The sequence below is a fragment of the Chroicocephalus ridibundus genome, chromosome 2 (assembly GCF_963924245.1).
Source record: "Chroicocephalus ridibundus chromosome 2, bChrRid1.1, whole genome shotgun sequence".
Classification (NCBI taxonomy): Eukaryota; Metazoa; Chordata; class Aves; order Charadriiformes; family Laridae; genus Chroicocephalus; species Chroicocephalus ridibundus.
In genome coordinates this window covers 120,852,182-120,924,270 of record NC_086285.1, presented here as the reverse complement: position 1 = coordinate 120,924,270, position 72,089 = coordinate 120,852,182, and the positions used below count along the sequence as shown (strand labels likewise).

Below are 72,089 nucleotides of genomic sequence, written 5' to 3'. Positions count from 1 at the left end.
TTTCTCTCAACAAATATGTGATAAAAATGAGATGTTATCTCTGGTTTTTACCCTCTCTGCAGTATAATAAGACATTATCCAATACATATATTTTAGTACCATATAAAAGTCTGTAATGATATCATTTTTTAATACCTCTAATTCTTCAATACTATCTTTTACATTGTGAATATAGATAGGTAGTCTATTTTCTCTACCTGACCACCTGGGATAAAACTTGCTTTTCAACAGGAGTGCAGTGAACGTCCGGTGTTTCAAACTCACGTACATGCCTGTACTTATCAGTTCCCTTGTTTACTGCAAAGGGTAAAGTAATGAGATACAAAGATCTTACATGCATCTAGTTTTCTTTCTACAGGAAAAAAACATTCTGTGACAGTACACAAAAATGTGCCTTTCTTATTTGTAGCCCTAAAAATCTGATTACTTTAAGTATCGTAGGTTTTTCATAATCCCCCCCCCCCAAAGGCATAAAACAAGGAAAAAAAAACCTGTCAGATACAGTATCTGTATCAATAAACAGTGTACCCTTCTTAGGTGACAAACTAGCTTAATATAAAAATGAAGATATTCTGACAAAAATTTCAGAAAGGAAAAAAAAAAAAAAACAAGGCCAGTTGCACAATCACCCATTTCTGCCATATTAGACCTGTACCTTTCCCTGGCTGGCTTGGTTTCGTACAGTAAGGTTTCTGTATGTTCACATATAACCAAAATGCCCTAGCTGAATCTGATTTTCACATTGTTCCACCCAAATTAAGACAGCAGAATTCATTACAGACTGGAGCCAGCTCAGTCTCTGTGTATACCTTTTCACCTTTGTGATGTATTGTTCATCTCTAATATTAAACTATTGATTATCTGTGCTGCTACAACTGACCAATGTATCACTGAATTTTCATTTCTATGTTTTAATAAAGGATTTCACAATAATAAGCTGGAATAGAATGGCCTAGAATTAAAGCTTTTTTTTTTTTTTTTTTGCCTGGCTATGGGTCTGTGAATATGTTTTAGTGCTTTAACATATATGAATAGGAAAGATATATTTCTACAACAGTTGCTTACATTAAAGCCATGACACCTGCCTTTGGTATATAAGATGACAGCCTCCAAACGGTAACTGGTAGTTGTAACTCGCTTTCCTCACCTTTAATAGGTTCTAATCTTTGCAAAGTCTGTTCCTCACAATAACTTTATTTTGGTCAGGATTTCAGCATATTGACACTGCCTCCAAAAACATTTATTGTTTGTTAATACTCTAATTCACACGCTGTGCATTCAGAGTGCAGGTCGATGATCTTGGTCTGTTCTTAGTGCTCTTGTCAAGACATAAACTTTTCTTGATTCACACCCTTACCTGGCTCAAGTAATTATTTAAATTTGTAGGTATTTTCCTGTCTAGTATATATCAGTTTCATGCTGCAACTGCAAATTAAAATATTATCTAGAAACCTCCTTTCTGCCTTTTCCCCCTAAGCACTGAAAGATGCTTGAGGCTTACTTTACTTAGTTACTGACTTGTTTATTTCTGATATCATGCACTGGTAATTGTTGTTAAAAAATACTTTTAATTTCTGGACCTGGAGACATGCTGCCTCTGGTGGAATGATGTTATACCTTTGTCTCATCATGTAAATCAGTATTCACTGGTTTCACAAGATACATTTGCCATTTGACAGATGGGTCACATATCCCAACCACTTAGACATGTATACAGCTAGCCAGCGTGTGTGTTTTTTTCATAATAAAGATAAAAACCTTGCTGCAGTTCAGCTAGCCCGTCTCCTCTGTGCCATCAGTATGGTTTAGTAACACTCACATGATTAACTCTGCTTCACAGGCTAGATTATTTTCTTTCTCTTGGCTCTCATTAGTAAGGGCAAGTTTCCAGCCTATGTGGTAGATCTACAATTTGCAAAGTAATGAAAACAGCATTGTTTCCAAACTATATTCCTACAGTCACACCACCTACTTCTATGGAAATACAATGCACTTAGTTTATGTCTGGGCTTGCTTCCTTCCTTCCTTCCTTCCTTCCTTCCTTCCTTCCTTCCTTCCTTCCTTCCTTCCTTCCTTCCTTCCTTCCTTCCTTCCTTCCTTCCTTCCTTCCTTCCTTCCCCCCCCTTCCCTTCCCCCCCCTTCCCTTCCCTTCCCTTCCCTTCCCTTCCCTTCCCTTCCCTTCCCTTCCCTTCCCTTCCCTTCCCTTCCCTTCCCTTCCCTTCCCTTCCCTTCCCTTCCCTTCCCTTCCCTTCCCTTCCCTTCCCTTCCCTTCCCTTCCCTTCCCTTCCCTTCCCTTCCCTTCCCTTCCCTTCCCTTCCCTTCCCTTCCCTTCCCTTCCCTTCCCAGCAATAGAAATCATGAATTCAAGGGAGCTGCAATGCAGTTGTGGCAATAATATTCCTATGACTATTATTCAAAACAATAAAGTTATTTTTCTTTTTAGGATGTATTCAAAAGTGATTGAAATAGAGAAACCTTTCTTTGCCATTGCTCCCGCTGCTATTCTGACATTCCTTTTTTGTTGTAGACAGTGTATGTGGGATCAGCATATTTTTTAAGGATTTGATCTGGAGCATATCTACTGAGCATATTTGAGCTGCTCAGTCCAGCATTCATATGAAGTCCCATGTGTATATGAGCATATGTAGAGCAATGTCAAACCTGTTGCAAACAGAAGATGTTGTGGGTGGAAGAGCAACGCAGGAGAGCAGCAAGCAATAGAAAGAACAGTAAGAGCCCTGAGGGAAAAAGATACAGGCATCACGGGAGAGGTTACAGGGAGAAACTGGACTATCAGCTACATGGCTGGATAACAGCAACATAAAAAGAGGGAAAGAGCAATTCATAACTGAAAGGACCACTGGGAGAATAAAAGGCATTGATAAACCTCTTTTTTAAATCATTTTCCCTGCAAAATAGTCCAGAGTACAGAGAAGAGTACTTCTGAGATACATGGGCTCAAGAGATAAGAATTAAATGGAGACTTGGGATTCATGAATGGGAGCAATATATGGGACTCCCTGACATATGATAGGCTGACTGGGAATAAATTTTTTTGAGCATAGTTTTAAACTATTCTCTAGGTTTGCCAGGCTCATAAACGGACTTGTTTACTGAAATTCAATGGAGCATGTTGAAGTCAGACTGAAAAACAGAGTCTGTTTCAGCACAGGGGAGGCCAGAGTGGGCTGGAGTCACTCATCACTGCCTCTCAAGGTGATCAGGGAAGCTGTAAGGGAAGTGTATAGGCAGCCTCGAGACCACTCAGCACCATCTAAGGGAGGCTGCATCTCTCTAACTCCTCATAGCAAGGCTGTTATAGCTCCATGGTTTTCTGTGCCCTGTGGCTTAGGTCTGTTGATGAAAAGTTGTCAAAAAAGTATGCCTGAGTATTACTTAAAAGTATAATCTATTAAGATTTTTATGGAACTTGACCCATTCAGTTACTAAAGGGATGTCAGAAAAATAAAAATTTTACTGCAGGCATGCCCAAATAAAAGTACTGCTAAGTTTTAAACTAACAAAGAATGCCAAATTCTGACAGCTTTACTTTTTTTAAATTTCAAAATTTATGCATTACATGTACGGCTCTCAAATTACATGAGTGTTTCTGTTCTATACAGGGTGCTCACTTTTTGTAGGTATTCGCTCCATGCCACGTTTACGTATACACATACAGGCACTCATGCAGATTCACTGTCTGCCGCCAAATAAAATTCTTACTTACACTTCAATACCTTTCCCTTCAGCAATCTGTAAAAAAACTGGCCCTGTCTCTGACCAAATTAAACTTAGTGCCAAAATTCTCACCCCAATTTCCAGTGCCTACATAGCTCTACAAAGCCTTGGTAAGAAATCCCACCTATGCCTTTGCATGGTGTGCCAACAAGGGTTTCTTTCAGTCCCAGTGCCAGCTTCAAAGGCACAGACATTTTGCTTGCAATGGTATGTTTTTCCTTCCGTAACATTTCTGAGTCTGCCCTCAGGCTTGAGATCTTGCTTTGGACTTATTTCTCTTGTCCCCAGCTTCACAGGTCCAATGAACATAATACTCTCTTCAGATGGACAGAATACTCAAAAAGAGAAAAAGAAATGCAAAATGGAAAGGGAGAAAAGATGGATGGGTATTTTTTGTAGCTTTTTTAATTGCTCCCTATTTCTCACTCCCTTGAGAACCACACAACCATACCAAGCTGCTGTGTTGAAAATTACCTTATTCTGAGAGGATTATTGATTCAGTCTATTTGCATTAAAATCTTCTTTGCATTTCCATATCTTCTGTTCTTAATTCCAACTAGATTTTAGAGGCATAATGTGTCATAATTAATCACTAAAAGATTTTGTGTGTGGAGGCAGATTTTGCCTTTTGAAAGCCGTTTCTGAACGCATGAAGGAAAAAATAGTGTTTGGGAATAGCAATCGTAGGCTGACCAAGGGTGAATCTCACCAGACGAACCTGGTCACCTTTTATGATGAAATGACTGTGGATGAGAGAAAAGCAGTGGATGTTGTTTATCTCAGCTATAGCAGTCTTCCACAGCATCCCTGTATCCAAGTAAGAATGTTAAGATCTCAGATAAAGGGACTACTAGATGGGTGAAAATCTGCCTGGTTTGTCAGAATCAGTGTGGTGCTTAATGGTTTGCATTTTGCCAGTTAGCAGAGTTCCTCACGGGTCAATTCTGGGACCGTTCAAAATCTTGTATTTTGTTCAATATCTTAAACTTAGAAGAGGAGATGGGGTGCAACCTCATCAAGTCTGGGGACAACCCCAGACTGAGGGGTACCAAAGAGCCATTTGGAAGGACTTAAACAGGCTGGAATGAATGTCATGAAATTCAGCAAGGACAAATGCAAAGTCCTGTACCTGGGATGAAATAATCCTCTTCAGAAAACTGCAGCCAGTATATTGAGGGACATGATTATTCCCCTCTGAGAAACACTGACTAGGTCACATGAGAAATATCACATTCACTTCTGGGAGCTTGAGGGCAATAAGAGTTTTGATAAATGGAAGCAAGTTCATCTGGTCAGGGGCTATAAGGAGAGGAGAGATTGAGAAACTGACACTTATTGAGCCTGGAGAAGAGACGGCTAACAGGAGACCTAACAGGATTCCTCCCAGACTTACAGGAAGGTCATCAAAAAGATGGGACGAGGCTCTTTACTGAAATGCAAATTAGGTTGGGGACAGAATGAGAGATAGTGATTATAAATTACAATGGGGAACATTCCAACTGGATATGAGGAAAATTTGCCACCCTGAAGGTAATAAAGCATTCAAGCAGGTTGTCCAGAGAGTTTATGTAATGGAGGTCCTCAGAGGTTTCCAAGACCTGTGTGGTCAAATCCTTGAGCGGCTTAGTCATTGAGTGTTGACCCTGCTTGGAGTAGAAGGTTGCACTAGGGACCCCCTGAGGCCCTTTGTGACCAGAATTATATTATTCTAAGGTCCACAGATCATTCCTGAGACCTCAGCACTGTTGTAAAGAAGTAGGAAGTCTGTTATTCTCATTTTGTGCCTATTAAGGGGTTGATGTGTGTCAAATGATGAAGTTGTTCCCTGAGAATTCCTACCTGACTTTCTCTCAAATTTAGTATTTGGGGAAGGGCAGTCTATACTCCCATAAGTTGTACTTAAATGGTGAAATTCTTCTTTGACTGCAGGACTATTCTGTGCGATTTTTCTTCTGTTTGTAACCATAATGGCATTATTTTCACGAACTGATGGTAGATCCTTCAATCCCAGATTAGATTAATGTTTTGTTTTACCTTATGTTTCTATCTACAAGTCCCCAGTGATTATAACATCAGATTTCTAACATTGAGACCACTCTTATTTTTAGCTCTGTTGAACAGTATGTTGACAACTAACGGTTCTTAATTTAGTAATTCTGTTTCTTAGTGTCAGTGTTAAAAACTAATCAGAGCTTTAGCCATCAGACTTGTTATCTGACTGAGATTTCTAATTACCTGCCATACCAGGCGTTATGTATGTTATCAGTGATGTGCTTAAACTCTTACTTCTCTGAAAATTACATGAATTGATGTTTTATGAAGTATGATTTGTGTTTAAAAGTTTGGTATGTTGGCATGATGCCTTTTCACAAGATTTTGGAATGTTAGGTTTGGTATGTGTTAACTTCTCTTTCACTGAAGCATTTTCAAATGAGACTACCTCAAGAAAGTGAGAATAATAGTGTAGAAAAAGTAGAAAGCTTTTTTTACCACCACCCCCCCGCCCCAACCTCATATAATCTGTAACATGTTTGTTTCAAGGAGACAAAATTTTCTGTGCCATCAGTATCGCTTCTTTTATTTGACCTACTCTCTAGTTTCAACAAGCTTTAAGAAGCTCTTTGATGTATGTAGGCATTTCAGACCAGCATAAGAAACCTTTAGCCCTTCTCTTTTATATTTTTCATTCCGTAAGTGACCTACTTGTGTTGCCTTTTTAGTTATTATTTTTATTTCCCCTAACTTCTTAAGAATCACATTCTCATGTGCTTAGAAATGAACTTCTATTTAAACTAAGAACTAGTTACATTGTTTGGAACATTTTAACACTGCTGAGGTACAACACCCACTGGAAAGACTTTCACAGTATTAAGAGGAGGGCAGGGTACAGAGCAAAATAAAGGGCATTTTTGTAGCTCGGTTCTATTTAAGGGAAACATAACAAGAAATCAATCCTAATCTACCATTTATGAGATTTTTTAGAAGTTGTTCCTTTAACTCCAGTTCACTGCTTGGTTTCTTGCCTTTCTTCCTTTTTTTCTCCCCTTAATTTCTCCCCTTTTTGATTGAAAATGCTCTGAAAGTGTGTGTTTATTGATGGGGCAACTCTTGACTCATGATGTCAGAGGGACAGGCTGGCTCCAAGCACATTTGAAGAGCCATCTAATGGCAGCCCTAATGGTCCTAGCCCTTGACCATAACCTCATCTGAAGCTTCACTTAGCCATTCTTGTCCCATAAAAAGCATTATACTACTTCCTTCACATTGCTCTTGTCCAGGTTTTGACTTATTATTTTTCTTATCATTATACAGATGATTCAGAGAGACAAAAATGAAATCTAAAAAGGCAAGGTCCTGATACTGACAAATTGTTTTACATAGGTTTCAGTACAGTCTGTGGGTGTTTTTTCATTGGTGACACTGGGAGAAGAATTGGGCTCTACACGCTCATTGTAATTCAGTGGCTCAGTTGAAGAGTGCACGGTGTCACTAATAAGCTCCCATCAGAGAACAGTAACGGGAAACTGGTTTCCTGCCACCAGCTGTGTACCTTACTGTGCCCTGCTACTGTTGAAAATGAAAATGACATATGAATTCTACTGATCAAAACATATTATGGCAGCATGCAGAAAGGAGCAAGTTTCATTTTCCACAACAGAAAGGAAGATACACTGTAAAGGCTAAATGTTCCAAAGGACAGGTATCCTGGGTATACTCTGGGTAAAGGATAGGTGTCCTGGGGACAATTTGTATTAAAGAGAGCTGAGTGTCTGACAGCAAAGCAGGAACAGTCAGACAAATGAAGCTGCATGAAACATTAGAGAAAAAAGCTAATTATTTGTTTAACTGAATCGATGATAAACATGGGATTGTTAAGATATTTTTATTGTTGTTTTGGTTTTGTTTTGCTCTTTTCTTGTTGTTGTTTTAGTTTTGGTTTTATTTTTCTAACTGATTGATAGGCAGAGTCTTGGTCCTGAAAGGACAATCTTATTATTCATCTCAATCTACACCTTTCACACAAGATGAAATCTCAGAGGCGGGTATAGCTGTAAGCACTTTTTTCAGTGCCTCTGTAGGCTGCCTTTTGAAGGTTAGGTGAGCACCAAAATGTTACCTTTTGTTTTCTTTTTTTTATTTTCTCATGTACCACGAGATTCCATGTCTTCCCTTTTGAAGCTTATGCTGTCTTTTGTTTCTGTGTTGCCTGTATCCCCTTCTAGTCCCCCTTGCTTTTTCCATCTCTCTTTTAGCTTTCCTATGCTCTGCGAGCTTTATCTGTGCAATTCCTTGGAGCTTCATGCTGAAGAGACATGACTTGACTGCAAGCTTTCAAGAGTCACAAATGAAATGAGCTTAAGAACTCTGTGTCTCTTGATGCTAAGTGCAAAAAACTTTCCTAAATGCTGTAGTTTTGCCAGTTAGTTACTGAAGCCTGTGAGAAAAGCACAGAGTAATAAAATTATGGGCAATACTGAAAGGAATACCAGAAAGTAGAAACAGTCTTGATTTAATGGAGAGGAGCATTATTGATTCCTGCCTTCCACAACAGAGCTTAAAAGCAAATAAAATGCACTACTTTCAATGGCAGACATTTAAAAAGCCACTGTCTGTGTAATGTTTCGAAACACACTACACTGGAGTTGCATTGTCTCTTTTCTTGTACATATCTGTTGTACCATGAACAAAGTTTTGCCTTAACACCATTACAAGAACTAATTTCCTAATGAAACAATCAGTATTTCCATAGATCCAATCGCACCGGGGTTACCAGCTTGTCAACTCTTCTCAGCCAAACAGGATCCAGCATTTCAAAATAAAATCTCCAAGGAAATACCAGACCTAGCAGGAAATTATTTTGGACACTTGGAAATCCCTGACTTTGATTCAGGGTCACTTTCAATACTCATTGTGCAGCTAGGGAGAACCATGATCTTTGAAGTGTCTTTGTATTAAGTAAAAAAGACAAGATCACATGAGCTCCTTCAAAAGCTATAGTTTATTGGGGTGATGTTGTCATCAGTTCTGGTTTTACTTCTTTCTTCCACTTCTCCATTGCATTTTCAGCAACATTAGAAGTACCTTCTCATGAAAGGTCGTTGCTGAATCAAATCTTGGAAAACTGTTGTACTGCAGCAGCAGCATAATGTCAGCCAGATTTCACCCCATATTCCTCACCTGAAGAGAAAGCACTACCTTGGGCACAATGCTATAGGATTCTCTTGGGTACGCCATAGGGTATTACCTTCAAGTTCTTTTCCTTCACCATCTCTCTTTTCTCTTTGGGTTTTTATTGGGGTTTTGTTTTCGTTTGGTTTGGTTTTTGTTTGGTTTGTTTTGGGTTGGGTTAGGTGGGGGTTATTTGTGTGTCTTTTTTGGTTTGTTTGTTTTTCTCCTCTAGCTCTTGGGACATTATTTATAATGTACCCTATACTTAATAAATTTTTGTGGAAAAAAAAAACAAAACAGAAAACAAGAAAAAAAAGAAATATTTCATTGTTAAAACTGATTTAAAACTGAGTTAAAACTTAATATACTGCAAACCAGACTGCCTTGCCACTTTGGATTATTGAAGCAGAGAACTGCTTGGATTTACCAGGGAACCAAAGCAGCTTTTATGCCTGCATTAGTCAGTCAGCATGGTATGAGTGTTCCCGGTCATTTGTCAGAGAGATGTCTGTGCAGCTGCACATGTGCTATCTGCATTATAACTAGATTTGACTTTGCATATATGCTGGAAATATACTTACCTGAGTACTCCCATACAGGACTATATGTATATCTACTATTTTTCAATTATAGCAGTGGTTTTTTTTGTTTTGGGGATCGGGATTTTTTTTTTTTCGGTATTTTACAAGACTGCATGCAAGGCAGAATGCTATTTAACCTAAAAAAGGTGAAATCAAATGCTTCTCTGCCCTCCCTCTCACTGGAAATTTGATCAGTGAGGGGAGTTTCTCATCCTTCCTGAAGGATCGGTACCAGAATGGGCTGTTCAAGGAGGCAACTAAGTTTATATAGTACTTGCCTGATCTAGCCCTTCCCCAACTTCTTTACTCCTATCCACCTTTGAGGACCAATAAGAGATCTCACAGGCCCCTACCAGAATGAGTGTGTGAATAATTTTGCATAGCATTACCTACTCCTACAAGCTTGCTGCAGGGAATTAAGGGACAGGCACTCTGTTCCATGTAATGAATAAAATGGAATAAGTTGCTCCACATACTCCCTTCTCCATAATATATTACAACTTCATGCAAAAAAACATCTGACATTAGTCTACTTGAAATCCTCTTTACAGACACTTTCTCCATTTTCCTCCACTGGCTTATTCTTATTCTTATTCTTATTCTTATTCTTATTCTTATTCTTATTCTTATTCTTATTCTTATTCTTATTCTTATTCTTATTCAATTTTTTTTCTCTTAACTGAAGAACCTCTAGCTATCAGACATACTGCTCTTGGAACCAGGCATAACGTTTTGTGACATCCACTGTTTTGCTTAGTAGTTAATAGAAATAAGAGTTGATGTTTGTGACTGATAGTTCTTTACAGCAAAACAATTAAGCTATGGAAATGGCTTATAGAATGCTAATATTAACTTCCTCTAAGCACAACCTTTCTTGTTTATCAAAGTCCTAGGGAGTTTCTAGGCTTCACAAGCCTTCTAAAAGTGTCAGTTACCCCTATGGCCACTTATGTAAGGCAGCACAAATTGTCTTCTCACGATGCATCCACTAAGCATCAAGTCTTCTGTTTCAGAGCTTTGTTGGGAGCTTTTGTGTAAGAGCTACTAGTCTTTTTCTAATTCTAATTTACTGATTTTATGATCAGTGCCTTTTCCATGTCTTTAAATGACAAATTTTCAAATACCTGAAGTCTTTCCTTTTGTAACTCTATTTTCTTCTCTAGCTTTTTAAAATTCTATTTCAGATAGAAGCTTAATGATAACAACTTGGGAGTGACATACATGGGTGACCTGCAGAAAAACAATTACTCTCAGTGTGAGATTTATGAGGAATATAATTCAGTGGACCATCAACAGCTGGTCCCTTCCTAGCATCTCAGAACTGGAAAGAGCTGACTCTGAATGTTTTTAACTTCTAACATTAATTAAAAGCTCACAAGAATTTCTAATTAATTATATATATTGGTTTTCAGATTTTTCAGTGACCTTTCAAACATTTTGTTCTACAGAAATTAAGAATGTCTATTCTGTATTTTGTGAAAAATTGAAATCATTTATATAAATGAAGGATAAGAACATTTAACATTATTGTGAACAAGTAAATGTATAAATATAAGTACACACACACACTCCTACATATATACACACATGAGTGTATAATACAAATGTACATTTTTTCTCCTAGTTCTTTTCTTGGCATCATAATTTATAAACCAATAGATCCATTGTAGATAACAAAAATCCGCTCTTTTTGTTAGAGCATCACCCTCCCTACCACTGGTATGCAAATGTTATTTTTTTCTCCTAGCTCTCTGCTTGCATCATAATTTATAAACCAATAAATCCACTCTAGGTAACTAAAATTGACTCTTTTCATTAGAGTATCACCCTCCCTACCACTGGTATGCAAACGTGCATTTATACAACTTACCCTTTTTGTTTTGAATCATGGAATAATAAAATCATTTAGGTTAGAAAAGACCTTTAAGATCATTGAGTCCAGCCATAAACCCAACACTGCCAAGTCCACCACTAAACCATATCCTTAACTGCAATAGTAACATGTCTTTGAAATACCTCCATGGATGGTGACACGAACCTGTTGGAGTAAGTCCAGAGGAAGGCAACAAAAATGATTAGAGGGATGGAACACCTCTGTTGTGAGGACAGGCTGAGAGAGTTGGGGTAGTTCAGCCTGGAGAAGAGAAGGCTCTGGAGAGATCTTATTGTGGCCTTAAAGGGGGCCTACAGGAAAGAGGAGGACAATCTTTTTAGCAGGGACTATTGCAGTAAACCAAGGGGTAATAGTTTTAAACTAAAAGAGAGTAGATTATAAGGAAGAAACTTTACAGTGAGGGCGGTGAAACACTGGCACAGGTTTTCCAGAGAGGTGGTAGCTGCCCCATCCCTGGCAACATTCAAGGTCAGGTTCGACGGGGCGCTGAGCAACCTGATCTAGCTGAAGACATCCCTGCTCATTGCAGGGGGGTTGGACTAGATGACCTTTAAAGGTCCCTTCCAATCCAAACTATTCTATGATTCTATGACTGTTACACTCTACTGTAGCTAGCATAACCTGAAAGTATAAATGATGAGCATTAGCAACAGACTCTAGTCAATCACTTTCAAGATCATTGAGGAAGAAGCTTAACAGCCCTCATTAAAAAATCCATCTACCAAGTATTCTTGACAGCTGAGCGCTTGAAGAATGTGCTATAGAAAAGATAACATTAAGAATGCTTTAAATGGCCCTGCACTTCTAATCAATTTGTCAGTTACAGAACAATATTGAGGCTTAGACTATTTTACTGTTTATATACAACTACCATATTAGAGCCATACTGGATGGATACAACATGGGTGTGAGAGTTTGTGTGATTACATATATGCACTACATCTTTGATGAGCTTTACAAGCATTGTGCTCATAAATAGTCATTACTTCATTCCCTGTGGCAGGAAAGGGTCACGTTTTCTGTCTTTTCACTCTTAAATCTGCTTTCTAGCAGTATTTTTGTCATCTGTGCAGAAGAAGTAAGAAATACTTGTCTGGACCCTTTTAATTGTGGCCAATTAAACAGCAGGCCAAAATAGGAAAATTTAAGCTTCAAAATCCACAAGGGATTTGGAATTGCACTGAATGTTTCTGGCTTTGCTTCATGGGGTATGATGACACAAAAGATTTATATAAAATCTCAGCTTACGCAGCAATTTCAACTCTTTAATTCTAGCAACTGGTTCATTTCTGCAGTTCTCTTAGCGAAATTAATCATTTAGACAAGAGAAGTTCAGGCTGTGACCGAAATATCCAAAAAGCTTTCTACAGTCCACTGTACCCCACAGCATTTACAGTTAATGATGCTAGTACCAATGATACCAACCTTTATCTTATCGGTATTTGTATGTTTTTAATGAAAGATTTTATATGATTTTTCCCTGGGTTTAATGCTCTAATAGTTTTCTATTTTCTTGCTGTTCAAATAAATTTGATTTCTTCTTCTGCCTTAATAATGTATTATCAAAGTTATCATTTTTACTTGCAATTAATTTGTTTTATGCTATTAATTTTACTTGCAGCCAAATTACTCTAACTGTAAAAAAAAATCCTTATATTTATTTTACACATTTAAAAAACAGCATTGATCTTGGAGGGCATGAATTCCTTTTTGCGTGGTTGCTCCTTTTTTCAAAAAACTTGACAATAGGTTCCTCCATCTCCGCTACAATGGATTGTAAAACCCAGTGTGTTTTATTTTGGTTTGGTTTGTTTTTTTGTTGTTTTGTTTTTCAATATGATTTTAGATTCCTTTACAGAAAAGTGTTGTCATCTGAGAAATGATTTCTCACTGCTGCTGATAAATCAAGAGGTGTAACTGACAAAGTAGAAAACGAATCTTCATCGGGTTCAAGAAAGGAATTCTCCTTGATAGTGCTAGTACTAATGAAGGAAAAAATCCAGACTTGCTGAACAATTTATATTCTATAAACTTCTTAGTATACAGCAAATTAGCAGCTTAAAGCTTTTCAGATTCCAAATGTAGGTTTGCTAACATTAACACTGTGTTAGAGATGTGTTCATACCAAAGGGTTCAGTGATAAGTAGTTACATACTTTGTCAGGAACTTCAAATTAGAAGCAAATGTAGTACATTCATGTATTAAGGCCTGTCATTATTACGCTGCCTTAAAATAAAAATTGCTCTAATCAAAACAAAACCCAAGGAAATAGTCACATATTCGCTCTGAGGGCTCCCGTGAGGCAAAATAGTGGAAACATATATGAACAGCTGCACAAAGTTTAACTTGTAACAAATATTGACATTAGCTCTCTACAGCGAAATCTATGAGGCTCTATACCAAAGTTTTCTAGCCAATTTCACTGTCTTGATAGTCCAGAAGGCTGTAGGGAAGTGAGAAAGTAGTTCAGCATTAAACAACACAGGCATTGGCACCTGGAAATTTCCACTACTATACAGCACAAAATTTAGTTTGACTAGGTAAAGAAAAATAAACATTTTTTTGTGTATTTTTAGCTATTTGTAGCTCTAAAAAAGTGACAAAAGATCTGTAGAGTACTTCCCAGTTGAGCCATTAGGGAACAGACCAAAGCACAAGAATAACCGTGATTCATAAGACCCTTCAAGTACCATTCTTGAAAATTACTTCCTCTACTATGCAGGTCAAGTCTGATAAACAAGTTGATGAGAAGAAAAAAGGCCCAAAAAAGCCTAATAAACATTCTTTAGAAATTAAGCAAATGTTGATATATGGTTTTAAGAACATAAATTTAAGCTCCTGTTTTCGAAAATACTGCCTGAGGGAGGAGGGTTGGTAGACAGACTGTCCTTATTAAAATTGCCACTGGTGTCATTTTAAAATGTTCCCTAGTGAACTGCTCCCATACAAGGCAGTCAAAAAGTGAAATTTAGGAAAGACCACAAAGCAAACTGAGTTGAATCTTCATAGATCAAAATCAAAAGTAAGGTCTGCTGAAGGACTAACGAAGAGAAGACACTGTGCCTTGCTCTATTTTTATCACAATAGCTAACCAGAATCACAAACATTAAAGCAAAGTAACTCAACAATACATGTATGTCTATATCCTTCCCTGCCCCACAAAATAATGGATTTACGTATTGAGATGCCTGTTTAGCAATCATAGCAAAAAAGCCACAGACTGTGATAAATTGTGGTGCTTTCTCATGTTTCTATTTTTGCTAGCTTTCTGCTACTTTTTATGAACTGGATGTTTATGTATATGCTTTAAATGTGCACTTTCAAAACCAGATCAGGATAAATAACATCTGTAAAACAAGCAGGCACGAAACATGTAAGTTGTATCAAAGTTAAGGATTGCCAAATTAGTATTTGGAGTTTGAGAGCTTTTTTAAACCAATCCAAGAGCCACAGGTTGTAGAGTACCCACATCAATAGTACAGTCATTTTTTTGACATTGATTTTCAAAATACATGCCAAGCAATTTGCACTGTGTACTGTACAAATGTCAGTCAGAGGTAGAAAGATGTCCACAAGGGATGACAGTGTTAAAATATTGCATAGTATCAAAATCCTCATTTTGGTGGAAAAAAGATCAGCAACAGAAAAGTTAGAATTCTAATAAGGACCAAGGGAATAATAATTAAAAGAGGTAAATTTGACTCTTTCTCCTTACCTCAGCTGTCAGTGCCCCCACAAAGTCTCTGAAATACAGATTTAGTGACAATATTGAGTTAACAACTAGCAGTCTCCTAGATCCCACCTATTCGTCCTTTATCTGTATCTATGTATGGAAAGAAACTGTCATGATGCAAAAACACCAAATGGACCCTCCCACATTGTCAATCAGATGGAAACTGAAGAATATGACCTTATAAAATACCAATGTTTGGTTGCAGTAGGTAAACAAGATCAAAGTCTTTGGAGATCTAGATTCAAATGCACTTCAATCTTAGATACACTAAATTTTCCTCATGATTTGTAGACACATATGAAGGTTCGTTTGGTGAGAATCATGGCTCATGATCAAGAACAAATTAAAACTATCAAATTACAAATTTATATGCAAAGCAAACCAGAAAAAAGATAAGTTGTTTTTAAAAAAATTCCACCCATGCTGTGTTAGCCTCTAGACGGAACTTTCAGTTTCCCAGATCTGCACTTTAATGAATTTCTGTTTCAATGGAAACTAGAAATAACAAAAATTACAGTTCTTTTTTGAATAATGCAGTTAGATATAGCCCTGCAGTGACAAGGTTCAGTAAACAAAGCAGTAGTTTCCAGTCACGTAGTCATTGCAATTCTAAGGTGTACAAAGGAATGATTTCAAACATACACACACACACTATATATAAAAAGAGGTATCATGCACACATCCATAGAAAGAGAATATGCAAATATTTTAAAACATTCTTCAGGTCTTTCCAAGATGCAATGTCAGCTCTATTCATAAATATGCATGTATTTTAGTGTTTACATAAATTTATAGAAATAGAGAAGAGCACACAAATATAAACATGTATATGTGTATACATAAATACAATTTACATGTACTGACAAGGCAATCCTTTATCTGGATTTTTTTTTCATTTTTACAAATATGGAATAATAACCATAAATGGAAAGTTATCTATGGCTGTATAACACCATTTCAGTAGTTAGGCATACTGAAAATTACGTTTTAATGAAGAATACAATATGATTCGTCCTTCTGCATTTCTCTTGATATCATAAGTTTTGGAATATTTTAGTGAAGGAAATAAATACAGTTCTGACAGAACTTACTTACCAAGATCATTGTTTAACTCCACCCTTATTCCTAAAATTTTGTGCCAAACTTATAAGGGAAATGAAAGAATATTCAGTGGATTCCCATTTGAAGTAGCAGTCTAATGCATACTGCATTCATTGAATGGCGTAAAGATTGGATTCGTGTTTAAATGCAATGGCTATCTACACTCTTCAATCCATTCAGGACATTTTGGAGCAGACTGCACAGGAAACTGTTGGAATATATGATACCTGAAGTCTTGGACAGAGCATTTATCAGTACAATCTGACTGTCCAAACTATTTCCATCTGTCCTTAATGTGGCATCGTAATGGGAATACTGGGCAGAAAAGGCAGCCCAGGGTCATTGCTAGAAGAGCTCTGAAGCCGTCTACCCCAAGGGCAGGTGGAAATTGAAGGCAGCTGTAGCTGAGGCTGCACAGAAGAGTAATAAGCAGCCCTGTTGTGGAATCATCTGGAGCTTTTTTATTGTCTGAAATGGGTCATGTAAGCCTCAGTACAGAAGCTGTAACTGCACAGACACCTTGCTGTTTGCAGCAAGACTGTAAGCTGAAGATTTATGAACACCTAAAGGGTTCATAAGAAGAGCTTCCATTGAAGAACAGTAAATCCCATTCTCCTCTCAAAAACTGTATGGAAAGACATTTTCTCTCCTCCTTATAGCCATGTATCATTTACAAATACAGGTATTTATAAAATTTTTGCAATTATTAAATCAATGCATTTTATTGATGCAAATCTCTCATATTAGTTTACAAGGCTAGTGAAAGTGCATATAAAATGTATATACATATATGTACTGTATACATACATATAAAATAAAAAAGTTGCCTTTGTTCTGTATTACATGAATTATGCTCTGGTAATATTTTCCAAAGCCATCCACATTAGAAAAGTCACCCCTTGCATATGTATTAGAGACAGTTCTAAATACTTATCTCAGTCTTATGCTAGTTGCAATCCATTCATTTAAGTTGATTTACATTAGTATAAGACTGGTAGAATATGAGCTAGAAAGAAAGAATCAGGTCAACATTTTTTAATCAGAATTTTAATATTCACACAGTCAGTGTGGTATGTAGGTTAACTTCATAACAGCTCCATAAAGTGAATTGATACACGGTACCGTATCATGCCAACATAGCTTTACAATCTATAATTTAAAACTTTTCCTTTGAAACTAGAAAAATACAGATTAAGAAGATAGATGGAAAGAGCCTTATCATCTATCAAGTAAATAAAACTATACATCAATGAACATGCATAGGCATTCTTCTTTGTCATCTCCTGTGCTCTGTGTGAGTAATACATTCTTGATTAGCTGAGAAACTTCCGTGGACTTTTACATTTTTATATATTTCAAATATTCCATGGAGCAACATAAATTAATGTTTAATTGTACTGACTATATTGAATTGTTGCTATAATTCTTAAATACTTGGTATTCAAATTTCTCCACTTCTCAGCAGAAAAACAAAGTATCATCAGATACACTGGTTTTGGAGATGACATTGTGTAGGTCTTTGTCGTATAATTTCAAAGCAAAGGGCTACTGCCAAAATTGTTTCATGTTTTTTTCTCTTCTGGAAAACAAAAGTTGTTCTAGACATTGGAATATATCTCTAAATCTGATTGATTTTTTTTTTTTTTAAGTCAGAAAGGTTGAACACTTTTGTCTGACTTTGTTCAACGATAGAGTAGTTCCCAGGCAGAATCCATGTGTGTGAGATTAAGTACTGACAGTTTATCTGTTAACTTATGCTGAGGTGATTGGTATGGTCTGGAACTGGAGCAAGAAATAGACCGTTGTGAACATCCTGTTGGAAGATAAAGAAAAATACTTGCAGATGCCTTGTCTTCTTTACACTTTGTTCACTTTTCTTGTTCATGTCCCCTGTTCATGCTTACATGCTCATCTACCTTAAATGAGTCACTCCATATCCAAAATGACCATATTCAAATTCAGTGTCCATATTTACAAGCTACTCCTTGCTTTCTTCTTTCACCATACTTGCCCTCTCATTCTGAAAAAGAGTCTTGGTTTGAGTTCTGCTTCTTTTGTGACTCATCTCATATTTCAACACTACATAACTATTATCTCCATCTCTGCCCCCAGTGGGCTTAGTACAGTATATCTCCCCATTTCATCAGTCAGTAGCAGTGAGCATGTATGTGAGAAATGATATTGATGAGCCAAGAGGGAAAGCAGCCTGCTTATCTGACTACCATTTTCTTTTAAGTGGTGAAATAAAGCATTCCAAATGAAGAAAAATAACTTTCTGTGGTTTACTGAGAAATGCTAGCTCTGTCCTTGTGATACGTATGTGAGGTACAAAGTTTATGAGGCTGCAGCCAACTATTTTATCAACCTTCCTTTTACAACATGCCTTCTAAGCAGAAGACTAGCTGACCTATTTTGACACTTTTTACAGGAACCTGTAAATTTCATATCCTTTTCCTGGACAGTGCTGCAGAGATCCAAAGAAGAACCGCTGTCATTGACATCTGTCTATGTTGTCAATTATAACTATTATGTACTTGTTTATAACAGACAACCTTTCCTTTCAACTTAGAAAAATAATAATGTATTGGGTGTAAATTGTAAGATTTTTGTAGTGTGGGGTGATCTGCAGGGGTGGACTCTCTGGGAGGAAGTCAGAGGCTGTCCTGTGACAGACACAGGTGGTTCCAGCTCTATCTGGAATGGATCTATCACAGGACACAACCAATCCCATCAGCAAAGCTGGTGGCACCTCAGTGACAACATATTTGAGAAAAGAGCAGTGAGGAAGACAAGGAGGGAAAAAAAAAATTGTGAGAAACAACAGAGGGAACAAGGTGTTCAGAGGAGGAGGAGGTGCTCCATGGAAGAGCAAGCACACACCATGGAGGACCCATGCTGGAGCAAAGGAAAAGGTCAGCAGAGAGTAACCACTGTGCACTGAGAGTTGCCTAGCTGAAGGGACCAAGTGTAACCTGCGGCACTAACACTGGTGAAGGAGAGGTGTCTGAAGTGAAGTTGAGCCTGGCAAAGGGGGAGGAAAGATGTTTTTCAAGTGTCTAAAGGTTTGTCTTTTTCTTTCCTAGTACCTGAATCAATAACGTAATGTTTATGTTAACTGGCAGATTAAATTCCCTAAGTGCAGAGTGTTTTGCCCATGACAGAAGCTAGTAAATGATGTCCCTGTCTTTATTTTGACCCAAAAGATTTCTTTCCTGTTCTTCCTGTTTCCCTCTCTGTCCTGCTGCAGGCAGAAGAGTGAGCGAGCAGCTGTGTGGGTGCTTGGCTGCCGACTGGGGCCAACTCGCCACAGTCAGATAGCCAAGTGGTTACCAGGATTCTTCTAAGTGACTATCCTACCAGCCCTATCAAATTAAGGACTTCTGTCCATTATGCACCATGTTTATTTGTTCTAGGATGTTTTAGGTCAAATGTAACACCACACCTTCACTTCCACACTTTTTATTTCAATACATCTTTAACTGTAGAATGGCCATTAAGAGTTCCATTATACTAATTTAATTGGAGAAGAATGGGTTAAAACACAAGCTGAGTTGAAATATTAAACTAAAAAGAAAAAGATTTTGAGTTAGTGAAAGAAATAAAATATAAGCTGCAGTCAATATTGCCATCAAATCATCAAAAGCATCTGAAGAGACAAACAGCATCAGGTGAGAAATAGTTCTCTAATGAAAACCAAATGTCAAAAACATATGACATTTCATCACATTCTTTCAAAAAATCTGCTAGAAAGAGCTAGAGCACAAATCACCATCTGTTGACACTTCCATGACATCAAAATTCCATCTTTTGATAATGATTTTTCAATACCATCTTTTGAAAAGCAACTTGACCATTATTGTACTTTTAATTAAATACTATTCTATTCTTTAATGTCCTTGATAGCTTTACACAGTAAAAGTTGTTCTTCTGTTTTCCCTGTTCTTAAAAACAGGCTTAGCAAAAATAATAACCTGCATGGCTTTGCTAAGCCGAAGACTGTTTTTGTTTTTGTTTTTTTTCATAATGGGGGATATACAATGCCTTTTAAATACGTATTTTAAAAAACACAAACACTGATATAAAGGTAAACAAATTTTCACTAATGCCTACATCCTTGAAATACCTGGTATTTGACCAAAGAAATGGTGTTACAATCCTACCTGCGTTATAAGATTTAACACTAAATAGCAAACATATCATATATAATTTTTCCAGGGAAAGGATTCTTATTCCCAGTACAGATGAGTAGTATCTGTTCCAAAACTGGTTGCTATTTGATGAATAAAGAAGTTCAATAAAATTTCAGTGTTAGTTTCAGTAGAAACTTAATTTCCACCTTTGCCAGACTTTTGATGAATTTTATGTTCTTCAGGTTTTTAGAATCATAGAATCATAGCACAGTTTGTGTCCAACTTGACCTCGAATGTTGCCAGGTATGGGGCACCTACCACCTCTCTGGGCAACCTGTGCCAGTGTTTCACCACCATCACTGTAAAAAACATCTTATTTCTATGTAGTCTAAATCTTCTCTCTCCTGGTTTAAAGCCATTGCCCCTTGGTCTATTGCAACTGGATCTGCTAAAAAAATTGTTCCCATCTTTCCTGTAGGCCCCTTTCAAGTACTGAAAGTCCGCTATAACGTCTCCCCAGAGCCTTCTCTTGTCCAGGATGAGCTACTCCATCTCTCTCAGCCTGTCCTTACAGGAGAGGTGTTCCATCCCTCTGATCATTTTTGTGGCCCACCTCTGGATACAGGTCCATGTCTTTCCTGTGCTTAAGGCTCCAGAGCTGGACAAAGCACTACGGGTCTCACCGGAGCAGGGTAGAGGGGCAGAATCACCTCGCTCAACCAGCTGGCCACACATTTCACTCACTGTTTCTTCCATAGGCCACTTTCTTTTCCAAAAAAAAGAGTATATGCCCTGATCTGCCCTTGTTGCTCTCCCTAGAAAATGAAGACCACCTAGGCTTTCCTCCTTCCAGGACCATTGCACACCATACTCCTGTGTGGCCACCTTCCATGACCCTCACTAGGCCTGCCAGCTTCACCTCCAGCCCTGGGGAGGTGATGGAGCATGATATGTCCGACATGACATGTTTTCTTTTGTTTTCAGTTGTGCAGAGCTGCAATAAGACTCTTTTCTACAAAATTTTTAGAAAAAAGACTCAGAAAGTATTATTGCATGCCCCTTATGACTTTTGAGCACCAGGAGGGAGTTGCAATAGTCTCAAACTCTTTCCTTTGATTCTGTTTTTTAAGGGTCCCCTTTTCTGTACAAAAAAGCAATTGTCTTAATCAATGCCACATTTACCTCTTAGATATTTTCCTTTTCTCCTACTGTCATTTGAAGAGGATCAATTGTTGATTTGTGTTTTTCCTTTCCATTCTGCACCATATATCTTCTACTTTTGTGATTTGTAATAAAATCAATCTTCAACTCCCTAGTTTCACAAGTGAGTGGTAGGTTTTAGGGATTTTTTATTTTAATTTTTTTTAGGTTGACAAGGGAGGTGAATTTACTGTAAAAATTTCTTCTGCTCTGCTACATTAATAGCAACATGAGATTCAGGCTTCTTGACTTCTTTCGTTCCTTCCTATGAGGAAATTCTATGCTTTTATTTCATATACACTTGTATAAGGAGGAGACCTCTATGTAAAACACGTTGACTCAAATACTCAGGTGCACCTTGAGTATAACTAGCATTCCTAATGTATGCACAAAAGCCTGGCTCTAATTATAGGTGAACTACATACTTGCCTATGGGAGCCAAATGCAGTTACAATTTAGCTACTTGCTGCAGCTGAGAAACTAAAAGTCAGGTTAACTGCCACTTTTGTTGCTTCTAAAGAGGGACACTGGCCACAGCCACTACTTAAGACAGCCACAGCAGCAGCAAGAATGGGAATAAGGAACAACGAGCTCATCTCTGAGGAAATTTCAGTTCCTTATATGGGCCAAGGTAAACTGTATGACGTTCAGCAAAGCCAAGCACCAGGTCCCGGACTTGGGTCACAACCCCATGCAATGCTGCAGGTTTGGGGAAGAGTGTTTGGAAAGCTGCCTAGCAGAAGAGGACCTCGGAGTGTTGGTCAACAGCCAGCTGAATATGAGCCAGCAGTGTGCCCAGGTGGCCAAGAAGGCCAATAGAATTATGGCTTGTATCAGAAATAAGGTGGCCAGCAGGCCTAGGGAAGTGATTGTCCCCCTGTAGTTAGCACAAATGAGGCCGCACCTTGAATACTGTGTTCAGTTTTGGGCCCTTCACTACAAGAAAGACATTGAGGTGCTGGAGCGAGTCCAGAGAAGGGCAATAAAGCTGGTGAGGGGTCTAGAGAACAAGTTTTATGAGGAATCTTGGATATTTGGAAAAAATTTTTCTTTGTAAAGATTTTCAAGCATTGGAACAGGCTGCCCAGGGAAGTGTTTGAGTCACCGTCCCTGGAGGTATTCAAAGAAGTGTAGATATGGTGCTTAGGGACATGGTTTAGTGGTGGACTTGGCAGTGCTAGGTTAACGGTTGGACTTGATGGTCTTAAAGGTCTTTTCTAACCTAAACAATTCTATATCAGCCTTTCCCAAGATCATCCTGTCTTGGGGGGCTGGGCAAGTGAGCTCAGATAGCTTATTCTTGGGACAACAAAATACAAGCCCTTTGACAGTTCTGTGCAAATATGAACATGCATATTTCACTGCTTATTTTGAGAGGGAAAATTCTACTATTCTGGAAGCACTTGAAAGCAGAGCTTCCTATGATATTTTTTTTTATTTAGAGTCATCATAGCACACTATATTCCTGCCATTCTACTAGCATGATTCTGTATCATGCATAACTCAAAAATTAGCTGTATTAGGTGACTGCAAGGTTTACAGAGTTTCTACTTATTCGACGTACCTCTTTAAGGGTGATACTCTCCGTAGAGAAAAAAAAAAAAAAAAAAAAAGAAGCATGTCCTGATCAACAATACTGAACATGCTATGCTTATTTAGTATAAATACTAGAGAGGGGTACAGGTTGTAGAATGCAGTTAAATGTATTTCATATGCATTAGTTAAACAAAATAGTTTAAAGAATAATGTATATTATATATTTGCATAGGAATAACTACAGGGTCATTCAGTGGCATTGTATCATACACTACAATTAAAGATTGGAACAACTGAGATAACTGAAAGGAAGGAAGAATTGAAGTGGCCTGGAATATTCTCTGATATTACTTCTTATTATTGTAACGTGATATTTAGCAAAGGCTGAATCAAAACTGACACAATTTTAAATAGAATAACCAGTATAATTATTTATTTTCTTGTTGAAGTAGTCTCTTATTAGGAGCTGTTGAGTTTAGCATTCCACAAAAAAGTGTTGAATTCTTCTGAAATTCACTAAGTCTATCCTAAAATGAATAATTGTTTAAAAGTAAGAAGAAAACATACCTATTCTAATCTGAGACTAGATTAGATATTCCACACATCCTATGGAACACTGATATGAGTGATACATTGCCATATGGCTCAAGATCCTCTGTTCAGAGTGCCCTGAGAAATGGGATGAGCACTATATGTGACAGCATGTAGCTTCATTCTTTACCTATAAAACGTTAATTTGGCTTGCAGATAAGGAGAGAGGGAAATATGAGACATGATATCTAAATGCAGTTTGGGATTTAATTGAGATGTCCTGATTGGAATTGATAAATTGTCTTATCATAAAACCTCAAAGCTTTGTGGTGTGATTCTTGATTAATGTACGAGGGGAAAAATATCTGTCTGTGATTATTTGAAAAACTTACCTTTGTAATTTATTTTGAGCAGATACCTTGGGTCTTAAATATTTGTAAGGCATTTTAGTATGTTTTCAGATGTCATGAAATAGCTAAATTCTATGGCAGAAATCTCAGGCACACATTAGGAAGTTATCTTTTTCTCTTCCAAAGTAGAGTATGATTATGCTCAAGGGAATAGTTGGACGATGTGGATAAAGTAGACCAATTTGAGTTCTTCAGGCAGTCTCTGTTCTTCACATTGGCAGCCAAGTGCCCTCCCTGGGCACAAGAAGGAAAGCTTTGCAAACTCTCTTCTGGATTCCTGACAAGTGATTCCACTATCTGTAAAAAAAAAAACAAAAAAAGCCCAAAAAAACCCAACAACATAACTAGTTTCTCTGCTGTCCTATCCATGTATTAATGTTTTAGATTATTCTGTGCTGATTGCGACTGTATGTGCCTTCTCAACAGATAGGCACTCAAGCCTTGTCTTCTTAGCCATAAATTTCTGGTTTTAAATATAAATGGAACATAAACTTCCCCCCCCCCCAAAAAAAAAACAGGGGTCATATTTGGCTTGCAGTTTACAATGCTTTTCTCTGATAAAATGTGTTAGAAAACATGATATTGAGCCAAGAAATCTACACTTACATGTGTATTATAAAAACAACATTTTGTATGTATATATAACACCCTTAGGCACAAAGGAGTCTTTCACCCATGGTCACAATCAAGACACAGTCCTGGTGCCCTTGTCTTTTTTAGTTACCAGTAAACTACAATGCAACTTGTTATCCTTCATATTGTGGTTTATACTTCTATCTCATAAAATGTCCCTGCTACCTCCCTCTCTCTGCATTATCTCACTACATAAGTAGATGTCAAAAATTACAGAAAATACTTTCAGGAAATAGCATCAGAATACAACTCTGGTATTTTCAGAAAAATATTTTTCTTCTATGAGGAAAGGGATATCTTCAGCAGGATTTGAAGAAATCACTGGTTTAGATTGGTCTTCTATGTGTTTTTAGAGTTCCACTTGTTCTAGCATGCTTTGAGTAGCTGAGTGTTTTAAGGTATTTCCTGCATTTCTCTCCATCTCAGTGATAAAATGTAGGTACTTTGGAGACAATTATTGAAAATGTGGTTTAGCTGTATATTTGTATAATGCCTGTTACATATCTCTCTTTCAGCCCAATCTTACCTTCATTAGGATAGATGGATGAAGTTCTCAAGATGTATCCTTAACTTAAGGAAGGTGTTTCTATGACACATGGAACTGCAAAAGTTAATGAGAAATGGGAAGCAGGTGAAGCATCCCAAATGACAAAGTAATCATTATTACTGTCATCTGTACTGACACAGATAACTGACAACTGTATTTAATTGCAGAAAAACCATCAACTTGGGGAAACTTCTGTCAAACGGCGAGAGTTAGCGTAAGATCAACTTCAAGACCAGATAAAGTAGAAGAAGATTCCTTGGTAGCTGTTATAGCCAGCTGACAATACAACAGAGTGCATAACTTAAAAAACACAATAAGATTTAACTGTCACTGAAATAGCAAATGGAGGTTCTAAAAGCCACTGTTCTTTATCCTGGATCTCTAGTTATTTATTCTGCTCCCACCGCCAACAAGCATCGGTCCTTTGAATTGCAAACCCTCCTACAGAGCTGGTTTTGATGTTGTAGACTCACAGAACCACAGAGTAGCTGTGGTCGGAAGGAACCTATGGAGGTTGTCTGTTCCAACCCTCCTGCTCAAGCAGGACCACCTACAGCCAATTACCCAGGACATGTACCACTAATTGCCCAGGACCACGTCCAGACGGCTTTTGAATATCTTCAAGGAGGGAGTCTCCACAACATTTCTGTGCAACCTGTGGCAGTACTCAGTCACCCCCACAGTGAAAAACAGTTTGCTGATGTTCAGACAGAACCTCCTGTGTTTCAGTTTGTGCCCATTGCCTCTGGTCCTGTCAGTGGGTGCTACTGAAAAGAGCCTGACTCCATCTTCTTTCCACCCTCCCTTCAGATATTTATACACTTTGATAAGATCCCGTCTGAGCCTTCTCTTCTCCAGACTGAACAATCCCAGCTCTCTCAGCCTCTCCACAGATGAGAGATATGAGGACTCATGAGTCCTCCCTACCTTTGTCTTTATTTAGTTATCACACCTTGTAAAGTCACAGTAGCCTTTCCACCCAGCCAAACCATGTTTAAATTTTTGCCACTACAAATTTGATTAGATCACTCATTATTATGCAAGTCAGACATGGAAACACAATGAATCATCCTTTGAATATAGACTGTAGACTTAGTCAACCGGACTTGGTACACTATTTCAAAAGGTTTACAGTTCAACAAAAACAATTTTTAATCTCACCATGAACAACTTTACCTTTCAGATTTCAGTCATCTTAGTTATAAAACTGTTTTAAAAATATGAGATTATTTATTTCCTTTAAATAATCACTTTTTCACCTTTGACTAGAAACAGCAGATCTGCTTTTCCTTCCAAAGTGAAAAGAATTCACTCTGAGGCAGAGATTTTACACAGAAATTAAAAGCCCGAATACTTCAACGACTTAATTCCGAGTGATGGAAAAGGTAGATAAGAATAGAAAACATTATGAAAGCCCAACAAGCATGTATAAACTTTCTTATTACAAGGATCATACTACCCATCACTGAAACACAGTATTTTCAATGAACGTTCAGAAGCAAAGGACAGCAAGTTGTAACTTGCTGCAAATGATTCTACAAGTGAATGTCTATATTCAGTAAAAACTAAAAAGGGTATTTTAAGGTGAGCAGTATATTCAATAAGGTCAAAACACTATTATTAGTACCTTCACTTTTGGAGAAAAACAGTCCGTTAGAGCTGAGGAATTCAAATTTATTTGTGTAAAAGTTGTGCTTACACAAATTTTGAACTTTATTACAGAAAGTTATCTCTCGATGATTTTCTTGTTAAACTATAAAAAATTCTAAATTTCAGTTGTCTCAGAGTGTAATTACCACTTGCTAATCCCCAACCCTGATTGCAGAATTCTTTAGGCTGTTAGTGGCTGGGAATGACTGCTTTGAATAAAGGCTGTACAGTTATTTCTCAGCAACAGCACAAAAATTCCTATTTATTAACTGCCTGAGATACATATAAACCAGTCAGAGCACAGAAATATGCTTAATTCTCCTGTGGTTACTCCTTAATCACCCTGTTACAAAGATGCAAACTAAGATGATCTGAAAGACTGGCTCAACCACAGGTCTTGAGCTTTTTTCAAGGTGTTTAAAGTCAATTACGCATCAAAGAGGTGGGCAAGGCACAGGAAAAAAACACTTAAAATTCATCTTTTGGAAATGCAAAATTGACCTTTCTCTCTATCTCTCTCTCTTTTTTTAAACAAACAAACAAAAAAAAAGTTAAGGCTTTAAATAGATAATGGCTTTTAAGTTTTATTATCCTTTTTCCCCATATTTTCACAGTTATAATTTGTCCAGGCTCCTTACTATGAAAATTACTACCACCTATTTCATTAAGCTTAGCATTGTGGCAGGAGTAGCAACATCTATCCATCCTTTCATCCCATGCATCTATAGATCATGATCTACCCTAATGAGAATGTAGGGAAGGCTGTTCTCCATGGAGGTCTTTTGCAATTGACTAAGCAATTATGTATTAAGCTACTTTCTTCTAACATCACAAGAGGCTGAAGAATCTGAGGACAACTGCAGCTCAGAAGATCTGGGACTTAATTTTTTTTCTAATCAGGTACACTTCCTCCCTCGTTCAGAGCTCACTGAAAAGCTAAAAGTTACCTTTTATACTTGGAGAAGTACATCTGCCAATGTAAGTTAAAGATCTTTACAGAGAGGCAAGCAGACACAGGAAAGTGTTTTAGCAGAGAGAGTATGTAAAAGATGAAGGAAATTCAATGTCCAAAACATTTTTTTTTCTTTTTTCCTAAAGCCAGGCTTAGAAGTTTTAATTTCTTTCTTCTGCTTAGATGGGTACTTAATGGGAAAAGGAAAATACCAACTGTATGGAGAAGGATAGGAAGAGACATAGCCTGGAGAAGATTCTTGTTTCATCAACAACAGCTATAACAATAATTTCCTTAGCCCTTTGCATCCTCAGTTACTCAAAGTGAGGAATGACTAGCACCACATAAGAAGGAAGCATATTCAGACCATGAAAATGAACTGCTGATGCTTGTAGCTGTCTTCAGTGAGTCTATTCAGGTGATAACACATCAATAGTGCACATGAGGGTTGTATAACAGGCTCACATGACTGCCTGTAAAAGCAGAAGGAAACCCTGCTCATTGCTAGGGGAGCTAGGTGTAGGAATGAGTACTGCTAATGAGTAGGAAGGAAGACTGAACTTACTTTACAAATAGTGCCCCAGATCATGGTGGTGATAATGACTGCCATTGAAAAAATAGGTAACACATTGGTGCAGCAGGAGAAAGAAATCCATATTGCTGCTACTTATGCTGTACCTGTCATGTGGATAAATAGAGCGAAGAACTTCTGTTTTGCAAGGCTGCTAGTCTAGCAACTTTACTGAGTACTAAATTCTAAAGGAAAAAAATAGCATTTTATTACTTCACTTATCTTCTCCCTATGGTACAAATTGCCAAAGAGTTACCTGGGGTTTCAGCTGCCCAGTTTCTATTGACTTTAATGACAAAAGCATGGCTAAAACCCTATGCATCTCTATAAAAATTTACCCCATGTGTTGTCCTCATCATATCTGCTTAGTTTACTGAACAAAAACAAGTTGTTATTACTGTCAGTTCTGCACAGCCAATATAACTGTTAAAGAGCAAGCTGAATTGCACTCTGCCTCACATATTATCGACAAATTTGTCAGCCAGCTTTTGATTCCAGAGACTTTACTGCTAGTGATGATTAGTGTTGTGCACAGCTAAATGACCAGGCAGCTTTGTTTGTTCTGGATGAAGCCACAAAAGTTCAAATGGTTCTCTGAACCATTTCCAAATCCCATGGTTCTGCAAAACTGAGCTGGCATTCTTGTGAGCACTGCAGGCCGAGATACCTTACAAGTTCACTAGTACTTCATGTTGCAGGTCAGTTGGAAAACACTGTGATAATCACTTTTATCAGAGTCATTCTGACTCTGCTGTGAGTATTGTTTGTGGCAAGGATGTGAGGGTGTTCACAAGCATGGAATTCACATCAAAACATGTATATGTAATATTTATTCATGAAAAATGAATTTTGTTTAATCTGGAATAGAAGCCTTGTCCCTAAGAAAGCCATAGAGAGAGTCCTCAGAAGCAGCAGGAACATAATTCATGGGAAGTGTGGGTGTGAGAACGTGCAGGGAGTCACTAAGATGTCTCTGTAAGTTCTCTCCACTAGGATGGAGTAGCCTGATGACTACATGGTTATAAAGGACACCCCTCAAGTCCTCATTAAGGCTTTTTGACTTAGAAAAATGGTCTTTTCCCCATAATCTCATCCTCCTGATTCATAAAGGTGTTTTTTCTGGGACCTCAGAACTAGAGCAATAACTGGGTTTTATCCACCAACGGTGTTCTGTGGAAATAATAATAGGGTGAGAGCTTTCTTGCTTATATCTCACATGTTGTTAAAAAAAACCCAAAATATAAAACACTTTGAGGGAGTTTGTCTGAATGTGTAAAATTTCAAAGCCTTTACATACATTCATTTCATAAAAATACAATGAAAAAAATTAATATTGACCCAATTTTATCAACACAGCTTTCAATCCAGATCAAAAATTAAGAGCAATAAATTATATAGGCGCTTAGCTACCCTGTCTCATTTTGAAATTTGTACTTGTTCTTTTATATTGCTAACTAGATAGCATGACAGAAATGTCTGGAACAGAAAGATTACCTTAAAAAATCAACCTTAAAGATCAGACTGCACTTTAAACCTGTGTCTGTCATGAGTCTTGTAATGCCTAACAAAGAAATACAGAGCTAGCAACACAGCTACAACATCTAAAAGAAATTAAAATTGTCACCTTAACATTTGTGTTTGCTTTCATGATGTTGTATGTGCGTGTTTGTGCAGTAAGGGCAGAGAGGTTGCTTAGAACAACTTACAAAAAAAAGAAAAAAAAGCCCTTCTTTTTTCTTCCTAAGATCTCATAATTATGAAAGAGAAAAAAATGACAAACAAGAGATTGATGAGGAATGAGAAAGGAAAGAGCTATGTGCTCAAACACAATGATATGCACAGTTACGTGCACATCTTGTCAGTTATTTGCTTTTATTTTAATTAGATTTTTTCGGTAAAATATTCTGCCATCAGAGGAGATGCAAATCATGGGTGTTGTCAGAAGATGACAGGGAAGTCAAGAAAGGAAGGCCAGGGCAAACACAGTGCACTAAGAGACATTTTTTATGTGAAAGGCAGGATGAGATTGCCTTTGGGATAAGGGAACAAGAAAAGGGGACAGCAGCCCATCCGTTGTCCCCAGGCCTGATGGTGATGTTAGTAGCGTGACTCATATCAAAAAGCTCAGAGAAGTCCTCTTCCTTTACTGTTTGTTTTACACATGCTATTTTTTTCTCGATATATATAAGGGGATTCAGACAAATACCCTACTTATTTTTTCAGACTTTCCTATGCCTAAAATGGACCCACTCTGAGCCAGATGCTGTTTTGGAGGTGTGCAGCAGTGGAGATATGAAATCCACATGAGCATCAGGCAAGATTGTGCTCTCTGAATGTGACACAAAGGCAGCTGTGTCCTCATTCTTTTTACAGCTCACACAACTGGATTTCAAGATGGTCCCTGGGATAGCACCCAGTACCTATGACTGGATGTAGAGTAGGCTGCGACGAGTCTTATAAACAGCCAGATTCTGAGGAAATTTCTTTCTACTTTTCCATGGGCTCCAAGTGGATTGCAGCCTTCTGTTGCCTTTGCTCAACTGACATCACCCACCCCTCCAGAAACAATGTTTGTCCATATTTATTCCTTTAGCTACTAGCAATTCAGATCACGTCTGTCTTTTTATACTAATTATGTCAGCTTTCAACAGGGAAATCTGGCCTTCTGTTCCTTTCTTCTGTAAAAATAAATAAATACATAAATATATATATCTTGGAAAATGTTGTGCAAAGATGGACTTGAAGTTAACAGAGGATGAAGTACTTGAAAATGCAGGTCTATAACATAACATAGCTTATCAAAATCTATTTCTTGAGGTAGAGCTTCAATTTAATGAGCATGCTAAAATTTCAGTAGTCATTATACATTGAAAAAAGTTTCCAATAATTAAGGATAATTGGCAATGGAAATAAAATGAACAGATGATAATGGTTCTGCAGCAGACTTCAGCAGCTTGCTCTTTCAGCAGGCATTGGGTAAGACAGCAGAGGCAAAGGTTTTTAAGTGGCAATCAACTGGTCAACTGTGCCTTGATTGTTATTCACCTAAATTTTTATACTCTGTGCCTCTGTCTCCATTTTTCAGTCACTTTACAAGTTGTTGTTCTTTCTTTCTTTTTTTTTTTTTTTCCTGGGCTGCCCATAACATAATATTCCAGGGTTAATTACCAGCCAAATTAGGTCTATATTTAATGATTATACAGTGTCACAATCTAGGCTTCTATTAGCTTTCCCTCTAATATCATCATGCATAAAACAAGTCACTTTCAACACCCTGAGTAACCTGTAGTGCCAGCTTTTATTATGTTTTCAGATTAAATAGCTTTAATATATAATAATGTTGTTGAATACTTAGGGATTTTAATAGTCTGCACAGCATTTTCCACAGCTTACTGACTCTTTTTTTATAGTGGAGCAGAAGAAGAGCAGGAGGACTCTTCACAACATTAGAGTAAATGCAATTTCTATCATCGCTGTGCCTACTAGCTCCACTGTGGTTAAAGTATTTCCACAATATTACCTTTCATTAATTTAAATCTTGGCTGTTAAAAGTTTGTTGTAGAGTGGAAAAGGAGTACAAAAGGGACAAATTCAAGGACTGGAATAACAGATTTTACAGTACTTTTTTGAAACTAAGATATTCACTCACCCTTAAATATCCCTTATGATGCTGCCTGTTGGAAAATGGTGTTTTTATTAAAAAAAAAAAAAAGATGCTTCTTCTTTGCTTCAACCTCAGAAACTGTGTATCTAGATGTGGTTCTTTATTTCACCCCATTGTTAATCAAAATGACTCCAAAGAAATCACACTGTTACACATGCATACAGCAAAAATAGTGAATGACCTGATCTGTTCATAACACCATAGGGTGCCCAACCTAAAAATCACAGAAGTCTCTGCCTAATTTCAGAGGGAATTTGAAAGATGGTAATTTAGGAATATCACTTTGTTGTTGAGTAAGGAAGCTTCAAATTACTTATAAAGGTCATTATAAAAGTGACAAGAGAGCTTTGAAGTTGCAAGGCATCGTTATGTGTTTGAATATACTACCTATGCTACAAAAAATGAATTTAGAAATTCTAGACAGAATTTTCCATTTTTTAGTTGAGAGTCTTTTTTTTTTTATTATTATTATTTGCATCAATTTGTAAAGCCACGAACTTTAGTTACCTTGAGACACCTGCACAAAACTCAGAAAGAGAAAAATGTCTTTTCTGTTCACAATTATGTCATAGTACTAAAGCCCAGAGCAACGTGCCCCAAAAGGGGTAGAAAATTCAATGAATATCCATTTCTGAAAAAGATGAATCTTGCCCAGCACAGCAGATATTCAATATCCAGTTTAACATAGCTTTTAGCCCTCAAATGTTGACACTAGGACTGGATCATTTCTGCTTGGTCAGTTGTAGACACATTATTGAAATGGGCATGTTCATATATCAGAGAAGAGGAAAACAAGTATTTGGGAGATTTCCTGTTTTAAATGTAACAACTATTTCAGTCTGCTTGAAGGGATTGCCTGTGGAATAAACAAACTGTTGAGTAGTGTAGAGGCGAAGCTGTGAAAAGTGAAGGACAGACAAGTTAATTTTGGTCTCATTAATTCGTTGTTACCTTTTGATAATCTCACTATGGCAAACTGTGAATCATATTTAAACCTGTAATGATTCTGAAGAAGGATTTAGTTTTGGTGAAGCTGGATAATGGAATTATACAGAAGAGGTTTCCTCACTAGCTTAACCAAACATCAAACAGTAATAAAAGAATAGAAGTTCTTGTTTCTATTTCAGAGAAATGAGGATATACAATGGAAAATTATGCATCAAGTGACTCGATGTAAGAACCTATACATATAAGCATTACGTCTTAGGTATACAAGTACACATACATTTTTCTGGGTACACAAATATTTGGGTTTAGTTTGTCATTTCAAGTTAAATCTTGCAGCTTTCTCTAGAGCTATTTTATGTATGAGTTCTAAATGAATTCATTGTCTGTGAGGTTTTTCTTAAACACACAGTTTGTAGCTTGAACAAAAAGAAAAAAGAAGGTGAAAAAAAGAACCAGTCCTTTGTTAATTGTAGCTATTCACCCTTGAGTAGTTTGGAGAATTGACTGAGCCAAGGTTCCATTAGAACATAGTTCTTCTTTTCAGTGTTAGTAAGTACATGTGAGCATTCATATTGCAACCAGGCATTGCAAAGTCCTTCACATGGTACAGGTGGCAGAGTTCAGGTCAAATTGTAATAGCAGATCAGAAGACAAATCTCCTCCAAATTTCTTTTAATGGCATAGTAGACACATGAACATAAACACAAGGGTCTACGTTTATACAGTGGAAATAATGTAGATAAGATTTTGTTCAATTGGTGACACCATCTTCCGAGGAATATAAATGTTATCTGTTGTGTGAATATGAATGATTTTATTGTTCGGTGTTCTACAATTAAATTTTAACATAACTTTTTATATTAACTTAAAATACACATAGCTTGCTATAGGTATATAAGACAATTCAAGTTGGATGGGGCCTCAGGGTCTCTAGTCTAACTCCCAGTTCAAAGCTGGGTCAGCTATAGGATCAAGTGAGGTCATTCACGGGATCAAAACAGGTTACTCAGGGCTTTGTCTAGTCTGATCTTGAAAACCTCCAAGGACGGAGACTTCACAGCCTCTTTGGGCTACCTGTATCATTACTTTACTGTGTATAGGTGAAAAGGTTTCTCCTTATATCCAATCTGAAACTCTCTTGTCACAATTTATGAGGTTTTCCTCTTGCCCTCCAATCATGTACCACTGTGAAGAAACTTGCTCCATCTTCTCTCCACAGGTACTGGGAAGGCTAGTGTTAGGTGCACCCAAAGCTATCTTGTCTTCAGGCTGAACAAGCCCCATGACAAAAGCTCCACTTCACTCCCTGTCCATCTTGGTGGTCTTCCACTGAACTATGTGCATAGCAATGAAGTACCCTGTGAATTGCTTGTATTTATGAATTGAAAGAAACAAGTTAATTCATACAGATGCAGAAGTTCCGTGCATCAACGTTGGGGGAAAAATATTCACCCAATTACAGCTTTATAGAGGTTTATACTGAGGATGTAAAAGAAAAGGTGATATTTACAGATATGTTAGATATTTGTTTGTTCATGCTCTATATTTCAAGAAGTATAAAATCAAGCAATACTGGCTTCAGAGGTGGTACAATGTGAATTTTCACTTATTCTATGTTTTTTTTCTCTTGCTAGAGGTATGCCATTTTGTTTACTTCAATAAGCATACCATGGTGAGTTACTTTCCAGCATAGGACCTATTTGATTTACAAAAGCCCATTCTACTATAAGCAGATTATGTCAGACAGAAAGTTACACAAAAGATTGCCTTTCATCCTTGTATTCTCCTAAAAGAAAAATGACAAAGTGATGGCTAAGGATGCTGGATAAACTTTTTTTTGTTTTTTTGTTCACAGTATCTGACAATCCATTTGAGAGAGAAAAGTTATAGCTGACCATATACCCAGTCTGTCCAACCTCTCCTACTTCACGGCTTTGGTGGCTGCTTTTTCTACCAGGCCTTCATGTTAATGTAATTGTTGGGATGAAAGTAAGAGTCTTGCATTAGCTTATGCCACAAAGATTTTGCCACTTAGTCTTACTTGTCAAAACTCAGTCTTCCCATGGGTCTTATTTTTCCTCTTGCCATTCCTGTCCCTACTGTACTAAACCTTCTTACTGGGACTGCTTGTTTAGGGTTTCTCCAATCTTTTTCACTGGACAGTCAACATACCCATTACAGTAACATATTATCTACTTTGTGGTCATCTCTGAATAGGAAAAAATACTTACATGGTATGACATAAATAATATTTCACCCTCTAAAGCCATTTTTCCATTTTGTACAGTCTTTGGCCATACTAATATGAGTGTTTATACAGCTACCATTTAATTTATGTCTCTTGCTGTTCTGTAATTATTGCATTAAGAATGTACTTTTATTTTGGGACAGATGACTTTGTACCTTATTCACCTATATTTAGATTAATAATTACAGAAGTTTGACCCTCACATTCAGAAGAAGGCTCAAATAATAGAGGAAGTGATGGTTTTCCTGTAGTAGTCTTCAAGTGGTCAATGGACAAACAAATGCAGTTCCAAAATAAACTCCATTAACATATAAGTCACCTTACCTGTGTTTCTGCATTGGCTGTAAAGAGACCTGAGCAGAGACAAACTGCTAACACAGAACACAGAACTTAAAATCCTTTCTCACCTTATAATCAGAGAAAATAATTTAATCAAATTCAATGCAGGCAGTGAAGAGAATACTGGATTTTCTTCCCCAAGTGATGCTCTAGGAAGGCCTTGAGAATTACTGGAGAAGTTCCAAACTGCTTGAAAGGTTTTAGGCAAACTTCATAGTTTTAGCTGCAGAGGAGCTCATTTTTTCTTTCAGATTTCAAGAGAAGTGCTCTCTGAAAACAGAGCCACTGCTCCGCTCAGAGATTATTGATAAAATTAAATGCCAAAATTGAAATCGCTCTTTATCTCTTTACAAAATAATTACATAAAGATCCAAATTTGGAGTGGATACTCACATGGAAATACTTATTCAAATAAGTGAAATTAACAGGAGCTGGTCCTTAGTTTAGAATGAAAGGATTGACATGAAGGAAGCAAAGGTATGTTTTTGTTAATTATTGCTATTTATAAATGATCAGTTCAATTCATCCCAAAAGATTATGGCTGAATTCTCATTTACATTAAGTTCTCTTTATACCTCTTCAGAAGTGCATAGGGGCTTTGAAATGTATGTAACTGTAATTGATGTCAGAACAACGTAAAGTGGCCTTAGTGCAGTTGAGAATAAGGCCCTTAATTTAGAATGTTTCAAATGTGTTAAACCAACATAAAAAATAGTAGAATATTTTTATATTTTAAAATGTTTTTATACGAATGTAATTCAAAGGCAGATTTAATTTTTTTAAAAAAGCATAAATGTGAAGTGACTAGTTTGTAATATCCACTTATCTTTTCTTGTAATTTCTCTCAATGTTTAATAAGGATTTTTACTATATTGCATAAAGCCTAATGTTCCTTATGTACATTTACAAGATTCAATGCAATGGCTCTGAAAGAGTTGGTATGGTTTATTATAAACAAAACAACTGTCTTGTCCCTTAGCTAAAAACAGTCTAAATGTAGAAACTTAGGTAACAGCTTTCAGATTTCAAATATCAGAATATGCTTAAGGATGCTTATGGAAATCTTATAGCTTTAGTGTGGTGTCTATCCATCAAGTAGTAGTTTACTGATATATTCACTTATATGAAGTTATAGAATAGACCACGTACAAACTATTCCTCTTATTGAAACTTGGCTGCTGTCCAGATATGAATGCAGGAATCACGGGACAAGAAAGAAAGCAAGCAAAATTCCTCTCCTGCTAGAGGCAGAAGGTAGACTGCTCAGCCTCAATAATTGTAGTCTGTCTGTAGCAGTAGTCTTGCCTGGTATGAGTTTATTGAAAGAGATTTCATGGTTAGAACTGCCAAGCAGATAAAGGGGTTTTCTTAACTGTTAAAGTAATTCTGCATCCCTCATCCACCCTAAATTTCTCTTCTTGGTGCCATGTTCCTTTGGAGCTTGTCCTTATCCTTTGCACATTTCAGCAAATGTACACCTACTTCAAATGAATTAAAATATTTGCTGAAAAGTTGGATAGATACCAAGTTTTGTGTCAACCAATGCATGATATTCACAAGAATATTTCAATTAAAATTTTTTAATTGCAGAGTTGCAAATAAGTATATCTCCCTTCATAAAAAAAAATGCATGGATTTCGTTCTGCTCATCAGACTTTGTGCCCTTCCTTTTTCATTTACTGCCTCTTAAACACAGAACCGAGGACCAAATTTTTCCACCCCATAGCTCATGGTTCGCTTTAACTGCCTGCAGCAGAGTTTGGGAGAAGAATCTGTAACTCAGATTCTGGGACTGAGAGCTTAAGCAACAGAGTTTTGACTCTAGACTTCAGGACCACAAATTTTAGTAAATTTCTGGCCAGAATTACCTGGGAGACCATGAAGAGGAGCAGAGTTGCTTTGGATGGCTGATGGATTTAGAAAAAAATAATAAATTGCTAGCACTCAGAAACAAAGTATTCTGTCCTACAGAAAGATAAGACATTTTGGCAGGAGGCCAAGCAGGAAATTCTTAAAAATCTAAAATGGAAAGAGAGAGCATACATAAAGTGGAATCAAGGACAGGCAATGAAAGAGGAGTGCAACAGCATTTCTTACGCTTTTCGGGGTGAATACAGAAAAGCCAAAGCCCAGCAGGATTGAGCAAGCTATCTTCATTAGTGGCAGGTGATAAAAAAAAAAGGCAACAGTTGCAAATTGGGATCTTCAGATTGACATTAGGAAAAACTTCTTCATTATAAAGTTAGGACAGCAGAGAAATAGATTGCCCATAGAGGTCCCTCCAAGACTCCACTAGGTAAAGCAACTGCTGACCCACTCTAGTATTGAACGTAGTCCTGATTCGAGCGGGAGGGTGCCTAGGTGACTGTTAAATGTCCTTCCAGCCAACATTCATAGAATCATAGGAATATTCCTATGATTCTGAATATATGTATGTATAGAAACCTTTTTGAAGTCTGTTTCAGAATCAAAATTAATCACACTAACATTAGCAGACCAATGGTTTACAATCTCTGTTTGCTCTTTGCTATGTGCAAGGTCATCTTCCTTTTCACTGTTCACTCTTCCTTACATCTTTTTACTGACTCTTCTTTTTTTCCATCACATCTACTTCATCTACTTGCTCCTACCTTTCATGCTTTTCAAAGCTCTGAGTCTCCCTACCTATTTGTTCTCTGACTCTAATGAGTTGCTCTTTGACATTTCCACTCCATCAGTGATAGTAGCCCAAACTATTCACTTGACAGTTTCTGCCACAGGAGTCTTAGCACTTTTACAAATAGAGTGCACTCCTTGAATTAGTGCATAAAGCCATTAACCTCTCGTCTTTCAATTCCCGTCTTGAGACCCATAGGATTTGGAAACAGCCAACTGATAATGGCTAGGTAAAAGGCCAATGGGGACTGCCGAAACCTATTTTAAAAGTTTACAATGATGTAGAACCATCAGGTTCAAAAATACCATAATAGATAACCTTTATTACAATTATTATAATCTTATTATGGTTCCTGTCCTCATCTTCTGCCTCACTGCAGATCTGCTGCCTACCTCTGCAAGCTAGGCAGCACACTTTCCATGATGTTGCCACTGCACTTCACAAAAAAGGTCCATATCCTTTTTAATCTCATATAAATGGATGTAGAATAAGCCTCAATGTCAGTATTTGTGTTTAAGAAAGTTATTTAATCTTAACAGTGTTGTTTCAGAAATTAAGAATCATTCCAGTAACTATGAACATAATTTAAAAATGATTCTTATAGTTCAACAAAGCAGCTGAAATTTCCTTCTGTTTTTTTATTGGAGAGCAGTAGATTTTTATTTAGAAAATAATTTCTTTTATTACAAAGTAATTCACAGGACTCATAGGTTACCATATACAGAAAAGTAAAGGCAGATAAAGCACAGTATAAACCACATTGAATATTAATATAAAATCCAAATCTACGTAAATACATTAAGCCTGGATCTGATATTCACAATGTATTGGACCTGTTATCTGGGGACCGAACTGAGATTACATCAAATTCATTACCAGTCTTAGATGACAGGAAGAGAAAAAAGGACATGTATTCTTGTTAGTAAAAATGTTATAAATTGGAGTTTGATTTGGCTATCTACCCTGAACAGCAACAATTCAAGGGAACGGTACCCCAGGAGACTAGAGACAAAAATGTGGCTTGAAGGCCACAGTCCTTCCTGGATTTCTCTTTGCTCTGATTGAGATGTAAGTCACTTCTTTTTTTCCAGATAATCCATCTTATTCCTCTTAAAGCATCAGTTCAGCTATATACATAGTTTTTGCCTTCCAAAATTCCTGCTCCCTGATGATGTGCCTGCATGGAGAAAAATTGGGTGCAAAGTTCTTTTTGTCTCCTCTGAGGACAGTCCGTGCAAATAAATATCTTGCTTTTGAATGAAAGAGCTTATTCCCCACAAAATATAGATTTTATGGTAGGAATTTTCATTATCAGCTTACAGGGAAGGTCTAAGCAGCAGAACAACCATGCTTATCAATGGCTAATGGCCTTTCCTCATGTTCTATGGGTAAAAGAAAAGTTATTTCAGTAAACATAAAAAAGGACCACATACAAATGCAACTGTTTGTGCAGCTAATTATATGTGAAAGGCAACAAGCTGTACAAACAGGGAGCTAGGAAACTTTGTATTCTCTTCCACATTCTACTTTCTGTAAATTTGACCATTTTCCCATTCTGTCTTTGTTTTCCCATTTATAAAATGTGAATAGTAACAACAAGTGGAGAATTTTTAAAAACAAAACAAACAAACAAACAAACAAAAAGATTTTAAAAAGCAGCAATTAAGCTTTTATTCCTGAGGGAAAAAAAAAAAGGATAAATATTCCTTTTATATTTGTAGACTTCAGAATGTGTTTGTGAAACATTTAAAAGTATTTGTTGAGGTTTTCCAAAGGAGTAAATACTTTTCTCATTTGATTATGCATGAAAAGCAAGAAGCAGCAGATACACAATATCTCCGGCTTCATTAATGAAAGGATCTACTGTAAATATCTTCCTTATGATTATGAGAACAGGATTTTACAGCAGCTCAATCACATAATGTTTTCTCTCTATTTTCCTTTTTACCCATGCCTTAGCAAAGAGAATCCCACATGCTTGCAAAACCAGGTGAAAACTGAGGCATGAAGCCTAGGTTCTCAGAAGCAGTCACTGTAATTGTCTCAGACACATTGTAAAACTGCAAATAAAAGAGCAAACAAGTTGCAGAGCTGAAGAATGCCATCCATTTCTATAGCTTTTGTCATTCTTCAGCTCCTCAACTGAACTTTGGACAGAAGATATAGTTCATCAAGTCTCTCTGTAGTACATTTCTGATCTGAAGAGGTGGGGGATTTTTTTCAGCTTACTCTTTCTTTTAATCCCCTTGAAGAAAAAGCCAGGAGCAAACAACAGTGGTGGTAACAGTTCTTTGACTGCCTGGTCACAGGAGTTTAAAAAATGAGGGATTTTAATGCTAATCTCAAGAACTCTGAAAAACTGTCTTCCAAAATCAGTGCTCAAGATGCACAATCTAAGTTATATTATCAGACAACGTGCATTCAGTTTCTTTCCCACATTTCTCCTGTATAAGTAGGGCCTACCTGGTGGGAAGAAGGACATATTTACGATATTTAAAATACAATTAATCAGTTCCTATATATCTTATAAAGTGTGACATATGGTTACTTACACCAGCTATGCACAAGACATGCAGATACGTCAGGATTTATCTCCTATACTGTTCCATCAGCATAACATTGTATATACTGGTTCTGTCCTAAACTTCATAGAACAGTATCTTGTTTCCAACAGAAGCTATAAGGACATTTCTAGAGAAAATCAAAACCAAGTCAAGCATAATGACGTATTGACATTTCACCTTAGTACAGATACTTTCAGCTCAGAAACTTGTAATGGGATGGCATCATCCATGATGCGATCGCTTTCATTGCTTTGCAGCCTACACTATGAAAAGTTTGAGAATCCCCTGGCTTATGAATACAATGAATTTTCATGAGAAATACATACTGAGAATGCTCAGAAATCATTTGGTTTCATCTCTTGCTAAGGTTGTACAGATTATAGAAGCATGGAGAAAAGGTCAGTCAAAATACGGTTTTACCTATGTACGTACCATTCTGATCATTTGCTAATAAGTGCCATTAACAGTGGCTTTGTGGGATTTATAGTGGTGGAAGAGAAAGTTCACAAGGTTCTGTATCGTAAACTTATATCATTTCATGTAATGGGTCTTCCTCCTTGAACTGTCACTGCATACTTTACAAGTCTTACATACAGCCCATAGTTTTAAGAAAAAAAAAAAAAGTATAATTTACAGAATAAAAATGAATCAACTCAGTAAATCTTCCAAAGCCATGAAGGATTCTCTTTCGATCATTTCAAAATGATGGGGAGAATTGACTAGCTACATTCTCAATCACCTAATGTCCTCCAGATCCATATTAACGTTCTGAGTGTTATTAAGACAGATGTCTGTAGCTGTGTAAATTCCCTGTGATGAAAAAGTATCTGAATAAGCAGGAAATTAGTCCTGAAATGTTGTAAAATCCTGCACTGTTAATATACCCTGAGGACGATGTTACAGCTGAGGTTTAGATGTACTTATATAAAGCTCCCTATCTTGGAGCTAATGAAGAGATACTGACAGTTTTGCTGCAGTGTCTGTGAAGTGTTTTAATGACTACAGATTAATCAGTTTCTAAAGCAGTGCTCCCTAGTGGTTCCCCACCCCAAAAATCATAACCCAAAACAAGCAACTGAATGTCATTAATAATTAAAAAATAAAGAAATAAAACAACAAGGGAAAAAACAAAACAAACCCCCCAGCACCTCACCTCTTCATGTCATGAAAGCTGGAAGCATTTTTAGTCACACTCTCCACAAGAAAAAAAGCCAGAGATGACACTGGATTTAGTGGAGCAGTCAGTTAATTGTTACGGTAAGGGTTTTAATTTTCTTCTCAATGTAAATCACAATTGAGGAAAGCATCTGCCACCTCCGATATTTCCTGTGCAGTAAATTTAAATGGATTAATCACCCTGCTTGTTCTGAAGTTCTGAAGAATGATGGGCACTTGCCAATGGGCTGTGGAGTCCCTGGCTCATTGATTTTTAGCTGTCTGGGGGGAATTGGTGGGGCTATGGAATGATTTAAATAGAAATTAAAAAATAAATCATGCTCAAACACTTTTTGCCCACCTATTTCCACGCCCTATCATCAGAAACTGATTAAAATATTTTCCTGGAGACCAGGTGGGTTTGCTAGCAGACTGTCAGGTTAGGATTGTACTCAATCACAGTCAAATGAGGATTGTAATGTTGGCTTTGCACAGGACCATTTTTACCAGTCCAACAGAATTCCTTAACAGAGCGGTGGATACAGAATATCTCAGTCAATGGCCATTTTTCCAAATAACTTCAGTGGGTTTTGTGTTCTGCCCAAAATGTGCCACCTCCCACTCTGTAATTCATGGAAATTCGGCAACTTGCAAAGCCCACATAAACTGTCCATGGACAACTGTATTGTCACATGGTGCCTTTCTCTTTCTTTACAATTGCTAAATCCCATTAAAAAAGAGAGGCTGGGGCATGGGGAAGCAGGGTGGGGATCCAACTTTCAGAGCCTGCCCAGTGCTTGTCTTAGAGGTAAACAATGTCTGTACTGCAATGGGGTCTTGAACAGTTCCAAATGTGAGAGAACATTGTAAGAAAAACAATCTCTTACTTAGGAAACTTGCTGCATCACCAAAGAAAAGCTCTTGATCCACAGAAAGACAGAAAATATGAAGCTGGGAATTAGAAAACACATTATGAGTTGCTTGGAAGAAATCCTTTGCTTTTCTGAAGAGGGTACATCATGCTTTCATGCTTCTGGTCTTTTTTTATCCTTTTTAGAAAATGTCTTGTCTTTGGGTTCCTCATATTCCCCCTTATCATTTCTTTTTTTTTTTTTTTAATTTTACTTTTGCATTTCCCTGCTTTACAGTGTATTTCAGAAGGTTAATACATATTTGTCCATTCATTATTTTATCAAAAAGCACCCTGTTCTACCAAGAGACATTTTCTACTATTTCCATGTGGTTACTAAAGTGAAGAGATTTTTTTCCCTGTTTTTTTTTTTCTGTGCCTGAGCTAAAATTAATCATACTGAAGGCCTATAAACCATTCAAAACCAAATCCTGCCAACACTCATCAGCCTTGCAGAACTGAAATGTTGGGAGGATAAATAGTTGCTTTGCTGAAATTAGTTGTATAGTTTTGTTAAAGAGAAAGGTTAGGGCATAAACGTATGGCTGAAATCTCATGCTGCTTTCATTTTCTAACTGAACCATTGATTTAAGCAGCCTGTAAAATAGCATGAAGTATAAGTAGATAACTGTTTTGACTGTACAAATTAGCTGCTTTTAAAGGTATTAATGTCTATGTAGGTACGATAGAGAACAACTTTTGCCTAAGGATCTCAATGTGCCTCGTGTATATTTACTAATTAAGCTTCACAATAAGCTTGCAAGTTAAATAAAGAGTATGAAGCTATTTTGCCAAGCACAAAGCTGTACCAGATCAGAAGACAGTAGCTATTTCTGAATGTAAACCAATATTTTTAAAAAATTCAAAGGCAATTCAACACTTTAATGAATTTTAAATGGATGTGAGCACTTGTATGAAGTCTCAGCCTTAGAAATATTACCATGAAGAATGTAATGACTATAGAATTCAGATTCCTATCACTGTCCCAAGCAAAAATCCCCTCTTTTGCAGGAGCATTTTTTCGTCAACATCATGCTGCTTCAGCCATGCTTAGCTGAATCATGGTTGATTCACAGGAAGGTGAGACAACTGCTCTATTTTCCTATCCCTGTGCCAACATAGATATGTAGCTTCTTATTCAGGTTGAAAGTACAGGTAAAAAATTATGTGGTTGTTTGAACACAGAGTTTATAATTCACAACATGGATGTAAGGGTACAAATTACTTTGATTTTTCTACTAGGTTTGTTAGTACATGGGGAATAAAGAAAGAGCAACAGTCCCTGTGCCAGTAGTGTATTATTTAATCCAGACAACACAGAGACTGGATGATCAGACTATGATGATGTTTCTAAGCAATAAAAAAAACAATCACCTTTTTTTTTTTTTTCCTCAGAAATCCTTTTCTAAAAAATGTTGGAAAAATACCATCTTCTGTCTCAGTGATACATTTGATCAGACCAACTCTTTCCTTTCAGTGGTGGACAAGCAATGACATTTTCTTCTCAGAAGGTATTTTGAGGTGGAATTTAAGTGAGAAGAGGTACAGGGTTTGTCAGACAAAGGAATGGTGGGAGACCAAAGGGCAAAGAAAGAACTGGAGAACACACAGAATGGAGACTGTGATCCGTCTGTCTACAAAGGTACAAAATATCCACATGTACTTCCCTATAGAAAGCATGAGGTTATTGAAACAGGCAAAAATAGTCTTGGGAAAAAAACAATCACAGCAATAACAAAACAAACAGACAAGAGCAATCAAGCACCTCTTGCTGGGAAATTATCCAGAGTTAGGTTTCATATGGAACCTATGTATTAAGTGAATCTGGATTATTTTGTAAGATTGGTTTTGAATATGGCTGTTTGCCTGTCTTCCTGCTCTTTTTTCTGTCTGGACAGATGTATGAGACACATCTGCATAAACTCATTGATAAGATAAAAAATACATAATATGAGTCTGAATTATCTGGATTCAGACAGCAATGGAATTTTATCCTGCTTTTGTCAGCCAGGTCCCAACAGCTTGTGGCTGCCATGACACATGCAGCTGAACCTGTAGTGTAAGTAGGGATAGGTCTGAGCTCCAGGCAGCCCTTTTCACCTCCTTTCCCCCAGGTCTGCGGAGGAAGACAGATTCCTCCACACCTGAGTTACAGTGAGTATCAACATACAGACGGCAGCTAATCATTCCAGGGAAGGTCTGGTTGTGCTAAAAGTAGAGTTTAAGCCAGGTGTCCCAGGCTGTACCCTCTCATATGCATAATATAAACATATTTATACTACTGTGTATATATACTGTGATAATTCTAGGCGGGCAATAACTAAGTATATGGTAGTTATTTGTGAATTTACCACCAAGAAAGCTGTAGAGAGAAGCTGGGAGTATGCAGTCATATAGCTCAGTATGATTTTATTTAGACAAAGAGAGCAATGGGGAACGATATAAAAATCCACTGGAGGAGGGCAAGGATTTAGGAATGCTATGGGCAACATTATTAAAACAATATAACCTAAATTGTCTCTTGTTAAGTGGATTAAAAAAGGATAAAAGACAGCTACAGTGGTTAAATGAGGAAAAGATCAAAGACATAAGGATGAAAACTAAAGGAATTGAAAAGAGGGGAAACCAAAGCTAAGAAATCTGTGATTTGTTTCCTGATTTGTGCATTTCCCTTCACAGCACAGCTGTAGAAACTTTAAAAGCTTTGAGGCCTCAGTATCAGGCCAGGTTTCATTTCGCTCCCATTTTTCAGGCTGTGAGATGAAGTGGCTATTGTCCAGCCTCTGCTGAGACCCTCAACATGGTCTGTCCTGCTGGACTCAGCAATAGGATCTGTGGGGTAATAGGACATGTCAACGCTCCTACTCATCCACTGTCCTAAAGGACTGACACCAGATGGTGCTGACCATTTCTGTCTATGTTTGGTGGTCACCAGATGAGACATCCAGCATCTCTGTTTGATGTCTCTCTTTGTTTCTTCTACTCGCATTGGAAAGAAGCAGCCAGGAAGGGGAGTTCCTAAGCAGAGGGTACGCATTGCTTTTGCAAAGCTACACTGGTGTGCATGGCACTTCTGCTTGCTTGCTTTCTAAGCTCCTCATGTGACTAATATGGTTAGGAACCATCCAACCCTTACTCTGTAGGCTCTTGGGTGATTTGAGTGCCTTTTATTCTCTTGTTCTACGCGTAACACAATGTATCTCTGATTTTGATGCTCCCAGTGCTTCTGTTGTAAATAATAATAATTACAGCAATTTGTCTCCAAGAAATTACTGTTTTAAAAGTAAAATATGTGTTCATTTCAAAGAGTTTCTTATTATACAAATATGGCACCTGTTTTCAGCTAACAGCAGGATCACAAATGCTATGATTCAGGGAGCAGAGCAGAGACTCACGAAGTTAATAAAATGTGTTGATTGCTTTATGAAGAAGTTGCAAGCTTATGAATGCTTAACACTCTGCAATTAGTGACTACCAGTGAAAACACACCCTCCTCAGGACATCAGCAAATCCATGAATTTCAATAAAGTAACAACTAAACAAATTAACAAGTGAACACAAAATCAATTATTGTGAAACAGGCTAGAACAAAACAATGACAAATGCTACTTTTAAAACAAGAACAGAAAAAAAAACAAATTAGCATTTCAAACGTAAGTGATAACAGTCTACATGTATTAATACATACAAGAATGATATATCTCATACAAAGATTTGCATGTGCACAAACAACTAATCTAAAACTACAACATTTAGAACAAAACCCACAACGAATCCTACCTATATACATTAGAAGATGGTTGCTCTTTGATCTTCTTAGGTAATACAAAAACTCCCAAACTTGTGGCTTAAATCAAAGAAATACTAATGAGAGCAAAATAATTAGACGTAGAAAAAAAATCTTTATCTTTTAAGTCTTTTAGCTTTTCATAACAGCAGCCCAACTTACAGAGGAAACCAGCCGTGAGAGTATATGATGTACTCCAGAGATCTTAATCCTTCCTTAAAGGATAGCACAGAGAAGCTTGCTGGCTTTTTAATTTGTGTAACAGGGGGGTTCACAGCAGTGTCCCATGTATGCAGCCTCTGAACATCTGAGTACATGATGTCACTAGATCAACATATATACAGTCTTGCTCTTGAAAATGATGCCAGAGGACTTACTGTCCATGGTCAAGCTGCCGTGACTTCACAGAACGGAGTCCTCTTAGATGCTTGATAATTAGGGAGCTAATGGAGACACTCAGAGACTCACTGCTTTGAATCAGATTGCTCCTGTTGATTACGTTTCAAAGGCTAGATGGCAGCATTGTCAACTCTCATGAGTTTTATCATAAGTTTCCTGATATTTGGTATTTTCCTTAAAATGCCAGCTGTCAGAATACCAAGTTTCCCTGAAATTCTGTGTTGCTTTAAAGCTATGTTTTCAGTTGTCAGATGGTTAGAAACATGGCTGTAGCTCAAAAAAGAGGGATGATAAAACTGAGGGGTTGGAGGACAATTTTATGCAGCTGACAACTAATAGCAAAATTTAAATCACTAAATAAATCACTTACAACACAGAATGAAATGATAATGAGAACAAAAGAATCATCCACTTCCCCCGGCAGAAATAAGAGGTAAAGTTCAGTACAGGTGGAGAAAAGTACTTCCTTCTTTTATTCTCAGGATTAATGGTTATTTTTAGGATATCAACTAGAGACAGTCATCTCAGACTTCCAAAGAGCTTTATCAACTTATCTGTTCTTATCCTTTCTCCACTTTGGCCTATTGTCATTTTATATAAGATCTTCAAGTCAAAGATCATCTATTTTTATATCGCTGACAAATACCAGGTACAACTCCAGTGTGAAATAAATAAATAAATACAGTATTAATAATGTCAAGTATTCATTAAAAACACTGTCACAACAACCTTCAAGGAGTAAATTCTTTTTATACTTGTAATCAGTTATGAAAAATTCATTTGTTGTTGATCCTGTATACTGCAGTTAATTTGTCAGTAATTATATGAAGGAAGTTACTAAAATTACACACTGCTTAAATACTTATGCTGCTACCAAACCCATACTTGGATTATGAGATATCCATTACTTAATATATTTTAGCTTTCAGTTAAATATCTCATTTAGATCACATTACCTGTATTTTTCAATTTCTTTAAATGGCACTAACATTTCTTATAGCCACATTAAATTTCTTCACTTATTTCAAATACTTGAAAATCATTACATGGTAAAATAATTCATAGTATAATTTATTGATATAAACTCTAAGTAGAACTGTTCAGCCTTGCTCTAAATTTACTGTAGAAGAAAAAATTTGCCCAGTCTTATAAAGGAATTCTAACTAGTCTGTATTCTCTTTGGATGTGCTTTGGAATATTTTCAAACACAATTGATTTTTGTCCCCTTCTCACATTCACCTTTCAACTGCAGATTCTGTATTTCATCCTTTGCATGATGACTGCAAGGTTTTGTTTTTTACTCTTCCACCTGTAGACACTAAAACCACTTCCAGGCATGGTGCAGATCCCAGTATAATTTAAACCTATTGTGTCTTCATTTCACTAAATTCCTTTCTCAGAGTTCCATGGATTAAGCAGGTATAGCCCCCGAGTTTTAGACAATGACCTCTCTTTGTAAAGAAATGAAATTGAGTAAACCTTTTGGTCTGGCCACTCTTTATATAATTTAGTGCAAACACTGGCTACAACTGCTATTGTCTAAAAATATACTATATATGCTTTCTACATTGAATATGGAAAGCCAAGGGATTTGATAGTCGGCAAGGAATATATGCTCAGAATTTTTTTTTTAAGAAAATGCAGTTTCCAATATATATAAGTAAATACCTACATCAATATAATATGTGTATGTAGGTATATACATGGTTTTTTAATCTGATATAATTTTGCCCCCAGATTTAGATTTTCTATCAGGCAAATATAAACGGAAGATTTAATTTCAAGATGTTCTGAGCAAAAGTAGAATGGTTCAGTTTTTGAATTAAGATTATCATGTTATTTTGAATCATCTGAAAAACCAATAAGCTGTATCTTCCTATCAGTACATCGCATTATTGAAGCTGCTTTTATAGACCAAACTCCAACAGGGTTAATACATTCCTATAGTGAAGTTTGAATTTCCCTCTGATTAAATTTTTTGGCATATTGTGAAAGGCACAGTATTCTGAATGAATGCTGTGAATTCTGGAAAATTGTAGAACAACACATAGATTTTAGGTATAGATTTTCATAAGAAAGTAACAATCTTTTCTTAATGTAGCTGAGATAAGGGGCAATAAAAATATAATTATACTCAAATTCTTAAATTCATTCATAATCTCCTATAAAGATCAGCGTAAACTACATATCATGTTCAATTACCTGGTTTAATGTAAAGGAAGAATTGTTTGGTTTGATTTTAGTCTGCATAAAATCAGATATGCAAGTTAGTAGAATTTTTATCCCCAACGTATAATTTATTTTAACTAGTTTAAAATATAAATATAGGTTATAAAAAAAAAAAAAGGAAGAAAAATATAAACGTGAAAATCTAAAAAAAATCCTTTGACTTTCAATGAAACTTTGGATCCTCTGTGCCTAATGGATGATTGGAAATGAGACCTGAGCTTGTTTGTTCAACCTGTTTACCTCATTTTTCCTTAAAAGAGAAAAAAAGTGTGGCTTGGAGTGTTCTGAGCCAGATTCCCCTTCATCCTCAGATAGCACCCTGGAAATCTTCCTAAAAATGTCAGATTCATGTAATATCCCACCTAATGATTTCCAGCTGGTGCATGTTAAAACAATGTTGAGGTTACTCTGGACTCAACTTCTGGAAGAGACCCAGCCTGGAAAATGCAGGTCTCCCATACTGCAGCCTTTTTACCCTTCAGTGTAACAAGCACTGACCATGTGCATGTTGCAGCTGAAGATACATACTTCCACATCTAAACTGAAATGGATTTTAGAAATTTTCTTCTGCTACCTCAAATATCTCTTTGCTGAGACAGACACTAAATATGAGACACTCAAACCCAAGTGTGCACCAGGGAGCAGTGGGGCAGGATGCACTACAGAGGCAGGGAGCTGGGAGCAGGGAACCAGGGGTGGCAGGAGTGCCAAAAGGACCATGCCTTCACCTACATGGGATGCAGCCCCATGGTACCCCCAAAAGACACGCAGAGCATGTCCGGTGATGGTATCCAGGGCCACAGGAACCATGCCTTCACCTACACGGGATGCAGCCCCATGGTACCCCCAAAACACACGCAGAGCATGTCCGGTGATGGTATCCAGGGCCACAAGGACCATGCCTTCACCTACACAGGATGCAGCCCCATGGTACCCCCAAAAGACAAGCAGAGCATGTCTGGTGATGGTATCCAGGGCCACCCACAGCCCAGACCACCAGGCAGGACCATAGCGATGGGGCAGATCCCCAGGTCAAGTCAAGAGTCCAGGATCAGGAGGGCACAGTAATACGAACAACATAGCTGCAATGTTGCTCAGGCAATGATCAAGTGCAAAAGCCTGAGCTTAAATGAAGCTTCTGAGAAAAACGGGGGAGGGAGAGAGGAAGGAGGTTGTCCTTCCTCTCAGCCCTGCAAAACAGCTGTTTCCACACAGCCCAGGTGCACACCTGAGAGCTAACTTTGAGCATTGGTAGCTGAAATCAGGGCCTTGATTGTACCTCTGTTATCGAAAAGCATTCAGTTCAGCAGATCTACAATAATACTTGCTGATCTCTAATATCAGAATGAATAATTATTAAAAAAAATCTCAGGTGCTAATGATCTAAATTTCATGTAATGAAATACATGACAAGGAGTAATAACAATAGACTATTGGTTGATGACAATGGACATTCAGTTAAAGAAGAATATATAAGGAAGAAATCATTACCAGTTTAGCAATCTCAGCACAACCACCATGCCTTTGTATAAGACTTCACCAAGCCTGCACAGAGCTATCAGTCATATCTACAAGATATAATTTTGTGCCATTCTCCAGAAGAGTGTTCTCTTGGTGGGTATTATTAGGCATCAAAACTGAAGGGGCTGGTCTTTGAGGAAAAGTGAAATGAATCAGATATATTTAGCTTCACTACACAATAGGAGGACCTATAGAAAAGACACACACTTTTCTTTCTTGGAGGCGGACTGTAATGAGGCCCATGTGTTGTTAAATTCTGGTAGTCCACTGCACTGCCTGTGATTCTGATCACTCTTGAGAAAAATACAAAAAGCAATAAAAGGCTTATAAGAGATAAAAGGAAGAAGAGAGTATGAAGCCTGAATATCAGCAGTAACTGTCTAATAGTCAGGACATTAAAAGGTTTGGGGTTTTTATTTTATACATTCAACCAATGGGATTTTTAAGCAGTACATAGCGATTGCTCAGGGGTTTCAGCTTCACTGCGTGTGTCACTTAGGCACCCCAGGACAAAACAATTCAGAGTATACTGCTGGGAACAACTTAGCATCAGAAGAAAAGAATGATTTTGTAACCTAACTCTGGCTCCTTTATAGACTGGTTACTTTGTGCCAGTGGCAACTCGCCTGAGTAAAAGGGGTGTAAGAACTGTGGGATTTGGTCTCATTCTCCTCTGTAGCTGTCATTTTCCAGCCCACTGTGAGTCATCACAATCTCTCTCAATAACTATTGCACTTCATATACCCCCAGGAAATGCATATTAAGACCTTTATTTTTAACTATATTTTCAAGTCTTGGAAAGACACTGATTTAATTCTATGCTTCCTCCCCCCCGCCTCCCCTAATTTCTACTGAGTTCAGTTTCTATTTTCCATCCATATTTTAAAATGCCAGCTTGCTTGTTTGAAGCTGAAGTGAAGCGTTTGGACAATGAAGCCTGTCTTCCTTTCTTCCTCCAACTATGGTTTAAAAGGAGAGAAAAAAATAGATTCTGCACTTGATAAAAGTCATATTTTGTTGGCCTGGAATGTGCAGGAGATTGCTGCATCTTATATGAAGTTGAACCATTACCCATAAATGGTCACAAATGAAGTAAAATAAGCAAACAATGGATTGATACTGAGGAGACTTAGAAATCCTGAGGGTAATCTACTGCTTCACAATGCATTAGCTCCCTGTTTGTAGTCAGAGACCAGAAGTCATTTACTATTCATTTAAAGTACATGTGAGGAATCTACAATTTTGGCTTTTGATTTTTATGGTCATAATATTGAGTTGATAAAAAGAAATGGATAAGCTTAAACTTTAGCTTTAGGCATGAAACACTGCCTGAAAAATCACATTGCCTTCTAAGTCTTTCTAGGTTATCAAATGACAGCACTATAATATGCACCTAAACAAAAAATTCTCCTAAAGTGTAAAAAAACTCAATCAGCAGTTGCTAACGTTTATTTGCCTTTTTTTTTCTTCTTCTGACAAACATTTCCTACTTCTATTGACTTCTTAGGTGAGGTATCCCAACAACGACTTTTGACTATCATTTTGCTGGTACTGGAGGTGCGATCAGCTCATTTTAGAGCTCCTCATTGCTACCCTGGCACATCTGTCGAGGTGTTTCCTTTAAAAGCAGCCTTTTCCTCTGTGAAGAAAATGTTCCTTCCTTGAAGGAGATTCATATTTTTTCCCAAACAAATCGTATCACTCCAATAATTTGAGTGTGGTATTGGAAATAGTTTTGAAGCCTGTAGAAATCCTACTCAATCGGCAAGTCCTTTCTATCTCAAGATCAGACAAAGGTTCATTTATTTTCTCAATAAAATTGATATTTTAAGAACATTTATTATAATACAATTTTCCTAATGGAAATGATTTAGATGTTTCTTTTCTGGTTGGATTGAAATCTCTGAATACACATATTTCTGCAGAAGAAATTAGGTATATATATAGAGATAAGACAATAGCCCAATTCCTTCTACAAAATTGCATCAGTATGGCTTTGAACTTTCCTCACATTTTCCAAAATGCTAAGAAGATGATAACATTTCAGTGATCTACATAATATCACTTCTCACTTTAGCAGCTCTTAATCGTTCCTCTGCATGCAGCAGTTTGAATTTCCTGATGGCTTGCTGACATGTTTTTGGCCATTATTGCAGAGGCTTGATTCACTCAAGAGCCTAATAAGCACTGAGGCTTTACAATGAAGAATGAAATTATCAAGCAAGCTGAAGAAGAACTACAGACAATTTGGTTCAGTCTTTCATTACTCCTGTAGCAGACCTAATCTACCATTTTCAAACTATATGTGAATTTACCAGTCAAAACAGAACAAATCACACAGGACACAGAAAGAACAGTGGGGCCTGGTAAAAAAGATGCCTACTTGTACCTAGTAAAAAAGCTTCAGGTTATGGAGATGTAATAATAGGGTTGGAAGGTGGTTTTATTTTTGTTATAAACATGTGTCATGTCAAAAAGAAGGAGAAGATTCTATGGAGTCTATGGGGTGTTTTGCATATCTCACATTAGACAAGTGGTAACCATATGGTGTAATATGGAAAAGAAAATCCCTGAAAGCATGCTTGCTTAGTTTTTAAAACATGGCTTTACACTAAAAGAAATATTATTAGTTAAAATAATAATAATTATGGAGTTAGTTTTCCTATGGATTTAACCACAGTAAATGCTTTCTATACAAATATGTTGTACAGAATAACTTGCTTTTTCTTTTTTTTTTTTTTTCCTCACTGGCAGTACAGACAGAGGAATTTTTCCTCACTTGCAATCATTTTTCTTTATCATTAGTAAAGATTCTGCCTTGAGTCTTTCAAAATAATTCTAATAAGGCAGCAGTGGCCGGAATTGAAACCAGGTTGTTGTTATTTTCTGTGCTTTAGTAGTTCCATAGTACAATGGGAAATACTAGAAATTACTTCCTTGCTCAAAAGGTAATCTATCTCCTTCAAATTGAACTGGGCTTAGAGGGAGAAGCCAGGTGTGTTACACAGCTTAGCCCACATTTGACACAATTTCAAAACACAAAATTGAGTTTCTGATCAATTAGTACCCAGTGCATAACTCTATTTCTGTGGTTAAACCAAAAGGGAAGATTACTAAAAAGTGTGCTGTTATTAAAACTACTAGTTGTTTTTTATCCGTACGAATGGACAAAGAGCACTGGGGATCCTGAAACTTACCAAGAAACTGCAGACAGAAGTATACATCTCCTTATCTCTCAAGTAGGTCAGGTCTCACCCTAGACTTGATTTTTCCTGTTGGAGTGAATATTAGTGAAGTGAAATATGAGGTGTGTCCTTCCCTTATGCAGGTGCAGACTAAAGAAAGAGTGCAGCTGTGTACAGAATAATTTTCCTCAAAGTCCCCCAGGATATCTAAATTCCTTCTATGCCCTTGACCTTCCATCAGTAGAGGGCTAGGAATTCTTGAGAATTTTTAAAGAGTGTTGAGTGGGAGTCAAATAATAAAAGTCACTTTGCAGAGAGATTTAGGAAGAACTTTGACCATCTGAAGATGGTCCCTGGATTCCGAAGATCCATGTGGGGAGCAGGAAGGAGACCCTTTACACCCACAAATAGGAAAAGATAAATTCCATCAATGGAAACAACAGTGAGCATGGAGTGCTCCTCAGTGGTCTGATGCAATATACATATTTGTGCTCCAGCTGTGCACTCTCTTTCTGTGAGATTTATGCAACACGTTTAGTCTGTCCTTTTGATGTTTCATTGAAAATCCCACAAGTTAAGTGGCAGCCTCCTTGGAAAGTGAAATCAAAGCAGTCGATATGTTGGCGTAGGGGAAGAGTCTGAAAATATATTTTAAGCTCATGAAATGACACTGAACTTGATTGTTATTTTTGGTAATAGCTTTTTCTTCACAACAATGACAAGGTGAGCTAGGAATAAGAGCTGTTATAAGTTTACCACCTCTTTGCTGAACAGCTTTAATGCATGTTTTATTTGTTGCACTAGTACTTAGAAAGAAAACATTTTATGTCTAAGTTATTGATACTGGAAAGTCGAGAAGTTTCGATTTTGGCAAGTATTTTGCGAATTTGATTTCATTTCACCTTAGAGCTGAAAAGGAAAATGGTGGTTCTTAGGTTCAATTGCATTTTTGTCTTGAAAAATATCAACTTAGAAAAAGCATTGTTATACAAAGTATTTTTTGACAATCTTTTGACAATATTTTTGTGTAATCTTAAACTTTTTGAGTAATACAGGTGAGAAACCAAACAAGGCTGAGTGTGACAAAAATCACCAAATCCTCAAATTCTAAAAGTGAAAAATGGAAATGTTTAATGCAAAAAAAATATATTATAAAAGTAGTCTATTTTTATCATATACACATTTTTTAAAATATTTTTTTCTTTTTAAATTCCGGTGGAGATCTTTTAGGATTCATTTTATTTAGATAGGACTACACATGTTTCATGCACAACTACTACTGTTTACTTTTTTTTACGATCTGTTGGAAATATATTAGTAACATTTTAAAATGGGCCCATTCAAAGTAATAATAGTTCACATGACTGTGAGAGCAACCCGGTATACTGAAGCAAGAGCTGGGGTCCATCTCTTCAGTATTAAAGATCATCCCCTACATGCACCATCCTTCAGCTACAGCTTTGACAGCAGTTTGGGGTTTTAAAGACTCTCTCTCTGTTCCAGCTTAATATAGCTATCTGTGGACTAGAAACAAGGAACTACGTTATGCAAGAAACAACAATAGAAGAACAAAAGACGCCTGGAAATGTGGAAGGCTTGAAGAACTATGGCTCAGTGCCTACAAACCTATCTGCCTTTGCAGAAGGCTATTTTGAGGCCTTCCTAGGAGTGGTGTTGCACTGTGTTATTTTATCAATATTTCTCATATGGAGGTGTAATTTATAGGAACACCTTGGCCAGACACAGTAGGCTTAGGAAATCCATTTTGCAGGTGAATGTGCACAGGGAACCAAACCAAGAGGAAACAAAAGACTTATATTCCATCCTGTTCTTTGCTAAAATCCTTGCTCACAAAGCAGTGAAGCTTACCACCAAATCAGTACATTGAATGAGTACACAAAGCAGATGCTCACAGGAAGTTTTATTTCTAGATACTAAAACATCCTGGTTGGATGTTCGGAAGTAACAGTGACTGCAGCTGATGCAGTTAATGGCTTTTATAAACAACAGGTTGGCCCTGAAATTTAAACTTGTCAAATTGATGAATCTGGTGTTAATTATGAAGTGAATTTCTCAAATTTCTAGACATCAGCAAATATGCACCTGTTATGCCCAGAAACAAAAAGCTCAGCATATGATTATGATCATAGAGGAATACTGCTGTGATTCACAGCTACTCCTGTTTACTTTTGCTTATTATCTGCTGAAAATATATTAAGAAAATATAAAACAAACTGGCTAGAATTGGAAAGGAAATCTTTAGTCCTCCATCTTAGTTCTCTGAAATTGATTTAACATATCGTACGGATTTAAATACAACCAAAAATGATAGCTCATTCTTTGAGTCCTTTTCCCATGTGCTACCCACTGCAGAACTGAAGTCGGAGTTCTTTGGCTGGAGAAAGCATCTTGCTCCTCACCTGCTTTAAAATTAATAATATCACTCCAACGAGATTAGAGCCATTATTCTTCCTGACCTGACCCAAGTGGTACAAATGGGATTTTAAAGACAGTGTCTACTGAAAGATCCAGCAGAATGATGAGGTGCACAGAATAGCTACCATGAGGAATCAGCAGTGATAGACTGTCAGTGCTATAAAGAAGATACCCTATTACGTTTAGCTATTATCCCAGAAGAAGATTATAGTCATAGATCCTGACCTTTAATTAAATGGACAGCACAAAGAGAGAGAGAAAGATAAACAAACTTGTGCAAAAAAGTGGCAACTTTTACTGTGTTGGTAGCAAGTCTGTGAAGTGGAAAAGGGAGAGTGACTGATGGGAAATTTTACAAATTGCTTTTTCTCTCATTTGGTGAAGAAGCAAAAAGTGATCATGGCATAGAAAATCAAGTCATAAAAGTCCTGCTTTATTGGCTAAACAGCACAATTAGGGAAGGAATGATGGAAGGAAGGAAGGAAGGAAGGAAGGAAGGAAGGAAGGAAGGAAGGAAGGAAGGAAGGAAGGAAGGAAGGAAGGAAGGAAGGAAGGAAGGAAGGAAGGAAGGAAGGAAGGAAAAGAGAGGAAGAGATTTAGAGAGGAAGGAAGGAAAGAAACAGTTCCGTAAACATTCAGTGACAAAAGAAACAAGACTATTTCAGTGAACTCCAAGATGAAGGTTTGCAAGTACAATAGGAAAAAGATATAGCTATTATTATGGTTGAAAAGTAATGAGCCTTCCCTGTTGATTTAAAACAGGTACCACAAAAACTAAAAAAAACCCAAGAATCAAAAGCAAATTATATATATTAATGGCAGCTCTTTTTGCACTTGTCAAATATATTTTGTTTAATATTTTATATTTATCTGGAAAGTCTAAGGTAATTCACTGTAACTTATTTAACTATTTGAATTTGAGGAGATTCCCCAGACATTGTGGGGGAAGCATACATTTTGAAACTGATACGTAACTGACCAATTAATAGGATTTTTCTTTTCCAACAAAAGAAGGAACTTCTGCTTTAAGGAACAGGAAGTTTCCACCACATCTACCAAGATCTAGCACAATGGTGGGTTCTTGCATTTCTGCGTTCAGCTATAAAAACACACGGTGCAGTGAGTGGTACCTCTTGCCCTGTGTGTAGGCATGCCACTATAGCAAAGTGTAAGGGTCAGTCCCGTAGCTCCGGCTGTAGTACCCAATGCTCTTATCAACCGAAGACTCAATTTTAAATTCCAGGTCATGACTAAGATGGCAGTTGTCACATAATACAACTGCTTATTATAGTAAAATAGTGACTTTCATCTGAATAAGAAAACATTTGTGGACTTTGAAATGAAATGTCAGCAAAGATATGTGATATAATAATTTAATGGAATGTGCTTTCACGTCTGGAAACCTAACTGCAACTCCTGAACTGGACATCTGCATCATCCATTATATCAAGTCCCTGGACATTTATTTCATTTATTTCTCAGTGAATAGTAGTTTTCTTAAAAAAAGATTTGCAACATACTGTCAGCATTTACATAATAGAATTAGAAGTTTGGAATAACAGAAACACCTACCCTTAAGGATTAAGATATTTGAATATCCAGGTAGATTGGCAAAATATCTGCCTGAAATGTTAACTCTTCCGTGTGTTTCACTTTAGTATATATTAAATATACATATGTATGTTCTCATTCACATGATGTCAAGTGATATTGACAGGTAGCTTCAATTTTCCATAGTTGAAAAAGATTATGAATTTCTGTTTTAAGAGGTGTCAACATTTCAAATCATGTTGCATAGAAACTTGAGTTTTGAAAATAATTATATTTAACACCTAGAGACCCCTCCACACATACAATTAATTTTAAACTTACCCCCCAAAAAAGAAAACATTAGACTACTAAGACAGGCATGAGATGTCTGAAATATAAGAATTTACCCATGCAAACTCTTATTCATGTGAATAATCACATTTGCCTTCATAAAAGTATTCACACAAGCAAAGCTGTGCAAGATCGAGCTGCTGTCTTGCTGACTATCCTTAAAATCAAGGACATTCAAGAAATGAGGGACACAGAACAATGATTCCACAGTATTAAACATTAAATCAATGATCAAATATTAAATGGAGGATTACAGAAAATGACTAAGATGCATTGCTCTTAATTGTGTAAGTTATGGACCCAATTGCTGGTTTCATTTGCAAAAGGGAAATCATTTACAAGGTTAATTGCAGTGTCACCTCACAGCCTCCAGTTCTTTTTCATGTTGTGCAAAGCAAGTGTGAGCAGATGGACAAGAAGAACATCTGGCAGAGAGAAGTGGGATCAACACTGCTGACAGTCTTGACTGATTTCCTTTGGTGTGCACACAAAATAATTGGTGACAGAAAGGGCAGTCAGAAGTAAAGATCCAAGCCTAAAGTGAATCTTTGCTGATGCTATTACAGAACAAACTAATTTCTTTAGCCCTTCCTGACTAAGTCTGGAAGACCTCAAATATCTTCCAAAAAATGTGCTGATAATTGTCTTCTATACAATATATGTCCTTAAAATGAGTGAAACTCTCATGCAGTTTTCTTCATTCACATTTACTTTGGTCTGTATCTTGGCTCTAATTTAAGCTTCATTTGTGGAAAAGCGTGCCTGTGAACCAACTGTAAGACTCTTCCTTTTCATCCACGTATCTCTGTGTCAACATATGGTAGATACTATGAACCTCAGGTCTGCAAAAAGCATCCAAGACTTCTAAAGCAATCTTGTAGGATGTACAATATTATTCTGCAAGTTCTTTCAATTATTTAGTATTACTTTTAAACTCTTTTTTTTAATGTGATTGTCAAATAGGGACTTAGCTAATGTCATTTCCAAGCCATTCTCCAATATATTGGAGGAGTTGTAGTAATGATAGAGTCCCTGGTTTGCACAATAGAATAATTGTAACACCTTTCTTCAACAAATGCCAGAAGAAAGACCTGGGGAATCACAGACTAGACAGCCTCACCTCAGTTCCTGGGAACATGTACTGATGGAAGCCATTTTCAGGCAAAAGAAAGAAATAATGTTAGGTGGAAATTAATAGCACGGGGGAAATCATTCTTTATCAGCTTGGTTATCTTTTGTCATAAAATGACTACATCTATGGGCAGAGGGAAGGCAGTGGGTAGCATTTATCTTCACTTTAACAATGATTTCAACATAGCAGGAAGATAGTGTTCAGAGTCACCTTGATAAATTTGAGGAATTGTCCAAGAGAAACCAGATGATGTCCAACATGGACAAATACAAAAACCAGCCTGCAATATGGAATGGAAGAACCCCAGGCACTGGCACAGGCTGGAGATCTGTACTGCACTGTCAGAGAAGGACTCAGGAGTTCTGCTGAATAGAAAGTCACACTTAAGTCTGTCATGTGTCACTGTGAGAAATAACCACATCCATAGCTAGTGGATCAAAAGAAGTGATTGTTTCCCTCTACCTGGCATTCAATGAGGCTATATCTAGAATACTGCATACAGCTCTGGACACAAGAGAGATTTCAACAACCTGGAAAGAGTCTGGTGGCAAGTTCCTAAAAAGCTTAGGTAGTTGGAGCATATAACACGGAAGGAAAGGCTGAGAATAGGGTTTATTTAAATTGGAGAAGGCTAACAGGGGATCTATTTGCTGTTTTTCATTCCCAGAAGTCAGGTTATAGAGAAGATGGAGCCAAAACCTTCTCAGAGGTGTACAATTAAAGGACAAGAGGCAAAGCTCACAAGTCGCAACATGGAAAACTTATTAGTTATAAAGAAAAATTTAAAATCTTTATCATGAGAGTGGTTAAGTACAGGTTTTCCAGAGATGCTGTGTAATCTCAATTTTTTGAGATTTTTAAGGCACAACTACAAAAAGCCATGAGAAGCTTGATTGAAGTTTGGAGTAAGCCTTGATTGAAGAAAGGAGTTGGACAAGAAGGTTTTAAGTCTTTTCCAATTTTTCTATTATTTGATTGTTGGATTTTATAAGGAAAGGTCCATTCTATTCAGATAAGTAGTCCAGATATCCTGACACTTAAAGGCAAGAGGAGAAACTGTTGAGGTCTAGGCATCTAATTCCTGAATTTGTGAAATGGACAGAGATGATGATGATGACATAAAAAAGCAACAAAGGAATGGTGTTCTTAAGGAGGACCGGGCTTACTACTCAGATCAAAGGAAGAACAGCGCAGCTGTACTTATGGAAGAATTTTAAACATTTTTGTCTCCGTCTTCTCTTCCCTCATTGAAAATGTCTGACTTGCTGTGTTCCTGCATCAGACAATCCAGGATCTTACTACCTCCCACTGTGCAATCAGGACTAAAACTGTCCTTGCATGAGGAGTATCTGTTGTTATAATTAGAAAAATCACTGTTAGAGAAGAGAATTAATTGTTTGATTCTGATTTCCAACTGTGAGGAACTTGGGGGTGGCAGGGAGAGGTTACACCTTTTAGAGTTCATAGTATAATTAAGGTTAGAAGGGACTTTAGGTGATCTTTAGATCTTTAGACGAGGTTGTTCGAGGTTTTGGCCATGAAGATCTTGAAAACCTCAAAGGATGGAGGTTGCACAACCTCTCAGGGTAACCTTTTCCAATGCTTAATTTTCCTACCAGTGACATGTTTTTTTTTCCTTATAACCAGTCAGAACATCCCCTCATGTAATTTATGACCATTGTCTGTCATTATCATGACAATCTAGACAGTTTTCACCCTGGACCACTCATTCCAACTTGATTACAAAGATACTCTGGCTTCTTTTTTCATACCTTTAATAATTTGTTTCTGATCTTGACTTATTTGAAAAGGTCCTGTGGTGCAATAAATTCAAAGATTCCTCTGGACTATACTGGCTCTAGGTTATATTCTGCAAGCTGGTATAACTTAAAAAAAGCACAGCCAGTTTTGGGTATCTCCATCTTTGTGTCTCATGTAAAGGATGTTGCTTTTTAGACTGGTTTTCAAAGTGACCAGTGACTTGTGTGTTTTTATATATATATAATCACAGAATCACAGAATGGTTCGGGTTGGAAGGGACCTTAAAGATCATCTTGTTCCAACCCCTCTGCCATGGGTAGGGACACCTCCCACTAGACCAGGCTGCTAAAAGCCCCATCCAGCCTGGCCTTGAACACTTCCAGGGATGGGGTATCCACAGCTTCTCTGGGCAACCTGTTCCAGTGCCTCACCATCCTTACAGTACAGAATTTCTTCCTGATATCCAATCTAAATCTACCCTCTTTCAGTTTGAGGCCATTACCCTGTGTCCTATCATTACACTCCCACTCCACACTCATACTTCATATGAATGCACTCAGATTTTTACAACAAAAACATGAAATTGAGCAAATGATTAAAACCCATTTAAGGTCAAATTTCTATCACAGAAATTTCTAGCTGATTCCCTACTCTGCAAATAACATTAATATTATTAAATGCCTTTCACACTTCTGTCTTTAGATCCCAAGGTCCAAAGAAGATTATGGTACCTAAAGTTCACTCCTTTCAGCCCACCTGCTCTTCTGACTCCTGGATGGTTTTATTTTGTTAATCCTTAAAACTTGGCTTTTCTACCAGATTAAAATATATCATTATCAATACTGCTGTGCCTTTATGGCCGCAGGAGAGATACATCTGTGCATTTACTTTTTTTAGATTTTGTGTTTATTCTTCTCTTTTCCTGGCTTTTCTCAAGGTAGAGAATAATTTCCTAGTTATCAATCACAATGAAGAGTGCACACTACACACATGACACACTGGAGAGGAAATTCAGGGCTGAGGTCTCACCTGGTCTTAGTATTCCCTCTACAAAGTACAAATAAAGTTGTTTCTGTTTTGTCAAAGGAGAAAACATTGTACACAACACATGTAATTAATCGTCACCAACATTGTTATCACTGGGATCCACCCAGTTATAAAAGAGCTTCCCCTTGTTATGTTGCTTCAACATGCACCCTTTCCCCTCTGATGGAGATCTAGAAAGGGGCTTTTGTGTATTCAGCTATGTATGGGAGCTGTTCCCATACAGTTTATTCTTTTCCTCTGACATTGACTGTCATAGTTTTTCTCACATTTTTTTAAACCAGCTCATCAATTATGTTTAGTTGCAGACAAATCGTATGTATGAGGAGCAATACACAATATAGATGATTTTTGTATATTTGCACACACACTTGTGACAAGCAGTGCTGTGTAAATAGCAATAATACAAAAAACCCCAAACAACTCCAACCAACCAACCAAAAAAAAAACCACAAAAAACTGCTTTGCAGAAGAAATGTGAACCTGCTTATTTTTATAACTTGCAGCAGAGGAAAATGGGTGCATATGGGAAGGTAAGCCTGACAAGTTGAAGGAATGGATTAAATGCTGCCATATTTGCTGAAGACTGACTGAGGATGACAATGGTCAAATGTTTCTCCTGCTGTGTTTCCATTCTGTAGTAACAACTGACAATATCCATTTTACTCTTTCACCATAGTACCAGTTACTATAATAAAACTAAGTCTTTTGGACCGTAGCTGATATAGAAATTTCTACTTTCCCTTTCTCTTCTCTCTGTTACTGTTTCCTCATACTGCTATGATATTACTAGGGCAGCAGCGGTTTTTCCCACGCTGGAAACTGCAGCACAGTATTGGAGTAGGAACTCGAATCCCCATGTGATTATCTTGGGACCATATTACCTTTCCTCCTGAGACACTCAGGGTCTTACCTGCAAAGCTTTGGTTCTTCACAGGGGAAGGCAGAACATGCAGCAGCCAGGAAAAAAACTGACTCTTTCTTGGCTCTCTATAATTTCTGTGGAGAGGTCATGCAGGTGGCAAAGGAGAAGAAAAACACATTAGGATGTTTGGAATAGGTCTGTGTGTCCTGCAAAACAGTTCAGTTTCAGTACTAGATTCCTATCAGGAATGCTGTTAATAGTGGTGCTTAATGATTTAATTCTTTGCTTTCTTGTAAACTTGAAAACATAGTCTTTGCTGGTGTCAATGTTCTGCTTACCGCTCTTGTGAAATTTCTCTCTTTTCTGTCTGATTATGCTAAGCAGATAATTTTCTAAGGAGGTCTCCAAGGCAACTCATAAAGACCAGATCTGCTGGCTGGTCAACCAACCTGAGACAGGGAGTCTGTAAGGGTGGTTCTAGACACAGCTAAAAGCATCTTTCTAAAACCTGTGAGGCTCTATCAGCTCTAGCCCTCTCAGTGAGATATTATAGCATTTGTATTTTGATATAGAAAGGTGAAAAATAAAGCCTTTCCTGAAGACGGGACCACGCATGAGACCGAAGAGAAGGAGAATGAGTCTTGGTAGGATAACAGAAAAAAACATGGGAGATATTAATGGTTCATAAGAACTCAGAAAAGCTTTACAGTGAAAGGAAATTCTACAGGAAAAAATCCGTTACAGCAAAATGTCCATTTGCTGACACTGTGCCACATCATAACAATTAAAACTAAGACAGTCTTTGAGTATTATTTCCTTTACACCTAAAATGCAGGGGAATGTAAAACAGTGGAAAGAACACTCTATTTAAGATAATGAATATCAGAATCTCCCCAAAAAAATGCTGCATTCTCTGAATATGAATAAGAAGGAAGTTCTAAAATATGGGTAGAAAATACTGAAGAATAACATTAAGAAATGCTAGACAATATTTAAGGCACATAAAAATAGGCAGACATATATGAAATGTGTATGTACCTCTTTACAAATATTCAGAACCTAAAAAAAAAAAAAAAGTTTAATGAAAATCTCAGGATTACAATGGAAATATAACATTTCTCCAAAGTTTGATGAGAACAAAATGATAAGTGAAGCGCTTTAAATAAGAAAGTAAAAATTGTTTGTGACTAAGAGATAATTAAGCCAGAAGAAACATGGTGCCTTATGTTAACAAAGCTTTAAGACAGATGTGTGTAGTGCATTGGTGATATCACAAAAGACCACAAACAATAAAGTTCTGTGCTGGAGAGGGGCAAGTACAATATCGGGGTTCTACTGTAAGTCATCTAATATGATAACAATGAGTACAAACTCTAAGAGACATTTGAATGGATGCAAGCGTACAAAACAGGACATTTTAATGACTTTATGTGGACTGTGTCAATTTCATAATGCACCATGGTGCAATGATAGCATTTTTGACACCATCAATGGACATTTATTGAACCACCCAGTTAGAGACTTCAAGATCTGAGACAGTCTTTGGTTATGTCTTGGGAAGTGTTGAGATCACTATTCAAGAAAATGAGGAAGAAAAAAATCAAAAGGCAGAGTCAAAAAGTAAAAGACCTATATGGCACACAGAGACTGATCATTGCTGCCATAGAGGATCAGGGGTATAAACCACAAATTAATTGTGACATAAAAAAACTCAATAAAAATGAATGTGATCAAATTGAAGTATTAGAAAATGATTACAAGCACAGACATCCCTCAGAAAGAGAATGCTGTGTCTCAATGGGGAAAACCGAAAAGAACAAACTTTGACAACTTAAAAGTAAAAATATAATAAGGTGCATGAGAAAAGATTTTTATGGGAAGCTTCCTCATACCAACACACTTTAAAACACTACAGAAGCATAAGTTGAAAGTACAAAGCACTAGGTTGTGAAGCTTGTAAATTACGATGCTGTAAAAGGAAACTAAAGTCTTTGCAAGACTAATTAACATTTTTCATTTGTTTACACAGAAGGATTTTGGGAGGTTCTCACACTGATGATTTCTTTCCGTACTTACAGTGATGAACTGTGTAAAATTGAAATGTTGATAGAAATGGTTTTGCAACAAATTGCTAAACTTTATAGCAAAAAATTCCCAAGTCTTTTTAAGAAACTCTAACGTAAGATTATAAAAGCTATCTATAGTATATAATCTGCTGTATAAATTGGCTTTAGCATCAGGGGAATAGAATTTAGTTTTTAAAAATATTACATTTACAAAGGCTACCATAGCCAACACAACAGATGAGTGAGGTGCCTATAGAGAGAAAGTTGAAAAGATGGAAGTCATGACCATAAAAGTCAAGTCATAAAAATATCAAAAGTGACTACAAAGCTTTAGGGGCAGTAGTCAAGGGCATGGGGTCCAAGGTGGTCTCCTCAATTGTGTTGATGAGTGGAAAGGGTGTGAGGAGAAAGGCACTAATAGAACAAGATAATAGTTGGCTGCAGAACTAGTGTTGGCGTCAGGATTTTGGGTTCTAGGGCCATGTGACCCTGTTTGCAGACCACTGTCTGCCTGGGAGACTTAGGTAGCACTTTACTAAGCGGGGTAAAACTATTTTTGCCAATAGGATGGCAGACCTCATTAGGAGGGTTTTAAACTAGGAATGATGAGGGGAGGGAGAGGGCAACAAGCATGCCTGTGAGGGATTGCTGAGAAAAGGGCATGGGGTGTTGTGATGGGAAAGGAATACAAAGCCAACAAAACAGGGCTTGGGTGATGTCACCTCCAGCACCTGCACGTGATCAAGGAGATGCCTGCAAGGTATCATTGTGGACAAATCCCCCAAACCCTTTCCAGGTGGGGTGCCCTGCATAAGTGCCTGTATACTAATGAACTCAGTATGGGGAATAAACGTGATGAGCTAGAAATCTGCATGCAGCTGCAGAGCTATGACCTTGTTGGGACCGTGGAGACATGGTGGGATGGCTCTCATGTCTGAAATGTTGCAATGGAGGGATACAGGGTCTATAGGAAGGGCAGAAAGGGAAGATGAGGAGTGGGAATTGCCCTTTACGTGAGAAAGCAGCCGGAGTGCATGGAGCTTTCCCTGGGGATGGACAGGGAGCCAATGGAAAGCTTATGGACTAGAATTAAAGAGAGAACAGGCAAAAGTGACATGGTAGTGGATGTCTACTATAGGCCATCTAACCAGGAAAAACATGTGGATGAGGCAGACAGGTAGGAGCAGTGTCACATTCACAGGCCCTGGTCCTGGTCAACCACCCGATATCTGTTGGAGGGACAACACAGTAGGACACTGGGAATCCAGGAGGTTCTTGGAGTGCATTGATGGTATCTTCCACCTCCAAGTGATTGAGAAGCCATTGAGAAGTGCTCTATTGGACCTCATACTCACCAAAAATGAGAGGTTTGTTGGGGATGTGAAGATCAAAGGCAATCTTGCCTGCAGTGACTATGAGATTGTGGAGTTCTGGATCCTGGGGGCAGGGACGAGGGTGAAAAGGAAGATCGCAACCCTGGACTTCAGGATAGCAGTCTTTGGTCTCTTCAAAGATGTGCTTGGAAGACAACCTTGGAAGCCTTGGAGGGAAGGGGAGCCCAAGAAAGCTGGTTAATATTCAAGGATCACCTCCTCCAAGCTCAAGAAACCTCAGTCCCAATGAATAAGAAGTCAGGCAAAAATACCAGGATGCCTGCATGGAAGAACAAGTAGGTATCTAGACAAATTCAAGCGCAAAAAGGAAGCATACAGAAGGTGGAAGCAAGGACAGGTAATCCAGGAGGAATACAGAAACATTGTCTGAGCATCCAGGGATGAAGTTAAGAAAGCTAAAGTCCAAATGGAATTGAACCTGTCCAGGCATGTCAAAGACAAGAAAGGCTTCTATAAGTACAAAGGCAACAAAAGGAGAACTGGGGAAAATGTGGGCCCATTGGTCAACAAGATGGGGGACCTCGTTACAGAGGAAGTGGAAAAGAAGGAAGTTCTGAATGCCTTCTTTGCCTGTGTCTTTACTAAAAAGAGTGGATTTCAGAAATCGCAGTCTCAGAGATCGGTGTAAAGGTTGAAGTAAAGAAATGTACCCCTGGTGGAAGAGGTCAAGGAATACTTAAGCAAAACAGGCATACATAAGTCCACAGGCCCAGATGGGATGCGCTACAAGTGCTGAGGGAGCTGGCAGATGTCACTGGGAGGCCACTCTCAATAATCTTTGATAGTTCATGGTGACTGGGAGAAGTGCCCAAAGACTGGAGGAAAGCAAATGTCACTCCCATCTTCAAGAAGGAAGACCCAGGGAACCACAGGCCAGTAAGCCCCATCTCAGTCCTTGAGAAGGTGATGGAGCAGCTAATCCTGGAAACCATTTTCAGGTACACGAACAAGAAAATCATCAGGAGTAGTCAAGCTTCCCCATGGCTTCACCAAGGGGAAATCGTGCCTGACCAACTTGATAAACTTCTACAATGAAATGACTGGCTTAGTATGTGAGGAGAGAGCAGTGGACTTTGTCTGCTGGACATTGTCTACTGTAATGTCAGTAAGGCAAGTCAGTGGGACAAGACAGCAGGAAATGCCCACATCCATTCACACAACCACCAGCCTCTTCAGGCAGGCCAGAAGTGCCTAAAAAAATTGATCACTAATTCTTTGGATAGCAGTGCCTTTGCATGAAAACTCCAGTAACTGAAGGATTGTCTTGTTTATGAACCTGATTTCTGGTGAAATCAAAGCAAATGCAAGAAGAAATATTGGTTCATAAGTCCATCACCTACATGGCACTAGCCAATGAAACCAGGGTTAACATGCTTTATGAGCAATTGCCCTAAACCTAATCAATTACACAAATTATAACCCTCAGTTTTTCATGACCTAAAAGACTGAATCCTTCTGTCTCTAGTTTTAGTTTTGATAAAAAAATGTTATTTTTTGTGCATATTTTCAGTTCAGTTTGTGATATTCAGTGATACAGCAAGTAACAAGATAAAAACCCAAAGATACAGCAGTAAGTACCAAGTGGCACCAGCTTGTTAGAGTGAAATCTGGTATAGAAAAACATGATTTTGGAAGAGATTTTGTAGAAGAGACATGTTTGCTTCATTAATTTTGGGGCTACTGCCAAGAATCTGTTCAGTGGAGAAAAATACTAGGAAGTAGGCTAGACGATCTTTAGCAATATACAGATAGGGGTTTGACACCTTTGCTACTACATATATAGTAGCCTTTTCATATGTATCATCATAACATAGATTGATGAAGATTTTTTGTCTGCTTATTTTTGCTACGATTATACAGTGGGCTAAAAAAAAAAAGAGGTGTCTTGTTTTCACAGAGCAAAATTTTTGTCAAATTACAAATGATGCTGTAGTCTGCTGATTTTGAATCCCACTTCACAGGGACTGTGTCATCCTTCCCTGGGTAGTCCAAGTCAATAAGTATTCTTACTAAACTGTCTAAGACTTTGGAGCCTCAATTAAAACAGGATGCCAAATGTTACACACATATATATTATGTGACTGGCTCCTTTCAGTAAATACAAGAGCAGTTAAAGATTTATTGCTGTAGGTAGCATTGTGCTGAACAAGTGAATAGAGAATAATTACATAGCCTTTCAATAGGATGCGTTCTAGAAAAAAAAAATGTTTAAAAAAAAAAATCATTTTTCCAGTAGAGGCCATTTTAAATGACATAGACACTCTGTTGAAGCAGCCAGTAGCACAGACCCAATACTCTATTTATGAAATGAAAGTCTGAAAGGAGGTAAGGACTTGTCCATTGTTTATAAAATGTGCTCACTTACCCAATTCAGAACAGGAAATCTAGATACTTCATATTTTGTCATATCAAGATAAAAGTAATTTGCTAGTGGGAATCTGCAAACATTTCTTACAAAGTTCTGGCAGCACAACAATTACAGTGACAGGTAATATGGTATTCTGGAGCCTTCCCAGGAAAAGAATTTCCATTCAGTGTCAAATGGACACTTGTCAAGCTAAGATGAATGTACATACTTAAAAGAATGTCGTCCATCTAGCGTGACAACTTCTGTAGGCTGAACAAATTCAATATGCTTCAGATATGATAGTTCAAGTAAATGTGTGAAGCACCATATGGAAGAAGTGAACACCTGCTGCAAGGTGTCACCTAGCAATATTGCTTGTGTCTGACAGAAGATTGCTGACATAATTCACAGAAGGGACAGAGTTTGTCCCCTACAGATGAAGAAATGATGGCAATGTGACTCACGAGGGACTTGAAAAAAGAGCAGATCCAAAATCTGTCACTTTCAGTAATGTACATCAACAACTGCAGCTGCCATTTTTTTGCAAGGTACTTCTTTAACCACTATCGGCTGCATGGTATTCTTTTGTCCTTTGGTTTACAGAGTTGGATTATGGGGATGAAGGACATAATTTTCCTATGGCGTATGATAAGGCACTTTAGAAATTACACCAAGGACTTCCCAGTACAGTCTTTCTTTTCCTTGCTTATACAGTCTCACTACATTCAGACTTATATGATAAGAACTGTTATGATATAGAATGTAGGATGAATTGTTTGAATTGTTTAGGGAAGGCTCTGGGTTCCTGGGAAGTGGTAGGAACACGAAAAGCTCTCTGCACAATAAGATAACATGGACTAAAATGAAATTCTTATCACAGAGGAACATCAAAGATATTATAAGTATACCTGGGGTCAAAGGGACATAAAGGGCACAGAGGTCTCTGGAGGGATAAATAACACAGTTCACTCAGGGTACCTTGTTCTGAGAGGATGGCCAACAAAGGAAAGTTGGATGAGAAGCCCAAGATGTGCAGCACATTGAATGGATAATTACTACTCCTATAATCATTATAGGGAAAAAGAAGATTACTATTTGTAAAAATAAGTGGGAAAAAGAAAAGCTTTCTAGCAGTGTTTCTGAGGAAGAACATTTGCATGTAGGGCAAAGCAAAGTCCAGCATTTAGACTAGCATCTGAACATTGTTTCCATGTGATGGTTTACAGGAAGGATTTTTCTTTCTTTTAGCTAAGCATATCAAGCTTGGTGAGAATTTATATGAGTGCAAGTAAAGAAAAAAGCACAGACTGCAGGAAGATGACAAAGGCAAATGGTGCTCCCACTATTCATTCCCATTTTTTTTCTTTATTTAGTTAGATTTACATCATGAAAAAAAAGTGCTGTACATAAAGCTCTAGGTTTTCCTACTTAATATTTCAATGGTATTCTACACCAAGCAGGATTAAAAAAGCAAACATTCAGCATGAACAAATCAACTCAGGTTAGCCAGACAGCGAATAAAATAAACCGCAGTGTTTTCACTAACAGTTGTCTCCTAAAAAACAGTGTTAACTCTTCCTGAAAAATCCTTATACACAAATGGCTTTGGCTATGTTCCTGGACTGGTTCCTGAATAAAACCAAGTCCCAGAGATCCAGGAGTACTTACAAAGTATATCCTGCCAGCAGCATGTATCCTGGTAGGGGACAGAGAAGCTCTTAGATAATCAGGTCTCTGACTTAGGACTAGAGAGACAATGACCAGCCACTATGAATATTCAGCATAGATCCCCCTAGACAAGCATCCTGCTTGGTCTTTTGTCATCTATGCATGACTAACTTTAATCTGTGGTGATAAATTATGCATTGTAATAACCTAATGCTTAAAAGGCTATGGACAGCAGGGGCCAGACCTAAAAGCAAAGCTAACGTAACACTGCAGCAGCTAAGTATCAATGATACAGAGTTGATTCCCATACTTTTTAGCGTGATCACCATCAACTGGCAGCTGAGTACCAGCAGTCTAAAAACCCTAAAATTCTGTGATTTAAAACTGAACAAACAACCAACAACCAAAGAGTTGCTTATAAGGAAATGGTTGTACCTTGCTCTGCCGTTTCCTAACTATGGCTACATTGACCACTTTTACTTACTATATCATATGACCATTTTCTTTAATTTCTTTTCCATCTTATTGAAAAACCCTAGATTAATTAATTCTTAGACTTTTTCATGCATGATTGTAAGCGTATTTGTGTATATATGTATGTGTCTGTCAACAGACATTACTGTGAGGTAAATCTGCATGATTGCTTAATTCCAGGGAAATAACCTATGCATCATCTGGCAAGGCATAAGTGCACATAGGTTATTATGAACCCTGGAGCTACATTAATTCAACAAAGTTTTCATAAATGTGTGACTACATTAACAAGGAAACTATTTCTTTCCCTGCTGTCTTGCTTTTGTCTTGCAATTGCATCCCTTCTGTGTCTACGTAAGGAAGAAGGTCCATTTATACAAAGAATGAAAAGGTGCAATGAGTCATCAAAATAGGGTAATTTTATATAGAAAAGGTTGCTCTGTAATAATTTGTTGCGAAGTTGGAAATAATTGGAAGTAATGTTCTGAACACTTTCCATAAATACGGCATTCTGGGTAAAAGAATTATTGTTATTTTGAAAATTAATCTAATTTTTGTCTGCACATTGTCATTTACGTGAATAGGACTTGTCAGCTTGATTTGTTACAACGCCTGAATTGCTTGCTTAATCCCCAAAATATAAATAAAACATTTAATTGCTTTATACTGGGAATGTTAACCTTTCCAGTACTGCACTCTGAGCATGCATCTCAGGAACAAGTTTTATTATTGCCTTTACAGATTTCAAAATATGATCTCAGTAAAGTTATTCGACAAATATGAAAAAGAGCCATTTAAAGAATAGCTCACTAAAGAATCCTAGGGTTTGGAGAACAATACTGCATAGAGATTGAGCCCCTTTCAGACAAAACTCATCCATGGAGCATACAAAGGGCATGTGATTTTTGCAAGTCAGGTCCATTAGCTATAGTGAACCAATCACAGAGGTCAAACTTATAGATATGGGAACGCTATCAGATAATCCTACTCAAGGAGTCTGGGAGTTTTACATTAAGCTGTATGTTTTGTGCTGTCCCTGA

The 72,089-nt window shown here is 37.4% G+C and overlaps 1 long non-coding RNA gene across 1 annotated transcript; it reads right to left on the bottom strand.

The window, feature by feature from the left end:
- Positions 1 to 17,363: 17,363 nt before the first annotated feature.
- Positions 17,364 to 46,709, bottom strand: LOC134510753 (uncharacterized). The gene is made up of 4 exons (XR_010069720.1): positions 46,641 to 46,709; positions 25,183 to 25,257; positions 24,006 to 24,320; positions 17,364 to 18,029 (listed from the first exon to the last, which is right to left on the bottom strand). It is a non-coding gene; the product is annotated as an uncharacterized LOC134510753 (long non-coding RNA).
- Positions 46,710 to 72,089: the final 25,380 nt, after the last annotated feature.